The following is a 65,674-nucleotide window of genomic DNA, read 5'->3' as shown; positions in this document are numbered from 1 at the left end:
TATGTGGACATTTGAGATGTGGTTGTCTGTGAAGTTTAATCTCGTGTTCCTGAGAGTCATTTTGCAGGTAGATCATCTTGTCTTGATGAACTGGTTTAAGAGATCCTGTTTTAGAAGAAGTTCTCTGCCATTTTCTTTCAACTTGTTTTCCTCCTCTTTTTTTGGCCTGCCTTAGGCATTGTACTTTCATTTTGTTAAGAATTGTTTGTATTTTCAGTCAGAAGGTTTTGTTTGTTGTTTTTTTGGCCTTGGAGACCCTGAAGTTTATTGCTTCCCTATAGGTGAAATCCTGAACTTGTGACAATCCCTTCCCATTGTGATGCCAGATTTATTTGATACATTTCGTGCTACACGCTGTGCCCACTAGATTTCCATTCTAAGGGTTGTAACATATGAAAAAAGTAAATCCTTCAAGTTCTATCTCTATCATAAACTCAACAATGAGATAAACCACAGAGAGCTTCCTCTGAGGACAACAGGGGTTCTTACTTTTAAATAATGAAAAGACAAAACACAGAATGTGTCTCAGCACACAGCAATAAAATATATCGCCTTGCCTTAAGCACTCTTGAATCCTGCAGAAAAACACAAGATTGTGGACATACTGTATAAAACATTCATTCATAATTTTATGTGTTGACATCCTTCAGGTTCACATGGTTCTGAATAGGTCTGACGCTTTGCCTCATTCTCCAAAGAGAGCTGAAAGCAGAACGCTTGCAGGTTGTTTTTGTTCAATGAGCTTCACGAGTGTTATAGATTTACACAGGTGCTCATCTGTAACAGCCCTGGACAACCTTTCTTTTTTTTACTATTTTCACTTTTTTTGCAATAATCGAAAAAAAACAAAACAAAAAAAAACAGCAACCCAATGTTCCATTTTACTGTAGGTAACGGCTTGATTTTTATGCTCTAAAAGCTGTATAGGCAAGATAATAGGCAAGCTATTTTGTAAGGTGGAAACAAATGAAGACTTTTGTTTTATAACAATTTACCTTTAGTATGCTACTATTGTCAATTACATCTACTTATTCTATATATCGTACAATTTCTATTAGACATTAAAGCACCATTTGATCTGTAAAAGTGAACTGAGAGACAGGCAAAACAATGATTGAAAGAATTACTTTTTCTTTTCCATTAGCTCTCGGTTGGACACTGTGTTTACTGTGAACCAAGGCCACTAAAAATAATTGCATGGCATTTTTTTTTTCTTTTGTGGAGTTGGCTCTGCAAGCATCTCCTGCTTCTCTGACGTTTAGGAATTAACAAGTAGTGCAGTGCATCAGCCCAGCTACCTCTGACAAACATGATTGCTCTGAAACACTGGATTATTTCTCAGAATAGCACAAAACTGTTTGCAGGGTTCACAAAAGCTGAACATTATCTTTTCAGACAAAAAAACCAGACTTTCTGCAGGTGATCCTACAGAGGAAAAAGAAAAAAACTGCACCAGCTTCGATTCTGACCACCTTGATGAGAAGGACAGTACTCAATCAAACCACTGAACAGTTTTATAGAAAGAGATGTCTGAAACTAACAAGTTTAATGAGGCAAAAAAAAAGAAACCTTACAAAAACTCTAAAGCATGAACTTACCATTTTTTTCTGTTTCTAATCTAGAAATGTGATTTCTGGTTATGAGATAAATTATATATGACCATGACAGTGATAATAAAGTCATATCCTTAAAAGTTATCTCAACATAACCACCATCCAATAAAACCTGCAAGCATGGCCTCTTTCAGTTTGCCCTTAGACAATCATGTTTACAGTGTGTTAATAAAGTAAATGGTTTGGTTTAACTGTGTCAGTGACCTCATTTTCACAATAAATTAGCAATCCAATTTGAGCAAACACTTTATTAGCTGGTGGGTCGGGGGTCAGGAGAATCAGACAGTTGTTAAAAATATTCACAGTTCACTTCTTTTACAACAAGGAAAGCTGCATTCATACGTACAAACATTTTAGTATTTACACGTGTATACACAGGTTTCAACCACACACAAAAAATCAACAATAATATGTCCTCAGTATGCAACAGCTTTAAACAGGTATAAATGTGTAAGGTTATATAAGATTTTTAATCACAAAAAGCAGCCTTGTGTGTCAGACGGTTGAATGCAACAGTGCTGGGGTAAAAGGTATGGGCTTTGGAAACCTTTAAAACATAGTTCTGAGCGTGAGGAGAAGTAGTGGGACAGCATGAAGAAATAGTTGCTGGTTTCTGGTCCCAAACTGCCGGACAGGGAATAAAACTGCTGGACCTATGTGCATCATCTGCCTGCCTCTTAATGTACTTTGTACTAATACGCTAAAGTCAGTCAATAAAATGTATCGAAAACCTTTGGTCTTTCACACATTTTTATGTATTATATGTTGCGCATCTCATTTTCCATTCACATTAGAAGTTGGGACTTTAATGTGGAAATCATGAGGCACCAAATGCAACGAGTTCAAAGCAGTGGTGATAAAGACATTTGGGGTGCGTACTGGTGCCTCATATTATCCTGTACCAATAGCTTTGTGAAATTATTATTCATCACGACCAAATTATCTTTTGCTGCACGATTCTCGCCTGCTGGTATTGCTGTTGTCTGACTCTGAGGCTCGCATTTGTATCTTGAAATGGTATTCACCCCCCCACATCTACGATATCATGAATCAATATGATTTGATGAAGAATTACACAAAAAGCGCTGGTTGGCCACGGGCGCATAGAGCTGCGCCCAGACCAGAATCTTTTAGTTCCCAATGAGAGAATAGCATAAAGTCACATTGAAGCCAAAAGTTTAAGAACATACAACTAATTTGTCTGCCGTCCTACGCCATTGACACACATGTACAGTAGACATACACTAAACAGGCCTACACAAAAAATTAACCCAAACTGAAAGAGAAAGGTTGAAAAATCGAGACAGATGTGATAATTCCTTTTGGTTTTGTCATTTACGTTTCCTGCACCTACACTTTTTCCCTGCAATTTTGATGTCCGTGGCGCCCTTATGCCTCCTACTAACAAGCTGCCACTGTTTGCAAGTCAGAAAAACCAGCTGGCTTTTTTGTACTTGTAATGGTGCATCCAGACCGAACATGTTTCTCGTGTGAAAAAGGCATCCAACGGTTCAACTTGGACGCATGCTCCCCTGTTCTTTTCTCTTACCGGTCTCTTGAGTACAAAGGCATGCAATTGAGAGAGGTGCTTGACTTTATTGGGCAAATAAAGGAAGAGAATGCAGTCGCCACGCACCTCTGCACTGTGTCTGTATTCACCACATACTTCAGAGGCGTTCAGAGTTTGGTGAATTTCAACTTTTTGTCAACACTATGTCAAAAAGCTGAGCTTCTCTCAGTTGACGTGCTGCGTCAACATCCAAAACTCCTGCCTGCATTTTGTGTGCCGGGCAAGGCGCACAAAATGCATTGACATGCACCGCAGGACTTCATGACTCCCCAACACATGCGTTCACCATAAACTTTGCATGAAACCCAGAAGCCCCTAATGCTCAAATTGAGCCGGTCTGAACGCACCATTAGAGAATTTCTTATTCTAAGTCAGAAATGTGAACAGAAAAATGAACTTATCACTCATAAGTTCAGATTTCCAACTTGGAAAGTTAAAGATTTCCAACCAATTTCACCTCAAAATCCAATATGGCTTCTGGTTATATTAAAATTAGTGATGGCTGCAGAAATCAGTTATTTATGAGCACTTTAGACAATATACCATGAAAGCTGCATGACAGATTTGGGAGAAAACTGAAAATTGGAATAAGCTTTACACTTTACAGTACCACCCTCCATGCTGCACTACAGCCCTCCCTCCACAGATTATCCAGCATGGAGCCTGCCGTACTGCTCCTAAGTTTATCCTCGTTTTAATTCGGGTTCGGTGTGATTCTTTTTTCAGGTTGTTATCTGAGCAGGTGCCACTTTACAAATTGCCAATTTTCCTGTAACATTGCTTCTCCACCATTTCTTCACGCAGCTGCAGTGATGGTACACACAGTGTGAGGGAGAGCTGTGAGCAGCACCTACACAGACATAGCTGACACTGCTGAGACAATCCTCCTGGGTCTGATTGGTTGTTCCTGACCGGGAGCGATGCATTTCTACAGTAGAACAACTGGGAGGACCCTGAGGACCTGGATTTTTTTTTCACAGATTATCTGTCTCATATTTTACCATCAGGACATAGAGACAGTTTTAACAAATAAGTAAAATATACATTTTTACAAAAGTTACCTCCTGCAGCTTTAACTCAGTTAAGGACTCCAGCAACATGTAGACGAATAAAGGTAATACAGAAGGCTTGAAAATGATTTGCTGAGAAACAAACTGATATAAGTACAGATAAATAACTTATTACAGCAGCGAATAGCAGTGATCATGTGCTGGGCAGCCAAAAGATTTGAAACTTGATCCATGTTGGAGTTCTGATGTTGGTATGTTTTTTTCTGAATTGAAACTCAGAAAGATCTACTTCTGAGATAGATTGAAATGCACAAGTACAAAAGACCTATAGTCATTAGTGCATTAGCATGTAACACGGCTTCCAGGAAAAGCTATGTCCTAAAAGCAGCCATGGTGTAGCATATGTTTGAGCTCACAACACAACAAAAAAAAATGCACTTTATGCAAAATCAAGTAACACAAATAGAAAAAGCTTTTTATATCATACTCTGGAAAATGTTCCCTTTTTCCCATGAAACAGGATTGTTGAATTCTGACATTATAACCCAAACTAATGCTACAAGCTCGTTTTTCTCAGCTTTACAAATAAAGTTGAATAAAATTCACATGGATATGTAAAAAAATATGTATCAATTTTAAATATACTTTGAGAAATCATAAGGGGAGATAAAATAAATATAGAAATAAGCAAATGTTTAATTTAGATGAACAATGTTCTCATTTGATTTGAAACAATTGAATTAGGACATTTCTAAAACAAAATTCAAATACTAAAAAATGATGCATATTAAATGTAAAAACATTTGCATATTCATATGTCTACTGGTTATACCTTTTATTTATTGGTAGATTTTTCTTTTTATAACAATGCTTCTTGGCAATAACTCTTAAACCGTACAAAAGCTATTTAATTTACTCCATAGATTGTGACACATTTGACAGGAAAATACATTTATTGTTTGAGCAGCAGAGTTGAGAATGTTGATTGTCATATGAAAAACTTGCCAAATATCTTTTTGCCAATTCCAAGCAGATATTGGTGATGGCAGTGTGAAGCTGCGTCTTTTCTATACCTCATATACAGGCAAAGCCTATATGTGCATATTTTCAGTTCCTGGTCGCAGTGTAATCCACATTTCTAGCTTTTCACATAAGATTTTTGTTGTGTCACCCAACCTGTACCAATATCAGCTGTAACATTGTTTGCATTAAAAAAGCAAAATAACAAAGTGGCGGGGAACTGTGTACAACGTCTCAGAAAATGGCAACAGTTGCTGTAATGTTACTGTACTTCTGTGCCTCTCAGGTAAGAGACAGTCATTCAAGGAGAAGCAGCAAAGAAGAACAGGCAGCAGTATCTACTTCAGATAACTGAACAAATTAGCACATAAATATGAAGACAGCATGATCAGCAAAAGGTGAATATACCCATATATGTAGTCTTGAGCACAAAATGGAAAGAAAAAGATGTAAGGGCAGTTGTGGAGTGCAGTAATGTGTGTTTCACAGAAAAGAAGCACTGTAATGCCAATACTTTTCTTTTTGCATGACATTGTGAAAGCAGTTAAAACGAGGCATTTATCTCTTATTCATCACAGTGTTGGTTGACATCTTGTATAACCTATGAAATTGCACTTTTAAGAGTACCTTTAATAGCAAGAACATTGGCATCTTCTAAACCTCTGGCTTAGATGACTGGCTCTACATTTATTAAAATATATGTTAAGGTCTTACTAGGACTCTATGTACACAGAAGGGGACATTTTAACACAAAGACTAATACACAGGCTATGTGCACATAGCAGGCAAATCCAATATTTTTGCCCATGACCCATATATGGGCTTTCTTTTTTTTTTTTTTTTTTTTTTTTTGGCGTTGTGAATGGCCCAATTCTGATATTTTCACTCCAAAAAATATCCAATTTGTACCACTTCCATGTGCGGTAAATTGGATATGTATCTGATAGTTTTGAAGGCGTCCGCAGTCAGAACAGTTATGTCGCATTTCACCCAACTTATATGTCTTTGTCCTGGCTCCCACTACACATCCACACAGGTTTCTCTACAGCCACGGCTGCACAAAATGCCGTTGGTAATAGCTGTGCTTTCTTTTCTTACCCTGTCTTTGTCTTGTTATGATGTGGTCTTAATATTGTCAGCTCCCATTGTTTAACAACTTCATAATAACACAGAGATGCTGGATTCCACTACTGCAGTTGCTTTTTTCTTTGTTGTTTGTTTGATTTAAAAAAAAAAAAAACATTTCTAGTAACAATTACTTCCATTACTACTTCCCTAAACAGTGCGGTACTGTGCGACGTCTACTTTCTCCATCTGCGTATGCGGATCACTTTCGGTCATCGACTGTTCAGACAGAATTTTGATGGCAGTCGCATTTAATCAGTAGTATGAATGACCACGCAAAAAAAATAAAAAAATAAAAATCTGATTTTAGCAAAAATTCGGAAATCAACATTAAGACCTGCAGAGTGAACATAGTCAAAGTGCTGCATATTTGTGAAGTAGAGGGAAAAAGATGCATGGATTTAAAAAAATAAATCTAAAGAAAGAAAAAAGTATGAAATGCATTTCTATTCAGTGCATAAATGTGAATCAGAAGAAAGAGGTTAAATTGAATTCAATATTTTCAACAATAAAATTGTAAAAGTGTTTCATGAATTTGTATGCAGTTCCCTTTTTTCCAATCCTCAAATAAAATCCATTGCAATTAGCTTCCTTCAGAAATCAGTTTTGTAAATTAGAGTCCAACTATGTTTACATTTCTTCTCAGTATGAATGCAGCAGTTCTTTAAAGGCTTTGCTAGAGACCATCAGTGAACAATCAACATCATGAAGACTAAGAAACACAGAACACTGGTCAGGGACAAAGTTGCACAGAGCAACTTCTGACTGTCCAACTACAAACCTATCCACAGAATTATTTTTATGCAGCCATGACGGTATACACATTTAAAGAATTTGACTTACAGTGTACAGAAATTAGGTATAAATATATAAACAGTATGCTTTTTTTGTTTTTGTAATGTGTAAAGAAAAAAAAAGGTTTGTGATTTTGTGAAATGTACTTTTTTTTACAGCAGTGTGGTGGATAAAGGGGGGGGGGGGTTACAAAATATTGACTCAGAGGGTCTTAATACAATCTTGCAAAAGACCGTGCAGTTTTTTTTTCTTTTTAAAAGCATAAATCTCTTTCCTTCCACTGCACTGCAAAATGTAAATAGAGCATTCATAGTTCTGTAAAGTACTGCAGAAATTCAGCTTAGGATTTACAATGCACTATGCAATGAGACATTGTATAGTGTAGAAGCAATATAAAAAGATGGAACATTTTATTGTGTAGATATATTCAGGAAATGCTGATGGAAACGCAGAGTAACAATTTATGCACATGGATTCTCTTTACCTGCTGATATCAGCAGCCAACCGTCACCTTCTGTTTTCTTTAAACGTGTTAGCTTCCTGTGACATATTTTACGTTCTTAAATACTCATCAGAACTGTGGCAACTGTCTTTAGTTATCTCACAGCCACAATAGGTTCCACCGAGAGGATGTCCATTCTCCCGGTGAGGGGCTGCCTGGCTGTGAAGACCACATGTGCGTCTTTCAGGTTGTGGCTCTGACTGGAGGAGGCATGACTCTGCTGTAAGGAGTCCTGGCCTGGCTGCGATAAAGCAAGTCTTGGCCTTGAGGACTCATGGTTGTCAGGCCAGGCGGCTCTGTGGCATGGAGCGCAGGCGACCGCAGGGCCTCTCTCGGGCTCTAACCCGACTGCTGCTCTCCGTCTCAGTCGGCACCTGTCAAGGAGCAGCCGCAGCTCCTGGCGGAAGGTGGGATTCAGGCAGCAGTAGATGAACGGGTTGTAGCAGGTGGAGCTCATTGCAAGCCAATGGAAGCAGAAATAGAGAGCGTTGGAGGAATGGATGGCCTGGCTTGACAGCAGCACCACGTAGCAGTTGAGTGGAAACCAGCAGATGGCAAACACACCAACCACCAAGAGCAGCATGGCCAGCGTCCTCCGGCGCTTCTTTCTCTGGGTGGCGTGCTGAGCTGTCGTCGTGTCTCCGATGGCGTTGTGGCGCCACAGCCGGCGAGCCACCGTGGTGTAGGAGGCAGTGATGATGAGGAGTGGCAGCATGTAAAGAAGGATGAAGGTCAGGAGATCAATGTACTGCCAATAGACATCTGATGGCTCGGGGAAGTCTGGGACACAGAGGCTACGCACCTTTTCCTGGCTGGTTAGGGGAAATGATCAAAGTTGAGGGAAGAAAAAAACATCATTGTTACATTATAACCAGGAACATTGCTAAAACTTAAATAAGCCAAGTGGAAAACAGTCATGGTGCCAGGCAAGCAATGAAAGTAAAGTGGAACATTTAGTGGCTTGCACGCTTTGTGATCTGTTTTGTCAATTTGTTTCCAAAATTGTAAAATTATTCAATTCAGTTCGATTAGGCTTTATTTATATAGCGGCAATTCACAACCCATGTCATCTCAAGGTACTGTACAAAGTCAAATTTAATCAATTTAAATCATACAGATTGGTCAAAAAGTTTCCTATCTAAGGAAACGCAGCAGATTGCATGAAGTCTTGACTGGCAGCACTCACTCCTCCAGAAAGAGGGTAGAGCCACAGTGGACAGTCGTCTGCATTGTTGATGGCTTTGCAGCAATCCCTCATACTGAGAATGCATGACACAACAGTGGAGAGGAAAACTCTTCTTTAACAGGAAGGAAAACCTCCAGCAGAACCAGGCTCAGTGTGAACGGTCATCTGCCTCGACCGACTGAGGGTTAGGGAATACAAAGCTGAGGTCTTTTTATACAACATTAGACTGTTTTTCTAGATTAGGTAGGATTCCTCTAGATGTGTAGAGCGCCATTTTCTCTCCAATTTCCTAACATTGTGCTTCAAGGAACGCAGCTCTAAATTAAACCAGGGAGCCAGCTTCCTGTGATAATCACCTTGTTTTTCAAGAGGGCTACATTTTCTAATGCAAAATGCAACGAGGAAGTGACACAGTCAACAAAGGCATCAATTTGTGAATGGGAAGAAACAACATTGCTGCTATCTGCAGGGCATATCTGTGATACTAAGGGTATTAAAATGGGGACAGACTCTTTAAAGTTTGATACAGCATTATCTGATAAAGATCTACTATGATGAAACCTTCGTTTGGGGGTGGAGAACTCAGTTAAATTGAACTCAAAGGTTATTAAAAAATGGTCAGACAGGACAGGGTTGTGAGGAAATTAATTAACTGTTAATTCTTCACAATCAATGCCATATGTCAGCACATGGTCCAAAGTATAAAGCACATGGTCCAAAGTACAAAGGCCGATGTTTATGCACAGTGTGCATAAATATCGGTTTATGCACACTGTGAGCGGCAAAGCACATCACACAAGACAAGATGAGGCTGAGGCAGGTATATGTAGGCAGGTGAACAGGTGACCAGAGATGACAGTAATTAGTGGCAGCAGGTGGAGTTGATCTGAGCTAATTGACTGGTGACTGAGCTGATTGGTTAGTGGCTGAGAGGTGACAGGAAAAGTCCAGAAAAGTCCAAAACAAAACAAACAAATACCTAAATCATGACAAATTCAGCCCGAGAGTAGTCGAACATAATCCGTTTAAGGTAATGTCATTCCATCTCAATCAGATGGACAGTGAGGACTTTGACTAGGCCACTCCAGAACCTTTGCTATTTGAGTTAGTCAAAGGCAGATTTACTGTCCGGCTTGACATCACATTCCAAATGCATAACAAAGATTTGGTTAAGGTTCAGGTCACAATCTAACGGCACCATATGATCACAATCATGTTTGATTTTATGTCTTTAGATTGTTCCATTTTGTCGTGTCTCATTTATTCTTCTCCATTATGGCCTCAAATTCCAGTCATATATATGTTGTGCCTGTAAATCAGCTCCACTGAGCTTCAAGTCTTGGAAATGTAGTGCATGTTAAAGATGGAGGACGGTGCTCTGGTTGAAAACTTGATTTTCCAAAAATAATTGGAGAATGGTTTTGGTTTTGTTCCACTTAGTGATAATATTATGCCAATCCTCCATCTTTGACATGCACTACTCTTTCAGGACTTGCAGTTCAGTAGCACACAACCCCCACATCAATCTGTTTCATGATGGATTGTTCAATTTGAGATTGACATGACATTGACCAATCTGCTGAGAGGAAGAAAAATACGGTCAAAATCTGTATTCGAAACCTGAAACTGTCAGCTCTGACAGTTTTACACAAAAAATGTTGCTTTATATCTGTAACAGACCTTCACCCAAAAAAATGTAGCTTGTGTAAAACATTTTTATTAAATTGATTATTTACTAACCCTAAATACTAACCCTGCTACAAATATTCTATACACACAAAAAACAATCCTTTGTATGGACGCACAAAGATAAAATTCTCAGACATTTCAGTTTACACGGTGGAACATTTTTTATTTACAACTACACATTCTGACTTACAAGCAAAAATATATATATGACTGGAATTTGTGCCCATACTCCATCAACTGTTTTATTTAAGCAACAAAGTTCTTTTTTACATCTCTGCCCTTTAAAAAGCATGTCGCTCTTTTAATTAAATCTAATCAAAAGAAAAAGAAAAAAGAACATCAATCTTCAAAAGCAAATAGCTTCAAAGCAAACAAGAAATCCGTTAAGTCAAGCGTGACTTTTGTCTCCTTGGTACAAAAAAGGAAGGAATTGGTTTGTTCTGACCTCATTAAGTATGAACATATCATTTTACCTGTAGGTGAAAGTCAGCAGTTTTTGGTAGATTGCATGTGGTAGGGAGAAGCAGCTGGCCATTACCCAGATAACAGCCACCCAAACCCCTCCCTGCGCTGAAGTCATCCGTGGTCTGAGCGGATGCAATATCACCTGAAGAAAAAGGGCAAACAACACTGATCAAGCCCTCCACAAACACACACAACCACATGGCAAATCGATATGAAACAAATTTGCCCAGGGAATTAAATCACCCAGGCTAGTTTTTGAAGAAGGCAAAGATAGCAACTTGGGATTTAGTACCAACATCTAAGCAGCTGTTTTTTTGGGGGGGTTTTTTTGCCTTTGTTGTATCAAAAACAACCTTAAATGAAATAAAACTAATTAAATGTCAGGGGTTTTTTTTCTTTTTGTTGTTGGGAGTTCCATTGATCGGAGGCTTTAAAGTCAAGACACAATGTACCATTGGCTTTTGTCATCAGACAGCTACAGATAGAGTAAAAGGAAGCTTTCCTGCTCTTTGTAAGCAGTGAGATAAGAAACTGAATTGACCTCCAAGGCCTTTTGAGAATTTAAAGAATTAGATTTTTTTTCTGATGTTATCATTTTTTCTGATGTTATCACGCAACCAATGATTGTTGAAAACTAGAATTGGCTGCACAATTGGACTTGTTGTGAATTGTCTCTAGTCTAAACCGTGCTGTTTTTTTTGTTGTTTTTTTGCTGCTGATGAGGACCCACAGGCAGAGATCTCCTCTCCCTGGCATTTGACACCGTCTGAGAGGTTGGCTTTAAAATTGCATTTTAATGATTATATTTACGTCTATTTCAATTTGACTTCGTTTTGACTGATTGTATGATTGTTTTACTATCTTATTATGGTATTGGTTTATTTTTTAGGACTTGTATATTTCATTATCGGCTCATCATTGTTACATGTGACTGATGTTTCCTTTATTCTGTGTGCAGCACTTTGGGTCTACGGGAGTTTAAAGTGCTCTACGAGTAAAGCTGGCATGGCATAATGGCTTCTCAGTAAACGGGAACAGACTGGGCCCAGCAACATGCAAGTGACAACAGAACCCAGAGAAACTAGGCAGCAGACTGAAGACAGCAGAGAGGGACCGATGCTAGTTATGCCAAGGGGGCTAATTACTATTACTACAATTAGGTAAGGGAATGATCCAATGGAAAAGCTGAAGTTGTGCAGGGACCTGAGATAAAGAGGGAAGTATGGAGGGAGGAATGGAGCAGAAAATGCCAACATATGAAATGCTGAACAAAAATGCAATCAGAAGAATACACAAGAACTCAAAAACCAGCAGATCGAGCCACACAGAGTCAGAATTAGAGTAAATGGCAAAATCTATACCAACACCCAGAATAATATGTGGCTAAACGTTCTGTTTACCAAATTGTAGAGAAAAAAGCTTCAGGTACAATTCTGGGCAGATGTTTGACCTCTCTATCTGGCAGACTTGGTATAGCTCAATGAAAATAGTTTGTTTTCTGGCAAAGAAAACAGTTTAAAAAGTTTCTGTATTCTTGAGCTTGGGGCTGTTCGAGAAGTTTAATATTAGCCTGATTTATCCCTTTGAAAATGAATTTCAAGGTGGGTTTCAGATCAGTGTCCCCCTGGATCACTCAACTGAGTCCAACCAAAACTGGTTCAGGACAAAGCAGGCTAACTTCAACCCTTTGGGAAAACTCATGGACCAAGATAAGAAGCCAGGCCTGTGGCAGGAAACCACCCAGTGTGAATGAGCTCTATTATTTCTGATAAGACTAGTCGGGCCAAATATCTGCCCAGAATAACGATTAATCCAAGAGAATAAAGTTCTCATGTACGATGATGTCGCTTAACACCTGTACCAATATTACTTCTCAATCAGTATGTCATTGTTCTTTCTTTTACTTAGTTTACTATAATTTGAGGAAAAATCTTGCATAACGTCCTGCAGCAATCTTTTATCTTTATAGTTTAGGGCCAGGAAACACCCAAAGCACATTTGTGTTTAAATTGACCTTGAACACAGATTTAAGCATATTTTACTAGATTGACAAAGACTAGTAAAGTAGAAGATTTTAGCTGATAATACATTGAATTAATAGTCTTATATCCTGCAGATTGTGCTCCTGAGATTACCTAGTGGCAATGATGCTGATTGATAAACAGTTTATTTAGATGTATGTGGATACATATCAGTATGCAGTATAGTGTTTTTTTTCTGCTACCATATTTTTGGACCATAAGAGGCACTGGGTTATAAGGCACACAGTGAATTAACGTGTCTTTGAGCGTCTTTGCCCACATATAAAGCACAGCGGGCTATAAAGAGCAGTAAATATTCTTCCCACATGTGTAATATCACTCCACCCCTTCACATACACAGCTCTCTGTCCATCTCTGCCAGGAGGACAGAGTAGTTGGACTACACTGCCCTGTTTCTAACATGAGGCCAAAATAAACATAACTTTTATATTGACTTAACTTACTAGGTTTATTGTTGCTAGCATGGGCTGCCTAAAGGCTCCCACATACAGTGAGCTTGGCGGACTCCGCGCTGACTCTCTGTGTATGTTCTACCCTTTATAGTCAAGCGTACTGTTGTCTACATTTCTTGTGGCAAATTCCTACAATTTACACACTTTCTGCCAATAGGACGAAGTGGCGAAACGGATGGTAAAATGTGTGATTAGCTAGCTGAGCACCTAGCGCCGTTTCTTTTCCAGCAGGCTCCCACCGCACACCTGTCAGTGAGAACAGAGAGGGACTGTGATGCTGCGTGTCCTTGTGACCGCCTGCTTGGAGGAGCTCAGTGTATCAAGCTCGCTGTCATATATGAAAGAGTTCAATGTAAAAACTTCGTACCTCATAGAGTGAACTATTCCCCAGTATGTGGGGCCTTTACATGAATGCACTTCTAGTTTAGACATTACAGTCAGGCAGTCTTGAAGACAGCTCAGGGGTCAGGTAGTGACAGTGTACCGTAATGATCTGAATTTCCATTGAGCAAAGCGGCATACAAACGGCATACATACATTTAACAGATTTCTGAGCGCATTGTACCACATAAAATTGGTCAGTAAGCACAACTTTAATCACATAGAAGGCACACTGGATTATAAGGCACACCATATATTTTGAGAAGATTTAAGGACTTTAAGTGCATCCTATAGTCCAAAAAAACCCACAAAAAAAACTGTAGTTTAATTCAGAAGTTGTGTCTCATCTTAGCGTGGGCTCACTGACTTTGATTAGACTTTTACAGCTCCAGATGAAAAGATACTCCTAGCCTGGCATATTTGTGAATGTTTTGTTTGAGAAAGAACACTTTCTTTTTTTCCTTTTCTTTTTTTTTTTGAAAGAATAATTCACTTTCAGCAAGTTTTTCAAATTGTGTCTACATTTTCTGAATTTCAGAGAGGGACATAAAAAAGCATTGCAGCCTTTGAGCATTGAAGTAACCTCCCCAGGCAGGCAGGAGCTGTGAGGCAAGGAAGGCAATCTTTCCAGCCGACAGGGAGATAGTGAGCTGATAGAACCCGGACAGAAGGTAAATAGTGTTTGTCCCAACAAGAGGCACTCTCTGTCCTGTTGTATGATTAGGCTGTTTTTAGACCTGCCTGACCTCAAAGGCTTTCTTCCCTTGAATTGTCTATTTTTTCCCAAACTTTCAGTGCAGTTAAAACGACTCTTTGAAATAATATCCAAAAAGAGCGAAAGACTTTTAGCTCACTTTTCCCAGAGAGAGACTATACAACAAAGTTACATTTTAAATCGACTAAAAAAATGAAGCTGTGTTTTTGTTATTTAATCAGTAGCTGAATTCAATGAATGTGGTTACTAACACTTTTTAGAGCTTTTTAGAACAATACAAATATTTCATTAATAACCATGATACTGAATACAAATAAAATGAAATAAATACGTCCTAGTCTGATTTATTTATAACCTATATCAAAACAGGTTTACCCAAAGTATTGTACAAAAAAGATAAAGAGACTAAATCCAAGAAATGATACACATATTAAAACGTTCATTAAAACAGAGCCAGGGGACGCCTGACAGAACCTATAAATAAACTGCACTGCAGTAGTTGAGACAAATTGAGATAAAAGCATGTATTATCATGACTATAAACTAGCTTAAGTTTTGCTATTTGCTGGAACCGGAGGAAACTTTTCTGTAAAACGGAGCAGTTCTGTTGATTAAATTTTAAATTCGAGTCCATATTTAATTAATGGTGTGTTAAATGCAGTTTGATGAATGGCTTTGAGTAAGTCAAAGCTCATTGCTTAAATATGACAGACATAGAATGCAGTTCTGAAAAAAACCCACTTAGGCTGTGCAAAAGACTCTACTCTCCATTTGTGCAAGTAAAAGCCGTTTAGAAATCTTTTTTCATAGACGTCATCTCAAGCTGATTGGAAGTACGCAACGTTTTGACGCTGAATGACTTCATAACAGGTCTTTAACCCTGCCGCAGCACTTGCCCAGCACTCACCTCCATACCGAGGGAGCTGATAAGAAACAGAAGCCCTGTGTGCTGTGGGTAGGGGCGCACAAAACAAGACACCTCAGAGAAAAGATAAGGGAATATAGAGTAGAAGATTAAAATTAACCTATAGGACAGCAATTAAAAATAACATAAAGATGACATAATACTGACAATATTTTGGAAATTGAGGAAAACCTTATTATGCAACTTTTTAGACCTCCATCCAAAGGGAAAATAGCTCTTCGCTGCGTGTGACCTTTGAGCCTTTAGAGAAAATCCGTTGCGGTACAGTGAGCCTCGTAATCACATGGGTTTGAGAAAAACCTGGAAACAGCATTCCCATTCAACACAGCTCGCTGCTGCATCCAGAAGCTTCATTATGATAGTAAAATCCTCAACCTCCAGCCAGCACACTTTATGGTTATAGGCTGCTGTTGGATTAACAGAAGGACAGCGAACGTGTTCTGCATGACAGGTTTGCTCAAAAAAAAAAAAAATACTAGATGTCAGGTTCCATATTCAAAAGACAAGTAAAAACAACTGAGGCTGCCTGTCATGTCTAGTTTGCAGAGAGTCCCAAATGTAGACCAGAGGTGAAGTGGTAAAGAATATTTAATAATACCCAAAGGGCAAACTTACACCTTTGCAGGAGGAGAACAGGACACAAAGCATGAACGGGGAACAAGAGATACTGTATGATGCGGAACAACAGGCATGGGTAAAGCAAGAAAAAAAATTATAATTAAAAAAGAAACCAGCAGAGGATGAAGAGAAAGCAGGACCTTAAATAGCAGGAGAAATAGGTGAGAGGAGTGAGTGTAATTGGTGTTTACAGGTGGGCTGAATGTGCTGGAGAGAGTGAGAGTGAATGGTCAGGGTAGCAGAGAGACCTCAGAGATAGAGCACAGCTGGGAGATGATCAAACTATAAACAGACAATTACCAGAAACATTTTGAAATACACAAAGAACTCAAAAATAAACTAGAAGACTAAGCACAAAGATAATTATCTGATGAGGCACCATCTATCAAATAATAAAGAGCCTAGAATCTGCCCAAGTACAGAGGAGACATAACAGCGAAGGAATGGAGAGAACACAAACACAGCTGAAAACCATTACTTACAACTAAATATATAAAACTGCCTTCGGTGTCTAAATTGCTGGCATCATGATTTCCCTTGCTGGGAGGACTGTGGCTATTTCAGCAGAACGACACAAAACTACCCTGTTCACAGCTCACAGCAGTTTTGCTTCACACAGTGTGTTCATGACTGGCATGCTTGCAGGCCAGATTGGTCCAATACTGGAAAAAATAAGGTAATGTGTTTGCTCAACATTTCTTTGTGGCTAGCGTGCAACAAGCTGTGTAGCCTTGAAGTGCCTGTTTATTTCTTTTTTTATGATACATTTCTGATTTTAACACAATGAACACAATATATGGACATCCGTGTTAGAACATGAAACAGTAAGTTGAATAATAAACCTAAACCAATAAAAGACAAAACAAAAGCCACAGATAAAAAAAACACAAAGGACACAAAAACCCAGTAAATATTTCCATAAGTGGATAAGAACTACATAACTAAAGAATAAACAGAGAAGAACAAATAGGTTAAAGAAAACAAACTAAATATAAATTAAACAGAAATCAAAACAAAAAAACTAGACATCCAAAACACTTATGCCTGTTTATTTCTTAATCAATATTATCACAGTTGTAAATGAAAGACAATTTGTTGGTGGTGCAGAAGATTGCACCACTATTGACTCGTGTTTGGTGTCTATTTAATATACTATTTAATATCTCTCATTGTGACGTGTTGCCAAGGTAATCAGAGTCTTGCCATTACCATCAAACGTTTGAGCCAGCACAATAATTTATAACAATCAGGCTATTTGACCACAACTTTTTAATAGGTGTTGTATATATGTCATGATTCTGAGGTGTCTGGTTATGGTTTTGATTTAGATTCATGTTTCTCTTGTCATTTATGTTCTATAGGTCTTGCCATATTCAGTTATTAGGGTTGCCATAAGGTTCACTTCTTCATGTTTTAGACTTGTTAGATGTTTTTCCTCATTTCTGAATTTCGTTACTTTTTGCCTTCTAGTTAATTCTTACATTTATTTGTCCTTGGAGTTTTGTGTTTATGTTGCCAGTGAGGTTATGTCCTTATATTTCTATTCAGGTTCATTCATGTTTATTTCAGTCTGCATCCGCTGCTGTTAATCAGGTTTAAGTCATTTCAGCTGGGCTCTGCTTATTTATTCCTGCCTCCCCGTCAGTCTCTGTCACATCATCAGAAAGCCTTTGTATGACTAACCGTCCAGCATTCCCTGACTGACTGACTGACTGACTGACTGACTGACTGACTGACTGACTGACTGACTGACTGACTGACTGCTTTGACCCTAGGTTGAAGTTTTTAGACTCTCCCAGTTTGCCTTGCCCCTGCTGCACACCTCATCGGCTCTGTTATTCTGGACATGACCTTGGACTGTTTTGACAATGGTTCTAGACTAGCCTTTTGTTCTGTCTGCCTTCTCCTGCCTGCCAACCTGTGTAAGACCCTAGCTCGCCTTACAGACCTGCTCTCTGCCTCCATCCTCATGTGTCTGTCGTCTCCTGCTGTGAGCAGCCTGCTCCGGTCTGGACATTTTCTGCCCACATCTGTTTTTATCTGTTTTAGTTTTAAAATAAACCTTTCAAGGTCGACTCCTCTTCTGGCTCGAAGATCAGGTTCTCTGATCTGCTTCATCTCATTAACACTTTTTTAACAGACATCCTGCAGCCAATCAGAATCGAGTATTCAGTCAGACCATGGTATATAAGTCTAAATAAAAGTGCATGTATCTTCTTAGCACTTTTAGTTTACAAATCTGGGTGCAGAAACAAAATCGTCCTGGTGTGTTATCTACTTGGGACGTCAACTTTACACCCTGTCTCTGGTTGTAAGTTTCTGTCCATTCAAATTTCCCTGTTGTATGGAAAGAGAAGGCCAGACAAAAATCTACACGTGTTTCAAGTCTTTAGTTTGAAGATTATTGTGGGGCTCACTGCAAATAATGCTTCAACTTAGTTTCATTAAACATCAGCTCATCCACGTGCTGCTAGCCTGCAGAATAAGCCGTTTGGCTTTGGCAGAGGCAAAGTTTGATAGACCGCAAGCCACAGAATCAGTTTAACCCACAAATGTGTTTTCTTAAATGGGCCGTTTTTTTTTTGTTGTAACAATTCCAAAAATCATTGTTACAACAAAAAAAATGTACAAAAAATTCTGCAGTGTTTAATGTGCAATTTGAAATCTGAACCGCAGAAATCCTCTATTTTTAGTAACCGGCCATAACCGCATGTCCAACTCCCCTGTCGTGTCAGCCACTTCAAGCAATCAGAAGGTGAAGGTGAGAAGGTCTTCATCAGCGAGGATAGTGTCTCACATAAGATTAAATAACATAACATTGTCAGTCCTGTCACATTTACAATGCACTTCTGGAAGTAGTTCTGAAACTCCCATCATCATGTATTTCTAATACAGTGTGCTCCTTTAAGCTGTGTATAATATATTCAACAAAAGTAAAATATTAACAATATGATTTCGAGAAAAAAAAATACATATACAGATATATTTATCTCTATCTATCTATCTATCTATCTATCTATCTATCTATCTATATATATATATATATATATATATATATATATATATATATATATATATATATATAATAAATGCCACTTTTTTCTGTGGAACAGCTTTGGTGAATACATAGAAAAGGTTAAAAACAAAAAAAAACATTTAATTTGAATGATGGAGAAGCCTTTATCTTGTGGACTGCTTAAATTATTTCTAATGATATATTCATGAGTCATTCATACCTTATTTCCATGGATCAGTTAAGACATCAAAACTGTTGATATGTTACCTGAGTTTGTTGTGACATTTCTGTGATTTATGATGGCAAGTGCCAACTCAGAGCAGGAATACTAACTGCTGCTGTTGTGAGATGTTTTGACAAATTGGTTGATAAAAGTGTGGATGGTAAAAAGCAGTTTTTATATGAAGGACCCTCGCACACAAAACAGATGCTGGGATGAATCCCTTCTGTTCATCAGCTGCCTCGTCATCTGTTCATTTTCCGCAGGTTCATCAAGTGCATCTTTCATCTGCTGCTGCCACAGAATCTCAGCCTCAGAGGAGACAAAATTTACTTATTTTTCTAAAAGCAGGGTTAGTGTGTATTTAGCCACATTTTCAGTCTGCCTGTCTCCTTTAAGCCTTTATTCTAAAACAAACAATCCTATTGTTTGAATTATCTTTGCCTCTTTATTTTTGCATGTCTTGGTTCTGTATAAACTGGTCTTTAGTCAGACAATGCATGTCAATGCAGCTCAATTCAGCGTGTCTGATGATAACCAGACAGTTACTGCAGGGACAGATATAAATAGTAAACTAATGGTGTGATAAATGAAATATGAGGAGATTCAGGACTTAAGTGATTTCAAGTGCTCTTATTACACTTTCGATGCAGTGTGGTGTAAACACAGACACACACACAAAGTACAAAGGATGATATTTTTTATACAAAGATGATGGACAGAATGGGAGTACTTTTGATTTCCTTCAATGTAAAATGAATCCTGGAGATGTACTCCATGTTTGGGGTTTGATGAAGTTCCATAAATAACTTGTAGAAGGCTGTAATGCATCATTTTGAGCAAAGTTTGTAACAGGGTTTTTGTATTTTGAGCTGATCAAAGGCATGTATACTTACCACCCACCAAAACATTAACAAAAGAAGATCCAGTACAAAATTGCAAGTACATTTTTAGCCCTATTTTTAAATTCTGTCCACAAACTACAAACCATAATTAATTTAATGGATTTTAGGATTTTATGCGACAGAAAGTCATGCAAAGTTGTGACGTGTTTGTACAACAACTTTTAGCTGTAACAAGAGCAATAGTGTTTTATTGCAATAATGATATTTTACAAACATGCGTTCCACAAATCCGGAAATTTACATTTTTCCTCATTGTTTTTAGTAAAATAGCTTAAGCTCAGTGAGATTGGATAAAGGGCCTCAGAACAACAGCAAAAAGACAGATGTTACTTTTCATGGGGTTTTTATATCCCTGCTCAATATGTGCGCTCAAATTCAAGGATTGGGTTTACAAATCTGTGTGAACTGTCTCTATTGCAGTAAAAGATACATTTATTCTAAGGCTTTTCACAGATGGATTGCGATACTGACAGATTGTATAGATATATTATGAGTTAGAAATTGTGGGGATGCATAGTGGGAAAGTTTCAGCAAAATGAACTGTTACAAGCAAGATTTTCTAGTTCAATGTGCACACTGAGGAAGGCTTTTATAAGAGTTTTACCAGCATGCTGCTACAGAAGGACGAGCCTCTTAGTGCAATTTGTCCAAAATCATTAGCATGGGAGCTTTATAATAAACTCTTAGGGGATGGTGAAAGAAAGAAAAGTACAGGCAAGCAGCGTAAGGCCACTTAACCAGCACAAGGATAGAGAATGCTAAGACAAAACCTTCAGCCTACCCTTTTAGACAGTTGCTCAGAAATGGCCGTCACTCAATCTTTACAGATGTAAATGGAAACAGGAGAACTGAGGGGAGAGACTGAATGCAACCTTTGTTTTATTTCAAATGTCTGGTATTGTGTTAGAATTATAATACAATACTTAAGTATAATTTTAATTGTCTCTGTTATAACAATGTATGTAAACATATCTTGTGGCATGACATTGAAACACCACAATGTTTCTCGGCAAAGCAAGCAGTGTGTTACAAGGGGCTAAGTTGCTGTCACATAGGGAAATCTGAGCTATTATCATGTGGCCAACAATCTGTATCCATGTTTGAGGATGTTGAAAGGAAGTGCTTCTTGAGTTGTCTTGTTGTGGTAACATATCAACTAAGAAAGGTTTTTCATTAGGCTACAGCGTCATGTAAAAAAAAAGAGAATAGGGTTATGGATAATCACAATGCAAAAACATCTCGATTCGAATACTGGATACCATTTTGTATATTGCGTCCACCTTCGGGGAAGGCAGATGGTTCTTTTTAACAAAGAAGAGAAAAAATACCAATAGGTATTTACAGTATGACAATGTTTTAATGTTTTTAAGCATTCAGCAACCATTCAGCACCTGTTTTGATGCTTTATTAAAGCCTTGATGTTTTGTTGCTTTACTGTATTGCCCAAATTTGAGTTAATTTGTTAATCTACTTTAAAAAAAGTTTGAATTTTATAAGAATACCATAACAAGATAACAATTATCCATTAATGATAAGTTTGCATCTGCTTCACAGCTTCATATCAGCACAAACGTAAAGAAAAATTTCAGTTTTCAGTTAATCTGGACTGTATTTAATCACAAATAGTTGAAATCTATACTATATTTCTGTACTAAGTAATACTTAAGCCTGTTCCAACAGATAAATCTACACTGAATACAAATTATTTAGGATACCATTTGAGTTTTCTGACATCTTTATTAAATTTCTGAAACTTCAACAGAGTATTTTCAAAGCTTTCGTTTTTGACATTAGAATTACCTGAGAATAACCCTTTATACAATCATATTTAATAAATTACAATATGTGTTCCAGTGAGGCTTGCTTGTCAGATTAAAAGTACCTTTTAAAAATAATAACCGTGTGTGACCACACGTGTGTGTGTGTATGTGTGTGTGTGTGTTCTTGTACTTGCAGCCGATTAAGAACATTTTTGCTCATTTTACAAGTGAGGACTTAGATGTAAACTGAGGACTTTTTTTTATTAGCACTCAGTGGTAATCAGGCTTCTTGTATTTTGTTGCGCTCTAACTCAATGTTTCTTAGCTTATCTATTCTGTCCTCCTTCTAGAAAGAAACCCGTTCTCTAGTCCACAGTCCTTTATCTAGTCTTCAGTCCACTGCTTCTTTGTTTCCCAGAATTCCCTGACAGATTTACCTCTGAAGAATTGCAAATAGAGAATCTGCCACGAGACTCTGTTTCACGGGCAAATAAATCTGTAGTAGAATTCCCTATTGAGTTTCACACCCTTGCAGCAGAATTGTGCTGGAACTCCTTTCTATCCTAAAAACAGCAGCTGAAGCACGTTGCAGGGGCAGAAACCACAGCCGGTGGAGGAACAGGTGCCTGGGAAGAGGCAGCGGTATCATCCTGTGAGTTCTCATTTGAAAACATGTTCAAATGTTCAGGGTCACCAATGTGGAAATCAGCAACAAAGAGACAAAAAGTAATAGGTCTCGCTTTATTCAGAATGAACTTCCACCAACGATCCAACAATCAGATCTTTTATGTATCTTTCCATTTCGGTTCTTTTAACCTTCACAACGCATTCTGGGGTGAAATCTTATTTTAAATGTGCGCCACAGCCCTATTGTTTCCCTCCATCTCTTCACCTTTAAGTTCAGTTCATGTTGTCAGGCTGTCCATCTTCATTCTAGATTCTACCCTGTCATGGTCACTTCCTTGTTGTGTTCCTGGTTCTCGTCATCCTGTAAGCTTGTTTCCTAAATAAATCCCCTTAAAATCTCAACATGCGACTCCTGAGCTCTTGTCTGCACTTCAGTCCTTCGCCACACCTGACACAACACAAAGCGACCAAGTGCTGTCATGCAGATGTATACCACTTTATGCGGATGCTTTCAAGAATTCACTTAAATAGCTAAACATATTGTGCAATACATTTCTAAACATCCTTTTAACCCTCTGATGCATGAAATGTGAAAGCCTACGTACATTTTGTTGTGTTTTCATTCTTGTAAAGGTATGAATTAAACATATATTTGATGGGTTTTTTTTGTTTGTATTTTTTATGTATTTTTCAAAACATCTCCACTCCAATGGACCACCGGTGACTAAGCACTAAACATAAAACTGTATAAACTTCATTTAATTGTGTTTTATGGTAAACAATAATTTGTTTCCATAATGTAACAACTTTTTGACATACTTTCAGCTGTTTTATTATGATGGATTTGGCTATTGTTCAGGCCTGGGTATGAAACAATGCAATGCTCACAATTGTGAAACATACACTAACTCTATGTTTGTGTGCAGGGTCACAGAAACGGGTCTTTTCACCCTGAGCATCGTTGCTTCCTTCTTGGCTCATCGCTTTGCCACATGTTCAGGGGACTGGCCAGCACAAGGCAATGTCATGTGGATGACTGAACATTTAACCCATGTGTAATAGGGACGTTCGCATTATCATTGACAACAGAGCAAGCTCCGTTTCCCTCTCCTTACAGTTGCTGTTCACTTTTGAGTTTCTGATTTGTTCCCTTTAGCCTGTTTGGTCTGTATGCACCAGTGCCACAGTCTCTTTAGGCCTCAATGAGTGAAAAGCTGAAAAAGCAGTTGTCAAAAAAAGACCTTGTTTGTGTATTTTATGTGATCACAAAGACACAATCATGTCTTGCAGAGCCTTGGTAGACTTTAAATCTGTACATGTAGATTGAGGTCCCTTCCCACACACATATTTTGATGTATCATTTGATGGACAGAATATTTCTGAAAGCAATAATTTGCTTCTCAACTGGATGCAATTCTTTTGGGTCTGCTGCGGCCCTGAGTGTTTCCTGAAGTGTATTTCCACTGGTCTTACTTTGAGGAGCCTGTGGGTATTTGCTGGCTGTAGAGCATAGCGAAACACAAAACGCAGGTAACCTGGGCTTTGATCATATTTGTTCAATAACATGGTGCAATTAATCTGAGACAAAGGGCTTTCCTCACTAGACCAGCACGTCTGTGCCTGAATGTATACCAGAGCTATGTTGATCCCTGAAAAAATTATTTCCTCTCTTGTCACAGATTTTGTTTCACCTTCCTGAAGGGCATACAGATAAGTGTGGTGAACTATGACATCTTTGGGAAACAAAGAAATGTACTTGTTCATTTTCATCAACATTTACTTTCCAGTCTCCAAGAAAATAATATGAGGTTTCAATCAAAGTCATTGTCTTGGAAGTTCCAGATGTTTTGGCAGCTTGGTACGGCTAACCATCTTCCTAAAGCTCCTTCATCAAGCTGACCTCCCTCTGCATCCTGGATGTCTGCATCCTGATTGGCTGCATTTCTTTCATCATCCTCAGCTTCTATGTATCTACCTGTCTTTGTCAACCATTCTTCATCACCATGATGATTGTTGGAGTCCAAAGGAATTCCCTGGTCTATTCTATACGTTTCCTGAGTCTTCACTGCATTCACAGTTCAAACGATATGGCAAAATCTAAATATGCCACTAATCTGCACAACACCATCTATTTTGAGCAAATACCCCAAACAATATAGCAAAAATGTCCTGCTTTTACAACCAAAACATTTATAGTCATAAATATACCTTACAATTCAGTGTCCATTTCATTGAACGCACAGTTCTTCCCAAATTAATGCTTATGTCAATTATTTGTTAAACTAAAAGCATTAAATTATTACTTCGACACTGCTGTATGTCATCATCTGTTTTGACCTGTTTTTTAAGACTAGACGGACTGACATGATGTCCAGGAGAGATCAACAAGTGTGTAGCTGATTGTCAGCTCTCTGTTTCAGGGGATATTTACTTGCATTATAAAAACAATAGCATTTAGGAGAACCTGCCTTTTTAACAGCTGTCCCGTATAGTCCCCACTACGCTCCAGAGCAATGGTCCTCAATTCCAGTTCTCGAGGGCTAATGTCCTGCAGTTTTTAGATGTGTCCCTGATCCAATACGTCTGAATCAAGTGGCTGAATTACCTCCTCAGGATGCAGTTAAGTTCTCCAGAGTCCTGCTAATGACCAGATATTTTGACTCAGCTGCATTGAAGCAGGGTAACAAATAAAAGTTGCAGGACACTGGCCCTCGAAGACCGGAATTGAAGACCGCTGCTCGACAGGGTCACAGAAATTGTGATCTACTATGTGTAAAAAGCAGAGAACAAACCTCAGCAAATATGCATATTACTTTGATACCACAATTTTCCCATTTTAAATGTTTTTTTCTTATCTTTTTAGTTATTGCTGTTGTGTAGTTCTTGCTTGTCTGTTGTGATTTGGTGGATCTTCATTGTTTGGAGATATCTTTTGAACGATATATATATATATATATATATATATATATATATATATATATATATATATATATATATATATATATATATATATATATATATATATATAATTCCATGCTGATTAAAATTTTTTATTATTGCTATGATTCAGGCAATTTGTCAAAATATTTCTTACATACAGTATGTTTTATACCCAGTATTTCATAAAACAGGTGGCGCTGTGAAAATCATATTTGTTAATGTTGTATTTGTTAATTTATGTCACAAACTCCAGGAGACACAAGTGGAGGCCTCAACAATTGCCTGAACCAAAGACTACCCAAAATTTGCCGTAGTTTGTGAGACTGAAGGGCCTTGCCATCTGCAGAAATACTCAGATGTGGTTTATTTGAGATGTACAAGATGCTGAGTACAGGGAATTAGTGGACCAATTCTTGGCACTGCAAGGAACGATCATCCCATCTAGAATACAAAAAAAAATTAAAATAAAGGAGATGATTATAGATTTCTGGAGAGGCAGGGATAGGTAAAACAAATTTTCTATTATGGGAGAAAAAGTAGAGGTGTTGGAGGAGTATAAATTCCTTGGTGTTCACCTGGACAACAGACTAGACCGGAGGCACAGCATCTATAAGACATTACAGAGCAGAATGTATTTGCCTCGATCCGTCAGTGTTTGCAGCAAGATGCTGCATATCTTGATACGTCTGTTGAGCAGAATGTGAACTCTTCTGCTATCATCTGTGAAAGTAGCAGCATCAGAGCCAGTGACTAAAAAAAGCTCAACAAGTTGATAAAGTAGGCTGACTCGGTGTGAGGGATCGCTGCAAAGTCAACAACATAATGCAAGCGTCTGTCCACTGTTGCTACACACTCTTTTAGGAGGAGTGAATCCTGTAAGTCAATGACTCGATATAATCTGCATATAATGACATTGTTTTGGGGAGTCTTTTAGAGCACTCTGAGGAGATGATGCCTCATAAAATGAAGAAAAGAATGGACGACCATGTGCATCCTCTTCATGGGTCTGTCATGTTGCAATATAGACAACTATAGCCATCACCACCAACGACTCTTTGAAGAAACCCAGATAATATGGTTGAGAACAGCATTTTAAATTTAATAAAATTTGGAATTCAGTATAATAAAAATTTTTCATAAGTTTATCAAGCTAATATCTATCACTGTTTTTATTTAATCATCAGCTCTAATTCTTATGACCATGCGTTCTACATGCTAAATTAATTAGACTTAGTCAACAAAGGAACAGCCTTGCTACAAAATAGATTCTTATTACCTGTTTAAAGCCGCCAACTGTAATAAATTAAAACTAGGAGCACAAATGCAGCTGCAACTGAGTGCTTACTAAATTTAGCAATTAGATTCAGTGTATTCATATAGTCACAACGCATGCCATCTCTAGGCACTTTACAAAGTCAATTCTAATGAATCATACAGACAGATTGGTTAAAAAGTTTTTTAGGATAAATTCTAACATGGCCAAATTTTAGTCATTAAATTAATGCACTTTGGACAGAGCTTTGAAGATGACTAATATTAAATCACAAAGTTGTAATTCTAAAGCAGGAATGGGACGGAATACAAATTGCTATATTTAGATATGCTATTCACTGAAGCCCTCATTGTTGTTCCTGTTGTGGATTATTATAAAGGTTTCTGTCGATGCGAGTGTTTTCTCTTCCATTTCCCGATTCATAGAGCCAGACAAAAAAGCCAGAAGGTTGAGACACATCTATAGAAAAGATGGGCACACCGCAGTTCATAAAATTCTGCAGAGTATTGGATATCTCCAGACACAATGTGCCTTAGTTTTGTGTTTTTCAATAACACATCTCATCTGAAAAGGCAGCCCGATGTCTCACGATTTCATTGTTACCTCAGGTCAACACAGAAGAAACTAGAATGTAGTTAAAGAAAATAACATTCTTTTATTTGCATCACGTGAAAAAAAGGCAATTAATACCAGTTTTTGATTGCTTTTCTCTTACTTATTCTTACATTTTTCTTCTACCAGTCACTTTTCTTTTATCAGCCTGCTTTTGCTCAGCTGTCTCAAGGGAGATGAGATGCGCACATTTCTCTGTACATTTTATTAATTTACTGAAGTACATTTCTCCTAATCTAAGACTGAGCTTCTTTGATTACATTATGGATTGTACAACGGTGCTAAATAAAAAAAAAAACTTTTGAGACAGACCACCAGACTACCTTTTTGTGTTGGGATTTTAATGAAGCTCGGGGTTCAGTTGTACAAGGACCCCATTTTCTGTTCAGCCCACTACACTCTAAAATATACACTGCAACCCAAAGGAAAGGACCTGAGCATACAGAATACATACATTTTATACAATAGATGATGTGAGAAAAATTTGTGTTTGGGTACTGAGAGGTGGAATCTGTGGATGAGACTGATCAGTCACAGAGGCCAGGCTAGTTTATTTGGGTAGCACATTTCAGTAACAAGACAATTCAAAGTGTTATACATGAACAGAAATAGGGACTGGAGTCTCTATTCATACAGAATAAGCATTATCTGGAGACCCCATATGATAAATAAATTACCCCACTATGCCTACTTTTTATGTGCTGCATTCACTCTGGATAACTGAAGCCTGAGATTTTGCTTAAATTCATGGACATCTCCCATATAAAAGATTGATTTTCATTTACTCACAACTTGGTTACATACTTTATCGATCATCTCGGGGAACGATGTGAACCAGCGTGTGAGTTGATGTTAAAATCAACCTCTGCAGGCTACGGCCACAACTCGGTGTTACTAACAGTGCTAGACAGCTGTGTAGCAGAAGGCTACACACAGAAGAAAATTATTCTTACCACACAATGCATTACATGATGTGATCCACCATTTACATCTAATATTGCTCCTTTCTCTTCAGTCTTTTCTTTTTGATGCTGTACAATACAGGCTGATAGGGTTTTGCTGGCCCGGGGCCCAAAAGGTTTTCTAGCCTCCATTCATCACCCAGTGCAAATAAAATTCAATTCAATTTAATTCACTTCAATTCAATTTTATTTATATAGTGCCAATTCATGAAACATGAAGGCACTTTCCAGCTAAAAATGTGCCCAGGAAACAAAAAACACCTCATCGCGTATCGGATTCCGCTCATTTCTCTCCAAATCACAGAGGTGCGTATTTGCATTAGAATTATCACAGGACGGGGGGAGATTTACTTTACAAATTACTGACATGGCCGAATCGCACAGGATTAACAACACAATCACCACAATTGTTACAAATCGCATGTGATCAAACTAATCCCATCAGAATAGGATTTATGAGTCAGACCCAAGTCCCTTCTTCATAGAGATGAAACACTACTGCCCTGGGTGAGTCTTGGTCCCTGGTGCCCAGTCTGTACTGTTCTTCAGATAAATGCTGACATCGACAACTTTATCAGATGAGGCTCCAAGCCTGCGTAAGCATCTTTCAATTTCGGTCAAGATATGTCCGAATTTCCACACGTAGCTGTCTGCTGTGTTTTTATGTCGAAAAGTATTCACACATTCCTTCCCAGGACAGGGCGAAACCTTCCACCACAATGGCTCAGTTAGTAGCACTGTTGCCTTGCAGCAAGAAGGTCCTAAACTTGAATCCCAGCTGGGGGTCTTTCTGTTTTAAGTTTGAATGTTCTCCCCATGCATGTGTGGGTTTTCTCTGGCTGTTTATGTGACTGTTAAGTTTATCTCTCCAGGGTATACTCTGCCTCTCGCCCAATGACCAATGCAGATATGTACCACTCCCACCCTGTGACCCATGTACAGATGGATAATATACAGCTTTTTGACAAAGCTTATAGTTAGAGTGGCTCATGTTACCCTGAGCTACCTCTATAGTTATGCTGCTAAAGGCTTAAGCTACTGGAGGACATCAGGGTCTATTTTTCTCACTCTACTGATTTCTACTGTTCTCCAGTGTTGCATTGCATTGCACTGAAATGACTGTTGTCATTTAAGCTTTTAACTTTTTGCTCTCTCTCTTTTTTCTTCATAGTAGGTACACCTGGTCTGACGTTCTGTTAGCTGTGACATCATCCAGGGAAGACAGATCACGCTATTACCATCTAATGTAGAACAGATTACTGGATCAATGTGTGCTTCTGTGCTTTTTTGTCTCTCTTGTTGTGTCTCTGCTCTGTCTTCTGTAACCCCAGTCGGTCGAGGCAGATGACCATTCACACTGAGCCTGGTTCTGCTGGAGGTTTTTCCTTCCTGTTAATGGGGAGTTTTTCTTTCCACTGTCGCTTCATGCTTGCTCAGTATGAGGGATTGCTGCAAAGCCACAGACAATGCAGACGACTCTCCCTGTGGCTCTACGGTTCCCCAGGAGTGAATGCTGCTTGTCTGGACTTTGATGCAATCAACTGGTTTCCTTATATAGGAAATGTTTGACCAATCTGTATAATCTGACTGATTTTGACTTTGTAAAGTGCCTTGAGATGACATGTTTCATGAATTGGCGCTATATAAATAAAATTGAATTGAATTGAATAAGTAAGTATAGACTATAGATTAAAACCAGCTTTGGCACTAGGGGACTCTACGCTTCTACTTTGGTAATATGAACATCACAGAGAGCTTTAAAATGTATGCATGTGCATAAGTGAATCTCCTTAATTCTGAGGTCTTCATTTATTAGTATTTATCTGATAATATTCTAACATATTATCAGATAATACTGAGCCATATCGTATACGGATATATATAGTAAACCTATATATATCTATATACGATATGGCTAAAGTTTTAAATTAGCTGTACTTTCTTTATTCTTTGAATTGTACTATATTTAACTTTGATCAATTGATCAATTGTTCTCCAATCTTTTTGGAGGTTTTGTAAAGTTGTTCTTTGCAGTTTTCTTTTATGTTCAGTTGTTGCAATGTACTTGATAATCATAGCATATTGTGAGGTATGTGCTTACAGGAGCGTGGACATGTTGAGGTAATAAACAAAATTATTATTATTTATTTATTTATTTTGTAATAAACAAAATTAACTGTATCCCCAAAAATCTTATCTCAGCAGGCGAGCCTGATGACTCCAACCAAGACCTAAAGATGCACCATCAGAGGATCATCACAATCTTATTTATACACCTTGTTGGGGAATAAATAATACATTCTGTCTGTCAAACTTTGTTAATTTTACTATTTATAAATTTCACAAACATAATGGAAATATATTGTGCAATCATTGTGCAAGGATGCTATTACCAAGTGCTGGAGGATTTCTTCCTTTTTAAAACTACCCGTATAGAAATGATAGTCTGAATATTTCTTAAAGAAAATAAGATTTTACCAATATTCTCAAAAAACTAAGACCTCCATCATCAGTGCTGCCAGTTGTTAATAGTCTGCCTCTTTCCTCACCTACACTCCAGATTCTATTATACGTTTCACCCATGCTAGTTTGCCTACGCTCCAGCCGCTTCACTGTTTCCACTCAATCTAGTCCTCAGTCCTCCTGTGCATGCTCCCAATTTTCTGAAAATGTTAATTTAATGTATTTTTTTTCCATCTGCAACATGAGACTACCACTACACTTTCTGCTCCTGGGTCCACCTGATGTACAAACATGACACTAATGGGAAGGATTCAATGAAGAATATGCAAGCATGTTTATCATAATAAGCACCACCAAGTGTAATTACAAAAAAATATTTGCTGCAAAGACAACCCTGAACTAACACAAGAGAAAGCTGAAGATGGTTGCATACTCCCTCCATGGCTGTTCTTCTGCAACCACTTGTTTTTTGTTGATATAGAGTTTGTCTGTAGTAACCTCTAGCGTTTAAAAGGGTAACAGCAGCTCCATTCAAAAGGCATCTCCATTCACGCTTACACCAGGACTCGCATAGGGACCTTTAATCGTCCAAACAAAATGTTTCTTAAAATCTGTCAGGTAGTTGAATGAAAATGTGAGAGAAAGCCGCCTAAATCCCAAGAAAAAACTTTGAAAGTTCAGAAAACAAAGAGCTATCTTGCTTAAACACCGGTAAAAGATCACAATCTGGCTCCTTGGAAACAAACATAAAGAAATGAGGAGTGACTCAATCACTTTGCACAGAGCTGAATGCCAGTAACATAAATGTAGAAAAAAATAGTCTGCCTGAAAAGCTGTTTTTTAAAAGCAGGCATTAAGACGGAACATTTTAACATTTATTGAATCTCACACTCAGTATTAATTGTGAGGAGGGTTATTCATATTGCACCTGTTAAAACAAAGACAAAGCAGATTTCAAATAATTGCAGCTTTTTCAGCTCAGAATTCACAAAGGTGTTATGAGGCTCCCTGAATGGGCTCCTTTCAGATGGCTGGTTTTATGTCACCTCATCTCCTCCCGTCTATATAGCCTCTCCTCTATGCGACCTGGAAATGAATCAAAGTCTGCTATCATGAAGCAAGTCTCATTTTGAAGATGTGTCTTTAGGAGGATAGAGAAAAAGGGTGGAGACATGCTGCTTGAGTTATAAAAGAAGTATTTTTGGCCAACGGCAAGACTAAACGATTGCATTGGTTCACGTAACTTAGACCCCTGTCTCAAAGTTAGTTATGATGATTCTAAGTGTCAAAATTAAATCTCTGTCTGAAATATAGTGAGAGTGTGCATGTCTTGTGCTCCTCCTGCTCTCCCTTTACCCTCTCTTGCTTGAATGGAGACTTTGATGCAAGCTAACAGGAACAAGGCATGGCAAAAGAGAGGGGAAGAGAGGCTTTTGATTTGATTAGGAAACCTTGAACATCCGCAGGGACACGGGGGGAGAATCAGCACACAGCCCTGCGGCGCATGTAGGAGCTAACCTGTCTCCGGTCCAGAGCGATGGCGGTGAGGGTCAGAGTGGACACGTGCAGAGAGCAGTACTGTACGAAGCGACTGATGTGACACATTGTCCTCCCAAATACCCAGGTGCTGTACACAAAGCGGACCTGGGGAAACACGAACACACGGAGGAGCTCAGTTTCCTCGTGGTAAAACATGTTTGCCTTGCATTGGCGTGCAAAAACCAATGCGGCAGCAGAAACGGTCACCTTAAAGAAATTGGAATATGCCATCCGCCGAGGCTTGTTTGTCGTTAAAAGGACCTTTTGGAACAAAAAAATAACATTTAAACTGATGCTTAACAAATGTATTCATATAGCACAGTGTTAAAATACATGAAAGAAACTATTGAAATAAATCACAGTGCAGAAGAGGCAAAAAAAAAACCTAAATGAGATTATAAAAGTGCTTTCACCTGTGGTTACACTAGAATCACAAAAAGAAACGGATAAGATAAAGAAAAACACACTTTTCTATAAGCCCAAAATTCTGTATTAAAAACGTTTTTTAATGGTCTAATACAATATATTTTTAATAGTTTTTTCATTACCTGTAAGGATAGAATCGTCATAGCGACAAAGGCCTGAAAACATTAGTCTGTATGTAATTAATTTATGTAATGTGTTTCCCTTCATGAATTGAGTAAATTAAAGAAATTAACTTTTCAATAGTGTCTCAGTTTATGTGTAGGACCTGTTGAGGAATTTGTTTTGACTGTATGGAGCATATAGTAACACAGGGTTGCCCCTCCCCCACCTGTTTTTTTTATCAGTTGCTGTAGATGAAGAGTTTCTTTCCTTTTCATACTGATGAAAAAAGACAAATTTGGCCAAATAATTCCATCTTTTTTTATATATAAAAAAGGAGATATGGCTCTGATTAAAGTAATTGCATTTTAAAAACGACAGCCGACAAGCTACAAACAGACAAATTGACATGCTTCATTTTTGTCTCCTTAACTCAAGGTTAGAATAATTTGAGCGCCTCGTGCAGGCTTACAGAAGAATGGATTTATTGTAATCATACAAGAACGAAAAGTAAAAGAAGTCAAGAGTCAATTTAGTGCCACAGGGTGAATCCATGCTGCTTCTTGTCTCTGCGCTAGAGTCACGTTTTACGCACACAGTAACTGCAAATTCAGCTGGAAATGGATCATTTGCTCTTGTTGCTGTTGTTTGTGAGAGCAACTAAATGAATGCAGACCCTCTTCTCAGATTCCTGAGTCTGCGCAGTCAACCTCACATCATTTCTGCCAATAAATAACTGAAATCTAAATAAAACCTGTGCAAAGTGTTACACTCATTTTCCTAACTCGCGAGCAATGCAACTGGGTTCAATTCCCCACCAAGCAGTGCAGCTTAGGTTTCACTGGAAGTGCATGAACCCCGGAATCAAACGTTCCTTATGGGGCTCCAAACAAGGTTGGATACAATCTTGGACGCACACACGGGGACATAGCGGGTGGATCAGGTCCAGCAAAGTTGTCTTACCAAAGTAAACGGCGTGTTGAGCACCGTGATGAAGATGTCGGCCACCGCCAGGTTGAGGATGAACAGGCTGGTGGAGGACTGCGTGCGCTTGTTTTTGGCCACCACATGGCACACCAGCGTGTTGCCGAACAGAGACACCACGATGATGAGCGAGTAGGCGGCCACCAGCAGCACCTTGACCCCGCACTCCTGCGACTCCCTGCCGCTGCTCCTCCTGTTGGCCAGGGAGCGCCAGTCCTCCAGCATCCCGTCGTCAAAGTCCAAGAGGAAAAAACTGGAAGTGCGGTTCCCCGGCGACTTGGCCGAAACATTCAGCAAACTCTCCGTGGTGGGGGACGAGGAGTCGTTAAGCGTGTGTTGCGCGGCCCCCCGGTGGGAGCCGACCGCCCAGACGGCGACCAAGGACCAAACGCAGGCGGCTCGCATCGTTCTGCCCCTCGGCGCGCAGTAAAGTCCGTCCTGTGCTCCGGCTGCGCCTCTGGGCTGCGGCGGTGCTGAAGCTGCAGCAACAGGTTGCGTGGTGCGGCTCTGCAGCGCTGATGTTTTGAAGCATCCTCTGAGCGTGGTCCGGGTGGGGAGTCTGAGAGGACCCCTGGCTGCTCACAGCCTCCCACTGAACACACGCATCCCCTCACTCAGGGATCTTTTGTCTCTTCCATTCAAGCTTCTGCAGGCAGTCTGACTTCTAAACACAGGCACTTTGAAGTTTCAGATCAGTGAGGGCATGTGATGAAGGAGGGAGGGGGGGGGGGGGGGCTTTTGGTCTGCTTATTGATTTGCACTTGGAAAACTGTTTGTCTGGCAAATATACCTGTTTTAAAAGTCAAATGCAGTTTTGTCTCGCCGGAGACTTTCTAGGTGCTGTGAATCTAAATCATTTGGAGGGGGAAAAAAAAACCTTCACCGCTGTCTTTTGTTACTTTTCTTTTTGCTTTTACTTGCTCAAACATCTTATGTCACCTAAAAACGTCTCACCTTAGCTTTTACCCAGCGGCAGGTCTTGCATGAATGAAGACCTTCGGAGAGCCATACAATGCTGACGGAGAAGCTGTATTTGTTTTCTTTTTTTTTCTTTTTTCTTTTGCTATTTGGTCGCACTCAAACGTTTCAGGTCAAATTTTAATGTCAGACAAAGATAAGCGGACTAAATGTGAAATTTTTAGAGGAACTGGACTATTCAAACCAACTGTCCTAAACCCTAACCTGGTGGTCCGTCCCTTGACGGCAACAGCTGTTAAGGGCTCACATTCAGAGCTGTGGACATCGTCTTTGAGGAGTTTCTGGTGAGGAGGAGAAGGAATTGTTCCCCCAAGTTCTCCCAGTGTTGAAGCAGCAAAGAAGCCCCAGACTATCACACGGTCTCAGTTATGTTTGACTGTGGGTATGATGTCCTATTCTTTATATTGTGTCAATATTGTGCAAAATGTAGTGAGATGCACACTTTCCAAAAATTGTTTCGTCTTGTCAGTCAGTTTTCCCAGAAGTCTTGGGGAGCAATGGAATGTGGTTGTTTTTTTAGACATAACGGGACACTGCCCGAGCTGTTTTTTTTTTCCCTCTATTGGCCTTTAAACTCTTCCATCGTCGCCAGTTTTGCATTTTACCACAGTTTCTTATTAAGTTTTCGAACACTGACCTCAACCACAGTGTGTTAGATGTTGTTCTAGCTTGCCGTACCCTGAATGAGTTGTTGATGAGCTCTTCCCATAATCTTGGTAGGTCGGCCACCCCAGGAAGGTTCATCACTATTCCATGTTTGCTCCATGGTGCACAGCAGTCCCAAAGTTAGACGTTTGCAACCTTCAGAGCCACGTATGGCTCTTTGAAAGGTCCAAAGTGACTTTGAATAACTTTGGCCAAAACTGATATAGAACTGAGGTTTATTTTAAACCTAAAAGTAATAAAATCGCACAGGTCTTTTAAGTACTTAATATTTGAGGATATAAATGGAAATTATTGGTAAAAGAAATCCTTTAGGTCTCAAACTACAAGCTTTTTTCATCTATTTATTTAAATATAAAATATTAAATTGAAGATAATCTTTTCCTTCCCTTTTTGAGAAAGTTTGAATTTTAAACCTAAAAATGAAGATGTTATTCATTCATTCAAAATAAGGATAAGCTATTTATTTATTTATTTTTATGGCCAGGTAGGTATTGCCTCTCTATCCCATGTTATGTAGTAGAAATGAGGCCAGACATGTTGCTTACTGCTGGCCACAGCCATTGACATATTTCTGTAGGCCTTTCCAGGGTGTTAGAGGATGCAAAACACACTTTTTTTTAATTGGGTGTTGAAATTCGGTAGATAAGGGTATGTGTTACAATTTGAGACCTTTTCGCCTAATTCATGTTGCCCGACAGATTCTTGGTATGATTTCTTTATTCTACAGATCTGTCACATAGATGAAAGGGTCTGTAAGGAAGCTAGTACTTTCCCACAGCAACATAACAGAGTTTTAGATGGTCAGTACAGGCCCCTAGCACCTAACCAGCAGTAGGTGTAGCAAATGTTTTGCTCAGACTTTTCTGTTGTCTAATTGAGTGGAATTCCTTCTTGTTACATACTGTGTTTATATGAGAGTCATCTTTTTGTTCAAGAAGATGTTATTTCACAAATTACGAAGCCACATTTCTTATTTCATATTTTCTATTTATTGTATATTGATGAACAAATCAATATCAACATGTCAGGTTAAGCCCAAAGACAAGTTTTCAGGGACTGCTGTTGTTTCTCTTGAAATAGCTCCGAGTTTCGGTCTCATCCGAGAAATGCATCAGAAACTTTTCTCTGAATCTAGTGACAACCGCGAGAAGACGCTTTTACCTTTTCGCTGCAGGCAATTCGAACTTCTCGTGAAAGCAGAACGATTTTTACAGTTGAAGCATTGTTCAAAACCAGCCTAAATATCACTTTTCAAGTCGTGCAGAATCTGAAAAGGTGCCTTGCAAAAACAGCCTTGATGAACCGTTCCCGACAGTTTATTCAGGTCGAAGTAATTCTTCAGACTATTGCATGCCTTTAACAAATTTTCTCTTCAGCGCTTATAACTCACGATGGCAAAATGTTCTGCAGGGTGTGCTTAACAAAAATTAATTGTGGACAAGAGAGCAACAAAAGAAGTGCCAGACTTTGAATGCTGATGCCTAATGCTTGAACAGTGATTAATACATTAAGGCTGTGCAGCTTAACAAACTAACAAATAAAAGGACAGAGTACAGTACTCTGACAAAGGTCAGGCACTGTACTGAAAAGGAGTTAGGATGTGGCCAAACAAACCTGAAGACAATCTGAAGAAATAGTCATTTTCTGGGCAAATTTCAGAGAATGCAAGAATGTAAAAACTTTTTCTTAAAGTCACCTCAATTTAAAAATAAACACATTTCAAGGGAACGTCGTGTTTGACTGAGATAGAGTTTAGTGATCATCGTCACAGCCAAAAGATCTACATGTGCGCCTATTGATTTCTTTATTATGTGTGCACAAAAGTGACTAATATGGTAATGTGACATTTACGCTGCATTTCATCTTAATGCTCGTCCCTATTTGAGTGTATTAGCTCCCTGTGTGAATAAAACGAGCCCAGACGATCAGCTCTATAAGAAAAGTCAGTAAAGAGTCTTCATGAGATAAATGTCACCCCGCAGTTTCGCTCGTCTGACTCAGGCATCGCTAATTCTGTTTAAAGAAAAGGTTACAGAACGACTGTGAGCGGATCTGAGATTTAACGTCCGGATGACGATTGATCTGTGCAGAGCCAGAGTGGTGAGGTGCTGCTTAGTGAGGATCATGACAGCAGCACTCCAACCTGGACAAAAGAGCTACGAGGTTGTTGAAGGAGCCCTGCAGAGCCTGCTTGGCCTCTTGGACGCCAGAGCCAGCTGATGGGTCATTGTACTAGTTCAAGTCAGTGCAGGTTGGACAAGTGGCAGAAAGACAAAAGGTCTGTAGGATGACGCCATGGATCGTGAAGGCAAATATTTTAATAGAAAACAAAGGGACTTCTAGCCTCTCATCTGGAAATCTTTGCCTCTGTTTGTTTCTTTTTAGTTCTCTCCTATTTGCTCGTCGTGCGTTTTTGCTTTTCTTTTCTTGAGTTCTCGGAGTCAGAAAATAAAACTTCCCATCTTTAGATTGTAAAACGTGCTCAGAGTAACACTGGGAATTTTTTTGAGAAAATGCTCAGGATTACCTAAATCAGCTACGAGTGATGTGCGATGAGCACAGATCACTGGTGCTTGACACTTTAACCAGTTTGCAATTTTCTTTTTAGTTTGTGTCGTTTCGTACCCGATGTTCAAACACAAATTGGAGCCGTTTGCCTTGGAAGATTTTGCACAAGCCATTCATCAGCTTGAACCTATCACGGCCGGCTGCTGTGCCAATTTGGTTTGACAAAAAGCTTAAAGAAATTGTTAGTCTGCTGCAGGGCCATCCAACTTCTGCTCCTTTGATTGTTTTCGCGTTGCATTCGAACACAGTTCATAGATGGTATAAACTTTGCCCTACAGCACAGGCAAGTTGACACAGATGGATGAACAGCCAGTAACTTTTTCTCAACAAAAAAAAAAAAAACTACGTGGGTGCATCCATTCATTAAGCTTGGGGCTATTTATTAATACAGAAAGTAGTTTGAATAAAAAGTTATGCCGTTTTCATGGCTGAAAATAGCCTATGAACTTTTTCTACACAAACAAAACAAAAACCATTCAGTCTCTAAAAATAAGGAAACTGTATGCCATTAGGGCATACGTCTAGGTTAAAATATATCGTAGAGGATGTATCAGGAGAAAAACTCTCAAACCTCTGCATGCTCAGCACTGTCCGAAAGGTTTTTGAAATAAAAATGAATAAACCATCACAACCTTCCCTCAATTTGTTCCAAGTTTCCCATCAAAACATGACCTCAAACTATCAGAAAAAAAACTGGTTATGTGTCTAATATTATCTGTTCACTGCTGTTATCATTTAAGCAGAACTAAATCAAAGGCTTCAAACACCAAAGCCATGGCACAATCAGAACTATGCCTGACCATGCCTGCCTTACATTTACGATCCACTTGAGGGCAGACTAGAGCAAATGAATCAGCATGAAACCTTGGCCTAGGAATGAACCAGTTGGATGGTAAGCTTAATTTTATCATCCATTTGTGCCCTTTCCCTACCTTCCTCCTGCCATTACTGGTGCCACTTCTTGTTTCCTGCTGCTTCTGCCTCACAGCAGAAAATGTTCCATTGCAGATCACTTCATTTTGTAGCCCAGAAATTGTCACTGGAAACAACCAAGAGCAAAAAAGAAATGTTCATGTGGGCAAAGGAGTAAAATTACCTACACCACGCAAGACTTAAATCAGTTTGTCCATTTGTCATTTCCTGCCCTGATTTTATATCTACGCGGTGCTCCTTTTAAACCCTTATAAATGAGATTTTAAATTTCAATGAGAAGCCACAAACATAGTCCCTGTAGAGAAACAATTTAATATTCATGTACTGAAATCATGATGCTTTTCTTTCTTTTTTGACTGTCTTTTTATTTTTTTTTATTTCTTCTTGTATTTGCAACAGTGGTGTAGGAGTTAGGGAGTTTTTCCTGTAACCAGCGTGTTGCTGGTTTGATCCCCTGCTCTGACCGTCTCAGTCGTTGTGTCCTTGGCAAGACACTTCACCCGCATTGCCTGTTTGCGGTGGACAGAGGGCCCATTGGTGCCTTGCCCCAGGGCAGCTGTCGCTACTTACATAGCTCACCACTGTACTTTGAGGTTGTCAGACTTGATAACGCGGGATACAAGCTATTTACCATTTTAGTTAAGTGTTTTCATGAATTTTGTATCAGACCCTTTTCTTTGTATTTTGGCTTTAATCTATTTGTGGCCCCACTGACTTCCATGAAATGTGAATATGAAATTAAAATTTAGCCACTGATATAAAAGAAAAAGTGACTTCCTGTTGGTAGTTAGCAATTATTTGTTACATAACAGCAGTTCGTGAGAGCAAAATATGAGTAAAGTGCTAAAAATTGTCTAGAATCATAAGTTTCAACGCAGCTATGTCGCATCACCCTGGAGGGTACGAATTCTGGCATGGCCAGAGTAAAAAAGCCATAATGTTAGACGGAACCATGTCGTGACCAAAAAAGTACAAGATGATCAAAACTGCAAAAGTGCTAAATGGTGAAGGGGCGAAATGACCAGCCTACCAACGACACAAGGAGGAATCACTACTAAAACAAATAAAAAAACTGTTCTAAAACAATAAATTTCAATTAAATGTGTCTTCATAATACATTGAAACATCTCACTTTGAAATAAACACACACTGTAATTTGTTTATCTGCACTAAATAAAATTAGAAAAAGTTGAAATAGCAAGGAGTAGGTCCAAAATGGGAGTACAAACATGTGCTGACCTGAGGTCTAATAACATCTTTTCTGTTTCAAATCAGAAATAGATCAGTGATTTTTAAAAGATAATGAAATTAGTATGTAATGTGTTATTGGTCAGCCAAAACTTGTATCCAATTTCAAAACCGATGATACATTTGAAATATATGGAGTGTTTATTGTAGGAGATTTGTAATTACATAGTACCTTGGCCAATTACTAGCTTAAGCAAGAAACTGTTTTAAATCCATTAATTTCTTAATTTCGAACTAATACAATGCCATCTTAATAAACACTCAAATTTACTAGAGTAGATCTTAGAAGAAACTAACAGACACGGTGTTACATTCTGCTAATACACAAGGGGACCAGCATAAGCCAGTAGAGAGCGAAAGATGCAGCTAAGCTACCACAAATTGAACCAGAGAAGAAGTACGCAAACTGCAGGGGCTTATGGGTAACGCTGTTTTTGTCCTCACCAGGCCCATTTATTGATGTTTGGAAGAAACTTCACATCCCATGTGCCCCTTTTTACGTGTCTCTTCAAAGGTAAAACAATACAGGATCAAATAAGTTGTTACATTTATTGAGGTGAGGTGAGTAAAACATTTTAAAAGGCCGGGTGGGAAATGTTTTGGGCGTAAGCATCGAGGCAACTTTGAGCCATTCAGTGTTTCTGTGTCCGTAGCTGACTGCTTTGGTCTCGGTTTCCAGCAGACTTGGTGTTGACATTATTTACCAAGAGTAGCTGCATATGACAAAACATGTGAAGCAGCGGGGCTTTTGCTTTTCCCAACCTGTTTTACTTCAGAGCTAGCTTGAACTGTGCTGTAGCCCTGTGTTGTTGATGTTAGCCAAACATCGTCGTTTCTTTCATCTAATTTTAAACACTTCATAATCTTTCTATGAATTATTCCAGAGGCTTGAACCGGTTTCCGTTTTGCAGCGGATATGAATTATCAGTCAGCAGGATGTTAATTTTTTTTATTTATTTTTTTGCTACAGTTCTTATATAAATTTAATCATCTAACCACAACTAGCATCTGTAATTATCCATCTGTTAATGCATGTTGTTGCACGTATAGACTTGAAACTTCGTTTTTTTCTATGAATTCGATGTTTAATGTGATCTTATTTCCCTTTTTATTCCCGTTTCTCTTTACGACATTTAATTGTTATTGGAAAAAAATTATATATCTATATATATAATTTACATGATCAAACAACAGCGCTGTTACCAAATGTTTGCACCAGGTTTTGGAGCCTTTGTATTTCTACTTATCTTTTTGTTTTTTTTACTGAGATTTAATAAAATGGCATCTAATGTGACTGTTATCAAAAAAAAAACTAAAGCAGACGACTTAAAACGGTAGGACATAATCAGAATCAACTTTATTTACCAAGTCTGAGGGTAAAAACAAGGACTCTGACTTTGCACTCCAACGCTCGCATCTTGCAAAAATAAACCAGCAAGAAACGGCAAATTAAAAACAGGGGCAGTATGTTTACATTTACCCCACATCAGAGTAGCTGTTTACACTGACTGTTACGGTTCATTAGAGTCAACGTCTGGGGACAGAAACTGGTTCTGTGTCGGCTCCGATTAGCTGTCTGTGCCGCCGACCTGAAGGTAAAAGTCTGAATAACCTGTGAGCAGGGTGATTTGGGTCGACAGCTATTCTAGCAGCCTTTTTTTGGCCCTGAGCCTGTCTGTGCAGGTTATGAATGGATGGAGTCCAGTCCTGATGATCCTCTCTGCGTATCCTGTGATGGTCCATTTGCTGTCTAGTCAGTTTATCAATTTTTATGTCACTCTGCACATTTTTAAGGCTTAACATGAGCATAATTAAAATGGTTTGTTTTTTTTACTATGAATTTTAATTCCCTTTTGAAAAAGTATGTGAAACAAAAGTTACTAGTTTACAAGGCCTCATCTGCAATTCTTCAAGTTATTATGGTAGGGTGAAGAAATTGTCTGGGTCAAAAGGAAAACTCAATTTACAGGACTACCACTACCATTTTTCAGACCATAAGGTCCACCGGATCATAAGGCACACAGTGAATTAACGTGTCTTTGTGCTTCCTTGTCCACACATAAGGCACACCTGATTATAAGGCGCACTAAATATTCTTCCCAAGTGTGAAATATCACTCCGGCCCTTCACGTCAACAGCTCTCTATTCGTCTCTGTTTGGAGGACAGAGTAGTTGGACTACACTGCCTGGTTTCTAACATGAGGCCAAATTAAACGTAACTTTTTTATATTAAATTAACTTACTGGGTTTATTGTTGCTAGCGCATACAGGGGCGCCGGCTGCCTAAAGGCTCCCACACACTGCGTATTCTGTGAGCTTGGCGGACTCCGCGCTGACTCTCCACTAGGGCTGAACGATTTTGGAAAATAATCTAATTGCAATTTTTTTTCTTAATATTGCGATTTACTGTGATTTTTTTTTTCCAGTTTAATTTATCATGTCTTTTTAAACATATACAAGCAACAAATCATTTTGTTTCCTCGCTGTGCAGATTAGTTGCTAAAAGACCCGCAGCATCTAAACTCAGAGCAGAAATGATTGCGTTCTGCCTACAATATATTCCAACCAAAATTGCAATTTTGACTTTTCTCTGCATTAACCACAAGCAACAAAAATGGCGTCTAAATAAAGATGTTTGTAAACAAGGACTATTTAAAACAAGAACTTTTAATGTTTCTATTAATCAGAATATTGTTCAAGAGAACAGCTTTTTATTTAATTGGACATCAATCCTTGTTGAACATAAAGTCCAACCAACAAGTAAGTCTATGTATTAAACTGATTGACCTGTACTTAATGCTATGTATGATTATATAAACTCTAAAACAAGTAATAAAATTAAATTATCTCACTGCTTCAACTGTCTTCCCTTCCATGTGGAGGCAAACCCACTTCAAGCATTTTACCAACACCTAATGGACGTGTCTAATTCCCTAATTGTTACATAGCCAAAAATTGCAGACTCTGCGATTTGGAAATTGCGTTTTTTTAAATCGCGATTATATTGAAAATGCAATTAATTGTTCAGCCCTACTCTCCATGTACGTTTTACCCTTCATAGTCGAGCGTACTGTTGTCTTCATTTCTTGTGGCAAATTCCTACAATTTCCACACTTTCTGCCAGTGGGACAAAGCGGTGGAACGGATGGTAAAATGCGGAATTAGCTAGCTGAGCACCTAGAGCCGTTTATTTTCCAGCAGGCTCCCACCTGTCAGTGAGAATGGCCAGAAAGCACAACGGTAATCATACATAAGGTGCACCATCAATTATAGAGAAAATGTAAGGATTTAAAGTGTGCCTTATGATCCGAAAAATACGGTATCCATTAGGAGTGGGTAAAAATATTGATTCATTCAATGCAATAAATAATTTGGCATTTCTCAAATGTCGTCACATTTGCACAGAGACAGCCCAGTTTCCCGGCTTTTCGGACAAGCAGTGTGCAAATTACAATGGTAACAACTGCAATACTAATCATTTTGGAAGATGACGACGTCCCAGGAGCTTCATTTCAACATGCTTCAATAGAGAAACCCAGCATAGAACAGCTGAAACGTTGGTTGAAATCTAGATGCTAAATAAGACTATTTGCCAATGGAATGAGTATTTTTACCCCTAAAATAAGATAAATAGATATTATTCCTGCACTTGAAATAAGATGATGGAGATGAATTGTTCTTATTTTAAGTGCAAAAATCTTATTCCATTGGCAAATAGTTTTATTTAGCTTCTCAAATCTAGGATAAATACACAAATTCCAAGAAAATTTTACTTACTTTGAGTGCCCTTTTTGCAGTGTAGAATTACAGCGAACACTAACAAAAAATATGTGCATTATTACAGGCCTGTTTTAAATTATTATAGAACACAGGTGTCAAACTCAAGGCCCGCGGGCCAAATCTGGCCCTTCAAGGTAAATCATCCGGCCCTCGAGAGCCAAAAAAAAAAAAGGCATATATCCTTTTATAGTGTATAAAGTGGCTAAAACTGTGCCTCCTGTAAGTGTAACCTACCCTAATATCAACTTTTTTTTGCAGATAAACTGTATAAACTGGGCCTAAGAGTGCTACTTTTATGTTACTGTGCATTTTTTATACAACTGTGTGAACTGGAATGAAATTACGAAATGAAAAGTATCGTCTCTACACATGCAAGTGGCCCTTTTAATGACTTCATGATGCCAAAATGGCCCCATATAGAAATTAGTTTGACACCTCTGTTATAGAACTTATCTAACAGAGAGAAGAAAATCTGGATTTATTGCAACCAAACCTGTCAATGCGATGTCGAGCGAGGCTTAGGTCCGCCTGGGACGCCTGACTGTGCAACACTTTAATGTTCAGGGGAGTAAATAATCGACTCAGGGGCTGCAGAACAATGGCAACAGTTGCTACTGTGCTAAATCTCATTATTTGGGGACCTTAGGTTAATTGGTAAAATGATGTAGAGTTGTTTCCCTTCCTCTGCACCAGTACAACGAATTCTCGTGTTTTTTTTTCTCTTCTATTGCCTCTCTTTAGTTATTCAAGTCCTCTTGATTCACTTCCTCGTTTCTTTCAGTGTCTCGGACTCTTCAACGAAATTGGTTGAGGAATGGAGTTTCCTGAAGATTTCAACCAGCTCGAGCTCCTTGACACCCACGGACACCTGATCCCCAGAGGGCCCATGAGCTCCTGGACCGCGAGCAAGGACGAGGAAGAGGAGGTGGACGAGGAGACGCACAGCGAGGAGTGGTACCAAGAGAAGGAGGAGGCGCTCAAAGACAAGCCCAAGGAGCTCATTCTCTGGGCAGCAGAAAACAATCGCGTAAGTGTCCGCGAGCAACGCTTCGACTGGACAAGGCCTGAAATCATTGCTTCACTAATTGTAATTACCCAGTGATGCAGTTCATCACTGTTTTTTTTTTTTTTTTTGTAGTGTTCTTGTCTTGTTCTCCTCGTTCTCACAAGCTTTCCTGAACAACTCTGTAGATGACTCTTAACAGGATTGAGATTTCTATACTGTATTTGCCTTAATACTGACTATGTAGTGCAGTTTTTGTTTTTTTTTTGTTTTTTTCTTCTTTTTTTCTTTCTTTTTTTCCCCCCTTTTTTTTCTTTTTGTTTTTCTATATTTTTATATATATACCCCATTGAACATCTAATAGGACCTTCAGTATATTTTATTTGATAATTCGTGCCAACAAGAAGAAGGCTCTATATTATTTTTTTATATTTTGGCCAAGAGACACCTGGAAAGGTTTGAATTGCAGCTGAATATCCTCCGTGTGTGTTTCTAATACCTCTACACATCTAGAGATGTTTGCCCATCCCAAAAAGGCTCAGGCTCGTTCCGACTGGATGGAGACGGACTGCCAGCAGTGGTTTTCACCTCTAGCGACAGATTCTCTTTATGATTCATGTCTGGCTTTTTTTTATTTTTGTCAAGAAAAGCTTTCTTCTTGCAACTCGTCTATAAAGGCCAGATTTAGGAAGTGCACGACTAATAGTTATCCTGTTAATAGACTCTCCCTGCTGAGCTGCAGCTCTTTTCGGCCTCTCCAAGGGTACCATGGGCCTCTAGGCAACTTCTCTGATCAATGCTCTTCTAGTCTGGTCTGTCAGTCTAGGTGGACGGCACGTCTTATTGGCTTCACATTTGTTTTAAGCGCTTTCCATTTTTTCGGATGATGGCTTAAAGAGAGCTCTGTTCAGTATTTAAAGCTTGAGATATGCTTTTATAAGCAGATCCTGCCTTGAACTGCTCCAGGACCTTCTACCTGACCTGTGTGGTGTGTTCCTTGGTCTTCGTGAGTTTGTTCACTAACAAACCGTCACACAGCCGTTGTATTATTTACGCATTGGGGGACTCAGGTTGGCTCATACTCAGGATGTTGGAGTAAAGGTGGCTGAATATGCTCCTGCGCCATATTTTGCAGATTCATCGAAGCATCACTGAACTGCGCTAAGCAGAGAATTACTTGGACTGGATTACACAATAGCTAATTATTCAGGTCCTCTAGGCTCGCAGGAAAATGTATGTAATTGTATTTGTTTAATGCGGCGCATAAAAACCCAATAGTATAAAGGTGGTTGTTGTAAGAAGAAAACATGGAAATCACTCCAGCAGTGTGAATCTCTTATCAACTCTAGAGCGTTTATCTGAAGAATGAGAAAGCTGACGTGTTAGCCTGCAGTCGTGGGCTTTACAAACTCATTATCTGCCTAGATTCAGACGCATGAAATGAGCTGAGAACGTCGCGTCAGGGGGACAACAGACAGACCGGGTGAATGTGAGACAGAGCCGAGGTAAAAAGGATAATTTGTGCCGGCAAAGCTGGTTCCGGCAAATCTCTTTAGTTGGTCCGCGATGCTGTCCAAGTTATTGCTGCTTTTTTTTTTTTTTTTTTTTTTTTAGCAAACTCTGTCTTTAATGAGATGTTTTCAGCAAGCCTGCCGCTCAAGAGTTTGATGATTAGGTTGGTGACTGAAATACGTGAGAGACGAATACAAACAGGTTATGTAATGCAGCTGCAGAACTAGTTCACTCCATACCTAACTTTTATTTTCTCTCTCTCAGATCATTGTTTCATACAGTTTCCTAAACCTGCTCTTTTATCCCTTTGATTAGGCAGATTCTTCTGACACTGTGTCTATATTACCAGTGTTAGTTCAGTGAGGAGCTGATGTCTTTTATCCTTCATGTTTACACTTCATTTCCACCCTCCTGTACTCTAATCCAGGGCCCAGCATATCACGATGTAATGAAATCATCTGGTCTTTAACTAGATCTATCTAAATTTGACCTCCTGATTCCAAAGAGTCTTAGTAGATCCCGCAGTCACGCGACGTTAGGGAGAACAAACCAAGCCGAGATGAAAACGCTGAGTCCGCCCACGCTGCTGCTGTAGGACTCCTGAGAGGGAGAGGAGCAGAAAAAGTGTGTTGGGACCTTTTTACCAGAGCACCATGGAAACAAAAATCAGCAAACTGCAGTGAACTGAAACAATGCTGTGAAGGGAGGTTGATCGGGATCTGCAGACATGGACGTCTTCATGGCTCATGAAGGTGTTTCAGCAAACTAAGTCCTTAGTTTGTCACACAGCTTGTTTTTTTTTTTCCATTTTGGGTTTATGGGTTTGTACACTTTGTGTCATATTTGATCTTTAATGGCCTTTCCATATATTTCCACATGTATATAAATGGGAGCCATTAAGATCAAAACCAAAGATGGCTTTCATAGATAATCCTGCTTTTGAAAGATGGTCTCCTCTGCTCCCATTAGACGAGCAGGTAATACACGCAGCTCTCAGGCACTTACGCTGGTTTTGTTCTTTTTGTTTTGTTGGTTTTGATCAGTTTCATTTAGAAAAAAAAAGAGCTTGTATTAAGATGCAGACAACTTTTGAAAGGAGATACGACTGCTGTGTTTGAGAGAAGGTACCAAATGTAAAGATAAAGTCACATTAGCCCACTTAAGGGAAAACCGTGACTTTTAACAACCAGGTTTAGTCAGACCAAGGAATCAGATTTTTTAGTTTCCTCAGACAGTCCTGAGATGCACCTCGTTTATTCCTGCTGCTGCTTTGGCTTAACGTTTCCAGTAGTTAAAATGCTGCTGCAATTTTCTCAGTGGTGTCATCGTAATAGGAAACGCAATTTTCCACTTCCCCCACATCTCTGTCGTTAATAGCAGCATTTAGAGCTCTTCACTCTTAGCCAGTCTGTTCAACTTGTTCCTCTCTTCCTTTTCTCCTTCCTGCTTTTAGCGTGATCGGCTAAGAAATGCAGCAGCTGTCACGGAGGAGATGGTTTCTCTTTGACGTGACTTTGTAGTTTTCCACCGGTCTGACTGACCATTCTGTTTAAACGGGCTGAAAACTGTTAAGAAATTAAGACGTGCAAAAAGATCTCGCACATGATGCAGAGTCACAGCTTACAGGGATAAAAACCCAAAGCGGCCTCAGTTAGGCCCGCTGGTTCAGGACGGTTTGATGCTAGATGCAGACTGACAGCTGGAGAAACCTGGAGAGAGGTAAATACTGTTGTTTTTCTTTTTTAGCTTTGTGAAAAGCAATTACATTTCCTCCAGTCTAGACCAGTGAATATAGTTGAAGGTCAGAAAAAAACTTCGTTCAACTCGATCCCCTTTTCTGCTACGCTGCTCAAAACATCCTTCAGCATTAGATATAATGTTCAGATGTTGCAACATGTTTGATGCCTTTTATGAAAAACTACCAGTAATAGTTCTTAATTAATAGTTCATTCTGCAATTTTTCCACATTATCAGACATCCAGTGTTGCACAATTTTATTAGAAAGGCAACAGCTTCATGTTTAGAATTTTCAATCAATCAAAGTTTATTTCTGTAGCACTTTTCAACAAGCTGAAATACAAACAAAAAGATGCTGAGACAAAGTAGATCAAATAAAAAAAATGGACAGGATAAAAAGAGATAAAAAGTGCACAACGGCACAATTCAAAGATAGTAACTATTCTATATAGAAAAATAAAAGCACAAAATAAACAATTGTACTTTTAATAGAACATTTCTTACTAAGTAATAGTGGAAATAATTGGGTTTGATTTGTTATAAAAGCATTTTTTTTTACCACTAAATGTTTATTATATTTTTGCCATCATTTTGGGTCCGTCTTCGGCTTTGCATGAATTGTATTTAAGGATAAATAATGTTGACACTGGGACTGAGGTGGAGCCCATGAAGAGTCGCTTTCAAAGCAGCATTTTGTTCCTAATAGATATGAAACAAAAGAGGCTGCAGATCGTGAAACATGCTGCCTGTTCTTTAATAGAGCTTTTGGTTTTGAATCTGACAGAGCGTCAGTTCACTCAATAACTCCATTCAGCGTGTTCACAGGGTCAACATCTTGATTATAGAAATCTCACAGCAGACAACTAGATGCTGGTCTTTGGGGGAAAATATAACAATTTTAAATCTGCGTCCTAAATCATGCCAGTTTTCTGCAGCCTTTCTCACTTAAATTCTGTGCTGCCATAATGAGCATGCTCAGTTTGAGGTCCTCGGTTAAGTGTACAGCAAACCTTAAGACAGACGCACCAAGTTAAACAGCATTTGAGATAACATTTTACCTATTTTTCACATTTCTGACTTCCACCTCTGGTATTCCACCTCTTGAGCAGAATGAGGTTAAGGAACAGTCTCACAGAGGGAGCACGTTTGTATTCAGACCTGTACTCTGAAAGCTGTTTTGCACCTCATCCTTGGAAAGTTTATTTTATGTGACCCGATTTAAGAAGATTGTACTGTAGCAGTTGTTTTAAATACCTCAAATATTAAAACTAAGCAGCAGTATAGATGTACATTGTGTATTAAATGAAATAAAATAAAAAAAATCAAGCACTCCTGTAAGGGACTCTACTGATTCACCCTGAATCTCTAATGGATGCGTGAACCATTAAAAAAACGAAAACTGCTGTAAGAAACTAATGAGTTAAGATCTGTCAAACTAATGTATTCACAGCATATTACATGTAATATATCTTTTGCCATGTAACGACTGTCTGCTGAGCCCAGCTGCTGGCCACACAGTGGTTTACACTCCAGGGATTAAGAAAGGAAAATCATAGAATTTAATCACTGATTAATTTCATAAAACAAATATTTACAAATTACCTTACATTTTCTGCTAAAAGCAGTTTAAATGGTGAGGACGGCACAGTAGCCCGTTTTGTGTGGGTGGTCTCTGCCCTATAATTATGTCAGCGTGTGCTTTGTGACTATTACTCACGCTGTGGCTTGTTGTAGTGGAAGTTTATTACCCGGCGGTGTCTTCCACTGAAAGCTGTTACACACGACCTCCCGCTGCGCTGCCGGAACAGTGAAGGCAACACAGTTTGATCATTATTAATTTCTAACATTCAGAGGAGGTGCAAAAAAAAAAATTCACTGCTTGAACTCCTTTCTATCTGAACAAAGATAGCTGATTCAGGGGTTTTTAACATTATTTAAAATTATAGTATATTTTGCTTTTATCGCAATCACAGGGAATGGGTTACTGAAGATTTTACGATTTCATTCACTGATTGTGCTGCCGGTCGTTCTGATTAGTGCTTTTTTTTCCTATGTGTGCTGTCCTGCTGTGTGTCACTGAGAATTGCTTCTTTAGTGCCAAAGAGAGCCCAACAGATTTACATTCTCACATGGAGCATTACTGCTTTTGCTATAGTGCTCCGCTTGATATATATGCAAAAAAACTTTATCGGATATTGTTTTATGAAATGTTTATTTCAGGATCGGAAGAGATCGGCAAACACAAATAAGGACTCAAACACTTTCTGTTAGAATATAAGGCACACATTTATTATTCCCCACAGAACACAGCAACACAAAACAGCAAGCACTTCGCACACGCAAAGTAGCAAGCACTTAAAGCCTGGCAAGCTTTCAAACAGCCGTGTTGTTCCATCTCTTACCATGGTTAGGACTGGGAAGTCGGTCAGTCCGGTTAGAGAGCAATCCACGTGGCCGGGCGTCCATACAACCCATGCCTGACTTCAACGACTGAGGGTGGTCCCCTCCTTTTTATACCAATAAACAAAGTATCAGATGGGAGCGAGAGTGGTCACTTCTCCCTCCCATCTGAGCTGTTCGTCCTGTTTCCAAAACAAAAAACGTTCCCAGCATCTCAGCAGTGTGTGAAGCAAAATAATATTGCAAACTCAGATAATAGCGCAAATATAAGCAAAATAAGGAATACAGAATCGGTCTTTCCCACAACACATTGTCATAGGTTCCCACCACAAGTTAAAACAAGTTATAAGAAAATAACACATGTTGTTCTTAGTTTTATGTGAGCAACATAACAGGCACAAGCATATATGTTGCTCTTAGTTTAAAACTAAACAGTTTTTCCCAAAATACATTGTCAAAGAACAAAAATAATTCTTTAATATATCAGATATTATTTTGGGATTATTTCAAGTTCAGTGGACATAGAAACGGAAAAGACGAGGCAAAACGGCAAAAGGGAGAAAAGGTGTAGAAAGGAGGAAAAAAAGAGATAACGTCTTCAGAGTCTGCTTCTACACCTGCAGAAAGAGACACAAAAAGAACAACAAAGCCTACCCAAAAAAAGTATCACAGGTACAACAACCTACATCGATGAAAAATGGTGGTTAGCACGGCCACCTCACGATGAAAAGGCTCTGAGCTCATGTTGGACAGTCCGTGGGAGTTTTCTTATTATAGTCTTTGTGTCTGTATCTGTTGCTGTTGGCTATTTTTTAGAGGTTTGCACTTTGTTAAAGAAAGTTGAAATGGAAACTGCGGCAGTACATGTATGAACCTCATCAATGGAGAGATCGTGCTAACTGAGCAACCAACACCAAACCTGGCTGGGATGTTGTCATTTGTAGTCATGTTAGCTATTATGACAGCTGGAGTGATAGTTTTGAGGGTGTTTAGTTGAGAAATGATTTCCTGTGGTGTCTTTATCTTTAGGACCTTTATTATTTATTCATCTGTTTATTCTTACCAGCACATGCTGTTGTAAATTAACAGCATGGTGTCTCCATTGCATTGTTGATATTTAACACAAGCTCCTAATGACTCCCAACTCTAAACAAGGATGGGCTGAGAATAATTAGCGTCCCTCGCTGGTTATTATAATAGACTGCTGTGGAATGAGCAATGTTTTAGAAACAAAGAGATGTCACTTCATGTAGAAAGAAAGAAATAAAGGACACCTTTGTCATTGTGATTGTACATTCCAACATAATTTGTCATCTTCATTTAACCCAGGGGTGTCAAACTCATTTTGGTTGAGGGGCCACATTCAGCTTAATGTGGCCCTCAAGAGGGCCACATTAGTTAACTCATTGCAAGATTAAATAGAACTAATAAATGTGGACTTGTTGTTGATTTTTATATTAAATTAATTTCACTTTTACACAATATATTATGAATAACCTCAGCGTTTTTAAGAAAAGTATGTGCAATTTCAACAATACTTTTACTCTGTTAAACATTTACTTGTGCATCATGCATAAGAACTGATCACAGTGATTATACAATGTTGAAAAACATTTATTCACATTTTTTGGAACTTAAGAACACTGTCCTACATGACAAAATACATCAAAAAGATAAAAATTAAGAAATTATTTAAAATTTTCCATACCTGAAGCTTAATCTGCTGATTACAACACAGCGCCCCTTGTGGACAATATAGGAACTGCATATTTTCAATTAAACGAAGTACATGTTTTTTTCAATAATTGTTTTATCATTCTCTTCCTTTTATCTCCTCTTTCTATCACCTTTGGTTTTTTTTCTTGTTCTTCCTCTCCTCTCCTACTTTCCCATTGTAGTGTCCATATCATTTGAGATATTCCCCGCATGAATCATAATAAAACTATTCACATTCATAAATCAAGCGGAGCACTATGGCAAAAGCCGCACTGCTCCACTTGTGAAAGTCAAATCTGATGAGCTCTTTTTGGCATTAGGACAACAATTCTTATTGCCACATTGCCAGATAGGACACTGGAGAAAAGGAAAAAAAAAATATTATTATTATTATTATTTTATTATTATTTTTTTTTTTTTATAATGATAATGCATTTAGCCACAGGGCCGGACTAAATTGTTCGGCGCGCCGGATCCGGCCCTCGGGCCGTATGTTTGACACCCCTGATTTAACCCATCACTTATGGGCAGCTCCCAGCGCCCAGGGAGCAAGCTGGGGTTAACTGACCTGTATTGTTGTGCTATTGTTTGATTTCATTTTTAAATTATAATTATTCTTTATGTAGCCCTAAACACTGAGGATCCAGCAAAGTTCCCGTTCTCTTTGTACAGTATTTATTACAAACCTAAAAAGTTATACATCATTTTATTATTTTGGGGTAATATTTATTATTTAACAGAGTTTGTAGGTATACTATACTGCATTTACTTTATACCAGACGGTGATCATGACCTTTCAGTCGCTGGTCAGTCAACATTGGTCCAATACTTGGTTACTGTGTGTGGTCATTAAGGATCACTTGTTTTCTTTTAGTCGTTACTTTCTTTTGTCGTTTTTCTGTAGTTTTCCTTAAAACTCAGCAGCACAGCATTTTAGCATATTTAAAACAAGCATGCCACCTGAAAACGCCTTTTTTTGTGGAGTTTAATGTTAAAAAGAATCACAACCCCTCCATATATCACTCTGTTTATGCAACCCTCTGATCATTTTCCCTTTTATGATAGGTATGGCTGCTTTGACCATCGTGTTGAAAAACCCAACTTAGAAACGTGTTTGTGACACACTTAACCTGTGAAATGGTGTTACTGTTGTTGGTACAACCTGGCAGCACCACCACGCCTCATTCGCCAATCGGATAAAAAATGGATTTGAGTTTTTGCCCCGCTCATCACCGGTCTGCTTTGATTAAGCTGAAATTGGCAGACATCAGAGCCAGGCTGATGGCTGAACTAGCCAGCTATTATTTTTTTAAGGAGAGGATTTCTAATTACTCCAGCTCAAAAAGTAAGTAGAAGTGGTGTAGTGGTTCTGTGTACTTATTTATAGCTGCCATTCATATTTTCGGAGAACTTTGAACTGCGTAGTCATTTTCAATTAGTGAAGCTGAAAAGAGTTGTACTTGAAACACTGAATGAATTCTCGTTGCGTTTTAATGGCTGCTGTGAAGTGAGATCTTGGCAGCAGGGTTTACTGCCTGTGGCGGAGGATTATCAAGGCAAGAAAGGCAGAGACTTACGGAAGAAAAAAATGGGTCTTTATTTGAGCCATGATAATTGAACCAATGACTAGTTCATTATCCTTTAAAGATGCAGAGGTTTTACTCTGTGGTCAAAGAGAATTTCATTGAAACGAGTCTTATTGAAAAAGACTTCTGAGGGAAAGGTCGTTGCATTTTAAACTTTCTAATATTACATTTGGGGAAAATTTATTTCAGGTGCATCTGGTAAGTAAATAAAACTGGAAAAACTAGAGTCTAAAATGAGACACTTGATGAATGCAAATATTTACTTAGATCGATTTTATCCAAAAGCTTGCCGTATTATTTAATTTTGCCAAATACGTCTGCTAAGATGTCAACCTGTTGTTGTGCATCTTATTTATAAAAGAAGTAAGACATGATTGGAGTGCAGGTGATGAATTGGCTTTTACCCAATTCAACACATGTACAAAGATTTGTTACTGAACCTGTTGTATAATGTCTTATAACTGTTTGTTGAAGGAACACTATCGCAATCCTTGATCCTTTTAAGAAAGAGAATAAGATTATCCTGCTGAAAATAGCAGCGCAAATATCAAATATTCCTGAAAAATGTTTTGGCTTGAGCAAAGTGTTTCGTTCTTCCATCTAATCATTTTTTCCCCCTCTGTGCTGTTTGAGTTTATTTACAGTCGTAACCATCTGTTTCCTCGATACCGTGACGCATCAAATTATTCCTTTTGGCAACTTCCATTCCTGCGTGTAAATAAACAGTCTGTCTCATAGCAAATACAGGTTGAAAAAATATTACTTATTTATACCATCATATTTATCTGCATTCTCCACTTAACTGCTATGAACAAAAACGGATGAAAAGAAATCCGTTAATTTGCTATTGTTCTGGGATTTTTAAAATTTCAGATTGTATTAGTTTTGTTATTGGCTATGTCCAAGTAGTAATTTTCCGTTGGCTGAGAATGGGGGCAGTGATGTAAAGGTTTTGACGTTGCACACTAATGAATCATCAATCAGAAAAGCATGTAGCAAAGTTACTCATAATTTCTGAAACCTTAAGTCATACCCCGTTTGTTTTCAGCAGCGTCATTAATGCTGGGAAAATGAAAAGGTCTCTCAAAGTTCAAGCAGAGAGTCAAGAGGCTCTGTGCGCTTTACCTTTAGATATGGGGGGGGGCTTGCTTTAAAATGAGCTTCCTCAGCCCCACTTGTCTTGATTTCTCATCTGTTAGGAACCAATTGAAAATAATGAATTTAATCAATACTCTAGTTCCCTTAGAGTCTATGTGTCAGATGCATCAGCTGAAGCCACAGGGTGAGCTTCGCCTAAATGTAGGTGCGACCAAGAACAGGGCGACTTCCTGTACAGGCCGGATAGTGACAGGCGCCTCTTTTTATCTTACAAGCTGAAGCAGTTTGCATTAACAGTCTATAAGGGGTTAAAAACAAAGAAATTAAGCTTTGATATTCATTCATTCGTTATGCATGTGGTGTACATGCTACACTATGACTCTCACAGTGATTGGGCAATATGATGTGGGGTTTTGAACTAGGAGGTGTAGACATGAACTGGACACGTGGAAATCCCGTCTATGAAAGCAAAATACGAGTAAAACGTGACATAGGATACAGTTTGTAAATCTGTCGATACATGCTGCAATATATAATAAATAGATAAACAGTCTTAATGTCTTTCTGTTTTGGGTTCATAGTTAATTATGTCAGTTTTTACCGTAAAAGTTCGCTCTAGCTAACATCTGTTGTTGTGACCAACTTGGCCACCTTACCACCTCTTTGCTTACCCTGCATTAAATGACCGTTATAGGCCAATCTATTGCAGGCATACAGAGCCTGAAAGCATGGTACTTAGTAATTAGCCGAAAGTCGTTCCGAGCAGTTCCTGGTGAAATGTGAGCGATCTGTTCACGAGCTAATAATTACAATTGGCAGGCCCTCATAGAATATACACGGAGCTTTAAAGTGTCTGCTGCAACCTGTGAGGCGATCAAACAAATGAAGATGGAAACCCCACAGCCCCTCATTCTGAAATATAACTTTTACACCCTTCATCCCAATACACGCTATATATATATATATATATATATATATATATATATATATATATATATATATATATATATATATATATATATATATATATATATAAATAAAAACAGGAGCTTTTCTTCACTGATTGACTCATTTAAAAGGCATTTTTTAGAAACACAGACATGGCAAGGTAAGAAGAAAACAGTTTAAAACATTAAGGTCATCAAAATAAAAAGGCAGAATGATTTCTACTGCATGCATCTGTTGAAAAGCACAAGCCTCAGGCGTATGCTGGTTTATAATGCTGCTATCTCTGTTCTCTCAGCTGCAGACAGTTCTCCGGTTGTTAGCCGCCGACCCCCTGCTGGTGCACTGCTGTGACGAGGACGGCTACACGCCGCTCCACCGCGCGGCGTACAGCGGCCACGTCCAGGTGGTCAGGACCCTGCTCGCCGCCGGCTCCCTGGTCAATCACCGTACGGTCGACGGGTGGACGCCTCTGCACAGCGCCTGCCGGTGGAGCCACGTCGCCGTGGCCAGCTGCCTGCTGCAGCACGGCGCCCAGCTCAACGCCCAGACCAACGGGGGGCTCACGCCGCTGCACCTGGCCGCCTCCCACTCCAACTCCTCCAAACCAAACAGCGCCCACGTTTTGGAGTTCCTGCTCTCCAAGAGGAACCTGAAACCCGGGCTGCGCAGCAGCAGCGGGGAAACGGCCGGCGACGTGGCCCGGCGCAGCGGTCCGTATTACTTCATGTTTGAGATGGTGGAAGACTGCGTCAATGTGGTCCCATCTGTGACAGCATCCTAGTCTAATCGCTGTATTTAGGCTCAGCGATGGATTAAAAACCTTCTCGACTCTCAACTGCTGTAACTTGCAAACGTACTGACACGTAACTTTCTCCACATTTAGTTGCCTGTCAACCACAAACCGATGTATTTCGTTCGGGTTTTAGGTGATAGACCAATGAAAGTGGCACGTGATGATTGAGTGGAAGGAAAAGAATCGTTTGCCCTTCATTGTAGATGTGTCTGCATGTTTAGGGTCACTCAGTTGCTGGAAGGTGAGCTCGAGTCTGTTGCTTCTGATGCGTTTGCTTCCACGTGTTTCTGGTTTCCTTCATCTTCCCGTGAGCCAACCAGCTTCCCTGTTCCTGCTGAAGAGAAGAATCCCCACAGCACGACGCCGCCACCCCCCACGCCTCATCATGGGGGTGTGTTTCGGGTCAGGTGATGCAGTTTTGGTCCCATCTTACCACAGCACCTTCTTCCACAGTTTGGTTGCCTCTACATGACTTGGTGTAAACTTTAAAACAATGGATTACTCTATTTCCAGTCTTTCCATAGAGCTCAGATTTGTGGAGTGCACAGCCACTATATATCCTTTCCTTCCAGATTAGTAAGGCACTACCTTTGTTAGTCTGTCACATAAAATCTAAAAGATACATCGATGTTTGAATATAAGCTGTGGAAGTTCAAGGGGTCTGATTCAGTCTGTAAATGAACTCCTTGCTTTCTTTGTTGCAGCTGTTTCATGGCTTGAAGGTGGTTAACGTAATAAATAAAGGAAGACTTGAACCTGAACCATACATTTCTTTGCATTATTTATTTGGTATTTTGTATGTGAGGCAGATCCCTGTGCAGCACAGACGCATCCCTGAACAAAGTATCCCTCATGTCTTTGTTGACTTGCTCATACATTTATCATAGTTTACTTTTTTTAAAGGTGTTCTATAGAGTTAAGTGAACTCAGGTTTACAGATATAATTTAAATGTAACACAGCTCTCTGTCAAGAACTTGCAGGTTGTCTCATAAACTGACAGGATGTATGAAAAGAAAAGAAAAACTAGTTTTGGCCAAACAAGTGGGGAGAGACTCAAAATGTTATCTTAGTTTAATTGATCAGAAATGCATCCTGCTTTTGTTGAATATGAGGAAAATGGTAAGTTTTTTGATGTTACCTGTAAGACCTCTTTTTACGCTAAAGAATCTGAAAAGTGATGTATACTGTTTTCTATTTGAAGCGCTGGTACACCAAATGATGTTGAGGTTACTGTGACAACCTCCTCTTTCCAGTTCAGCCTGACTCACTGAGCTTATGTCAAGTTTCCACGTCAACCACAACCTCCAGTGGAGTTAGCGTTGGGTTTCAGAGTCTATTCCCGTAAAACCGAGAGGATGCATAGGAGCCGTTAGCCAGTCCGCAACAATAGGCAAACGCTTTCGATGTGTGAGGGTCGGTGGCGGCATTAACATGAACACAGGTATTGTTTTCTGAGGGTGAGCGTGATGAACTTCCACTAAAAGGATCTGCTTGTACTCTCAGCTAGTAAATAAAGTATTTCCATTCAAAGAATCCAAGCTGAGATTGTTTTTCTTTTACTGAACATCCAAGCCTTGTTTTAGCGGTCATTCCTTTTTTCAAGTACCTAAACATTGGAGTGTAACTTTCTCCCACTGAGACGTTATTTCAACATAGAGGCTACATGAAGACTTTAGTTAAACACAGGTCTGTGTATCAATGGTTACGTATGGATCTAACACTGGTGTCCAAATGAGGTCTGAGTTTCAGTGTTAAAGTCAGGTCATTTACACAGCAGATACGTATGAGAATATAATTAAAGTTGGTCGTGTTTCCTCCGCAGGTTACCAAGCAACCTGCTCTTCCTGCATCTTGATGCGAATTGTGATGGTTCTGAGATTTAAAAAAATAAGCTAAATTCATGTACAGAGTGCTTTTTCCCCCCTTTTTAAATTCAAATCTGCTTAGCTTGAAAAACATGTAGAAGCCTAAACTTGTGTGCAGTTTGGCCATTTTAAAAGAGTATATGTGTATTGTATTTTTTTTCTCTATGGGCCAATTGTGATCCAATTAAGAGTAAATGTTTGTCTTAATTTGTTGCTGCCTAATTGTGCACTTAAAACTGTTTTTTTTTTAAAAAAAGGCACCAGACGTGACGCCCTACTGATGCTGAGTACATATTTATTAAGAGAACGCAACGTTCCTGTTAATGCACTGCTGTCGTCACTCTTCTCTGTAGAGAGAAAGAAACTTGGAACTAGAAAGTAAAGCTTGTTATTTATGCTTGACAGATTTTTTATTTTTTTTTATTTCAACTTGAAAGTGTTTTTTGTTTGTCTGTTATTGTTGTTTGCCCATTTTTATTATTTTTTAATTTTTAAATCGACCGTCCTGATGTGGTTTTCTATTAATCAGACACAAATCAAATCCATATCTTTTGTGTCCGCTGGTTGTTTTGCCCCTCAGTTCATCACCAACAGCTTCGGTTCTGAGGGCTGCTTCACACAACCAAGATAGCAGATTAGCAGATTTATATCCTGGTTGAATTAAGCCTCGACTCGGTTTCACAAAAGCAGTAACACATAATTTATCAAGGTGATTTATTCTGTGCTGCTAACCTGCTCCAGACCAGCTAACAGCCTGGTACCTTATCTGCTCAGTCGCACTGATCACAAACCAACACGTTTTGTCAGTGACTCCATTTTCTTATCTGTGTTTTGGTATTTTTTCGAAACACGTCATACTCAAGAAAGGAAACTCTGCCGCCATCTTAGAGGGACAGACGTGCGTTTGGAGCTACTTGTTTGGCAGATGTGTTACACAAACTTTCGTGCCCGATCAGATCATGTGACTGTAGAGGATGCCGTTTCACTAACCCTTCCATAACTCCCCAACGAAAGGTGGGAGATGGATGAAACTTTTTCAAGAGGCAGTCTTTGCAAAGCCATTTTCACCTCATGTCAGATTTTATTAGTGGCATTAATGATTAATACAGACATTGTTAGCATTTAAAAATGATAAGCATAGAGTCTAAAACCGATTGAAAGAAGTTAATATGGGACACGTCTACCTGATGTGAAACAAACTTACCTATTCATGATAAAATACAGTTTTTAACAGTTTTTAGGTAACTGGGCCTGATGGTTTGTATATTTTTTTTCCCTTTTGAGGCTGTGTCTTTGTTGACAATACATTTGCTTCTTTATCAGTCATTTCTCTAATCCTTTCAACACATGCAATAGTTTATTAAAGGACTTTTGGTGGTACCGAGTTATACCCACATTTACTTTTTTGAATCAAAAGGCTGCACCATGACCCCAGCCAGGTAGCAGCAAGATGACTGCCCTCTCTTCAAAGCAGTGACCGGCAGACATGCTAGAAGTGTATTTTGCCACACACACACACACACACACACACACACATACACTAACATATTACACATCGACATGCATGTGTTACTCGTCTATCAGCTCATACATTATACACATAATGAACGCATGCAGCTTAGCACATATTGCATGAATTCCACTTCATCCACCCCAATGCACGCTATTGTGTCTGTATTGTTTGCTGGTTTGTCTAAAAAAAATAGTTGTAGTTATTGTGTGTTAATTTTAAGAGATCGTACCGATCATTTTATGCTTGTGCAAAAACGTTTTGGTCTATCCTGCAAGACTGCCAACCTCTGTAACACCCGTGCTATGAGCTAAAAAGGTAAGGTACCGACCTGCAGGAATGTTCTTTGTGAAATGCTTGTTCATTTCTGGCAGACCACATTATATGCCGTCGCTGGATAATGTACCGACTGCATTCAACTCGAAAAAAAGGCAGTGCTGCCCATTACGGTAATGTCTTTGTTGCCAACGATGGCATTAATTATCTAACACGCAGACTAGGAAGGCGCTTATATGGCTCATGAGGGATAACACATTGCAGAGAAGTCATACAGGGAAGTCATATGTGTAACGTTGCCATGACAACCAGATATTTGCTTATGGTTAGTCAGATGGGATAATGGATATCATTGCTGAGCTGATCCAGATGGTGCTTACAAGCTGTTTAAAGCGTCATTTAAAAAATGACATGGTTCATGATAGTTGGCTGCTTCATTTCCCACTGCTTTCTTCTTTTTTTCATTTTTTTTTTTTTTTAAATCCTGGGCTTTACAGTCGTGCATCAGGTAATTTCTCCATAACAGCTGGACTGAAACACTTCTGAGGGACAAAACTGGTTGCGGGCACCAACTACACATGAAACCTGGTTGCAGAGAGATCATCAGCTGTACAGGAGCGCTGGAGTGCACCATGGCCTGCTTCCTGTCTTTTCAGTGATAAAGCGGTAAAATCACTAACCTGACTTTATACCGCCTTGTGGCCCAAAAGCTCAACAGGTGTCTGAGATTTTTCCTGGGATTTCTGATTAGGGGTGTTATTCCAGAGCTAATTAGAGGTGTTATTCCAGCTGAGGTGTTATTCTGAAGTGGAGCATGGAAATTGAAATGCCACAACACATGGACTTGGTGGAATGGAAAGTAAACGATGATTTGTACACACACAAATCATTTCAGAGGTCTTTAATCAGTCAACAGGCTTTGCTAAGGTTGTGTTTTACCATGTCGTTCAAGCTTCTCATCCACTCACTGCCAGCTTCATGTATCCGCCAGAGAAATTTGTCCTGTTATCCCCACAAAGTCCTTTTTCCAGCTTCTATTTCTAGGGTTTTTATTTGGATTCTACTCAGACATTGGAGCAATCTTCACTGTTCATCTTCATCTCGCCACTTTAATGTGCTCTGCAACTTTGTGATCTATTCAGCTATCGGCTCCCCTTGAGCCACTGTTGCACTTTTGCTCTAAGCATTGGTCAGCATGGCCGCAATAACATTCAAATCAGGTTTAACGAATTCACGATTCAATTAAAAATCATAAAATATATCCTTATCCCAAAATGTAATCTGAATCAGAAGACGGACTTGCATTTGTCGCTGCAAACACATCACCCCGCCTGCTAATTCATGATAAATATACCAGTGAAATTGTACTGTGTGCATGATGAAGCATATAATTATTCACTTTGGGGGCAAAAAAAAATTAGTTGAGTGGTTTAACATTTAATCAGTGAGGCAGCAGGTGACTTTATGTCAAAACACTTATCACAATCATTTATAAACTTAACTTCACAGTAAATGTGAAAGGTGACACAAAAACAGTATTGTAACATTTGAAGGATTTAGAACTGGAGACGATTTCTTTTCCTAAGCCGCTATAACAATATTCATGACAAATGTCAATCCACTTTTTCTGACATGAAATAAAACCCAAGAGAATTAAAGAAAAAGCGCAAAACAAGGAACATATTAGGTATGCAGGATAAATCAAGCAACAGATAAAGATGAATTTTGATGATGGTTTGAAAGAATATCTTCACATTATGTCTTGATTACATTTGTTTTTGGAAATTGCAACCAAAACAGAGTGATGTGGTTTATGCTCTGCATGAACTTCAGGATTGTTCAGCTGTTCAAAAATGTATAGACAGACACTGAATACAAAACTCTTGCCAGGTCTAAACAAGGAATGTCACAATCCTGATTTATGCTGTTTCACATGATTCATGTCAGAGCCTCTGACAGCCATAGAGACTTTTCTGCAGCCAATATTTTAAAATCATGGCCGGATTTTGTTCACAAAGCCTGCAAACCATGTATATTTGATCAAGCATGTAATTTTTCAGTCTAACAAATCGACATGGGGAGAAACATGCCAACTCCATGCAGAACTGTGTGTCTGACAGGGTGGTCAGCAACACTGGGGCCCCTCAGGGGACTGTCCTCTCCCCCTTCCTCTTCACCTCAGACTTCAAGTATTGCACTGAGTCCTGCCACCTTCAGAGGTTTTCTGATGACTCAGCAATAGTTGGCTGCATTGAAAAGGGTGATGAGAGTGAATATAGGACAGTGGTGGGCAACTTTGTCACTTGGAGTGAGCTGAACCATCTGCAGCTCAACGTGACAAAGACTAAGGAGCTAATAGTGGATCTGAGGAGGACAAAAACACCTGTGACCCCTGTTTCCATCCAGGGGGTCCCTGTAGACACTGTGGAGGAGTATAAGTACCTTGGAGTGTACTTTAACAATAAGCTTCACTGGACCAGAAAAGGGACTACAAAAAGGGTCAAAGCCGACTCTTCTTCCTGAGGAGGCTGAGGTCCTTTAACATCTGTGGGATGCAGTTGAGGATGTTTTATGAGTCTGTTATTGCCGGCACGATCATCTTTGCTGTCACATGCTGGGGCAGTGGGCTGTGGGGTGCCGACAACAACAGACTGAACAAACTGATCAGGAGGGCGGGGGATGTTGTGGGGGAGGAACTGGACACTGACGGCAGTGGCAGAGAGGAGGATGCTGTCCAGTCTCCAGTCCATCTTAGACAATGTCTCACACCCTCTCTACGACACACTGGCCCAGCAGAGGAGCTCCTTCAGCAGAAGACTCCTCTTACTTAGATGCACCACAGAGCGCCACAGGAAATCATTCCTGCCTGTGGTCATCAATCTCTACAATGCCTCCCTCAGAGAGTCAGACACCCCCCTCTGTAATTCTGACTCAAAATTATTGACATGTATTCATTTTGCAAATTGTCATTATCACTATATTCCAGATCTGTAAAAAAAAGTATGTAGATAGATAGATAGATAGATAGATAGATAGATAGATAGATAGATAGATAGATAGATAGATAGATAGATAGATAGATAGATAGATAGATAGATAGATAGATAGATAGATAGATAGATAGATAGATAGATAGATAGATGTTGTTCGTATATCTGGAGCGTGTAACGAAAACAATTTCCCTTTGGTATTATTAAAGTATTTCTGATTCTGATTCTGAAAGACCTAGAGATTGGACCCCAGCACCTTTTTCCTGCAAGGAAACGTCGCTGTCACATGAACCCGTGGACCTTTGCTGCATGTCTTCACCCTCTCTCTCAGCCCCCTTCCTGTCAGCCTACTTTCATTAAAAGGTCACTAATGCCAGACAAAGAAAAAGTAAAACAAGGCTACCACTGTGCACCTCTTTCCAGCCAAAGTGTAAATACTGAGTCGGGGGCCTGTCCAGCTACAGCTTATTTGCATAAAAGTGATAGAACCCTAAATACAGATCATTCAAAATAGGTGAAACTGGGAAGGGGAAATCTCATTATCTGAGAATTATTTTGCATATAAAAAAACATGTAATGAACCAATTGCCCATAGACCCATCCTAAATGTTTAAATGGAATCATAATAGGTTGTCTTTGAATCTAAAAAATAGGTTACTGGTAAAAAAAAAAAAAAAAGTAACAACATAGAAGAAGACCCAGAGTAAGACCCAGGACAGTCTGGAGGGACTATGTCTCCCGGCTGGCCTGGGAACGCCTTGGGATTCCTCCTGAGGAGCTGGCCCAAGTGGCTGGGGAGAGGGACGTCTGGGCCTCCCTACTGAAGCTGCTACCCCCGCGACCCGACCCTGGATAAGCGGAAGAAGATGGATGGCATAGTGAATAAGTGTTTAATGCACTTTTAGAAATGCATTAAATAGTTGGGGAAACCCTTTTTTGTATTGGCAACTTCAAGACATCTCCTGTATGGAGAGACTCGTCCAATGCATTGCTCAGGTGAAATTTTAACCAGTTCTGCCACACAAACTGTGTAGAAGAGCTCCTGGGGTCCTTCTGAAGCCTGTCAGGACCATATGCTTTAAAACAGCCTGTATCATAATGTTGCCTCCAGCAAACTTCCCTTTTGGCCGGGGGGGGGGGGGGGGGGGGGTGTCTGATGTGCAGAGCCTTTCTTTCTCTACCTGATGTGTGCAATAATATCCAAGTAGTTGGATCTACCCGACCAGACTGTACAGTATTTCCCCAGTTTCTCATCAGCGTCTCCAAATGGTTTGCTGTAAACTTTAAACAAGTACGTTTTCTTTTTCATCCGTGGAGTCTTGCGCAGCGAATGTCCATAAAGACCATTGTGGTCGAGTACATTCATGATCGTTTTCATGCGAAAAACTGCACCTGCTATTTCCAGCTCTTTTCGGGAAGATTTCTGCGAGTCAACGCTTTGATAATTCTTTTGCCTCCTCTGGCCTTTAGTGGTTTAATGCAAAATTATTTTCTTTCCACTGCTGGATTATGGCTCCAACAATACTTTATTGACCATATAGACATATAAAAATCCATTGGCATTAATGTGGTTTGCAATAGCAAGACTTTTTTTTAAAGGTCTCTTTTTGTGAAGGTCTCTTTGCTTTTACCAGCCGTACCACTCTGTGCAATATTGTGTAACCTTTTTATTGACCATGATGTATTAAACCAGCTGATATCGATGTTCACATAGTAAGACGAATGCTTTGTAAATACTAATACAATTCAGCACGTTTTTTGCACATGGTCTTCTTCAGTACTTAGTCCTCATACCATTGTTCTTCATAACACATCCGTTATTTATAGACACATTTTGGTTTGTTGGACTATTTTTTTTGTAGCCAACATCTGGTCCCATTTGAAAGATTCAGACTAAGAACATTGTTGATGTGTTTTCTGCTTACTTTACCTGTTGTATGCAATGCCCAGGTCTGAGTATGAATATAACTCTACAATCCCATTCAGTAAGCAAAGGCCATTTTTCCCAAAGCACCCAGGGCACCACTGAAAAAGCCTTACGTCCTGAAGACAGCCAATCTAGAAATTAATTCAGCTTTAATTACATGAGGCTGTTCTACTTCTTAAATAACATTTGTTTAAAACATTAATGA

At 39.1% G+C, this 65,674-nt stretch overlaps 2 protein-coding genes across 6 annotated transcripts; one reads left to right on the top strand and one right to left on the bottom strand.

The window, feature by feature from the left end:
- Window positions 1–7,320: 7,320 nt before the first annotated feature.
- Window positions 7,321–34,577, bottom strand: gpr83 (G protein-coupled receptor 83). 2 transcript variants are annotated; one of them, XM_012865453.3, is made up of 4 exons: window positions 33,914–34,577; window positions 32,405–32,530; window positions 10,984–11,117; window positions 7,321–8,447 (listed from the first exon to the last, which is right to left on the bottom strand). In XM_012865453.3, the coding sequence occupies exons 1-4, from the start codon at window positions 34,337–34,339 to the stop codon at window positions 7,730–7,732; spliced, it is 1,404 nt and encodes a 467-aa protein (XP_012720907.2). In that variant the 5' UTR covers window positions 34,340–34,577; the 3' UTR covers window positions 7,321–7,729. The 2 variants fall into 2 exon arrangements, with proteins under 2 accessions (XP_012720907.2, XP_035992509.1); XM_036136616.1 differs by lacking the exon at window positions 32,405–32,530.
- Window positions 34,578–40,712: 6,135 nt separating this feature from the next.
- On the top strand, window positions 40,713–57,661 carry ankrd49 (ankyrin repeat domain 49). Of its 4 annotated transcripts, none has more exons than XM_021318051.2 (3): window positions 40,713–40,841; window positions 44,889–45,134; window positions 56,403–57,661. In XM_021318051.2, the coding sequence occupies exons 2-3, from the start codon at window positions 44,922–44,924 to the stop codon at window positions 56,886–56,888; spliced, it is 699 nt and encodes a 232-aa protein (XP_021173726.1). In that variant the 5' UTR covers window positions 40,713–40,841; window positions 44,889–44,921; the 3' UTR covers window positions 56,889–57,661. The 4 variants fall into 4 exon arrangements, with proteins under 4 accessions (XP_021173726.1, XP_012721005.1, XP_012721004.1 ...); XM_012865551.3 differs by having other exon boundaries at window positions 40,781–40,883; XM_012865550.3 differs by having other exon boundaries at window positions 40,789–40,888.
- The last annotated feature ends 8,013 nt before the right edge of the window (window positions 57,662–65,674 follow it).

This window comes from Fundulus heteroclitus, chromosome 5 (assembly GCF_011125445.2).
Source record: "Fundulus heteroclitus isolate FHET01 chromosome 5, MU-UCD_Fhet_4.1, whole genome shotgun sequence".
NCBI lineage: Eukaryota > Metazoa > Chordata > Actinopteri > Cyprinodontiformes > Fundulidae > Fundulus > Fundulus heteroclitus.
This window is presented reverse-complemented; position numbering and strand designations above follow the sequence as displayed.

What these genes read in the sequence shown, in the direction of transcription:
- gpr83 (XM_012865453.3), bottom strand. Translation starts at nt 34,339, where the DNA reads ATGCGAGCCGCCTGCGTTTGGTCCTTGGTCGCCGTCTGGGCGGTCGGC. An exon ending in TCGCTCTGGACCGGAGACAG is followed by an intron (nt 11,118 to 32,404) that starts GTTAGCTCCTAC and finishes CTTTTTCTTCAG; the next exon opens with GTGATATTGCATCCGCTCAG. An exon ending in CTGCTGACTTTCACCTACAG is followed by an intron (nt 8,448 to 10,983) that starts GTAAAATGATAT and finishes TCCCCTAACCAG; the next exon opens with CCAGGAAAAGGTGCGTAGCC.
- ankrd49 (XM_021318051.2), top strand. Translation starts at nt 44,922, where the DNA reads ATGGAGTTTCCTGAAGATTTCAACCAGCTCGAGCTCCTTGACACCCAC. An exon ending in GGGCAGCAGAAAACAATCGC is followed by an intron (nt 45,135 to 56,402) that starts GTAAGTGTCCGC and finishes CTGTTCTCTCAG; the next exon opens with CTGCAGACAGTTCTCCGGTT.